Raw genomic sequence first — 72,089 nt, 5'->3', positions numbered from 1 at the left:
AGTCCAAAGTGCCTTTCTTTGCTCAGCAATAGTCTAAAATTAGGTGGCTACCATATCATGCAGCTAACCCTCGACTAGAATACCATTTTCGTTTAAACTCACTTCGTCCTTTTGCTTTCTTGGCCAATGCTGCAACACCCTCCCAACTTGCTGTGTGCTTCCCAGTGTAGAACATAGGAATTAAGCGATGCTTCTCCTACTCTACCTTGGTCATTTGCTTTATAACTTTTCCCATGACTGCTGGGGGTAAGTTCAATAAGTTTGTGATTGCTCTGATGATGTCAAAGACTTTTCTAAGAGTTCTTGATGCTCAGCAGTCTGAATTCTAAGGTCGGCGTGAACATATGCACGAGAAAATGAAGTCAAGAGGATTCCGTCCAGTTCTTGAGAGCTTGTAGCTTCTGATTGATCTTTGTGTTGGCCCCTCTTCTTTCACATCCCCATGATCGATCGTTTAGCTGGTTTCAAGTGTATTGGAGCTTTTGATTGAGAAGAACACGACTTGTGGATCAATGGATTCGTAGTGCTCTTTGCACTAGATTCTATATCCTTGTGTGAGGCTAAAGTACTAGAGGCTTGTTCTTTAGTAGAGCTGAAGTGGCAGTCTTGGTCAGAGCCCCAGTCAAGGGCTATGGCTGTATGGGTTCCATCTCAGAATTCAAAGTAGCAACTTCTAATTCGGTGGAGTGGTCAATCACGATAGTCAAAGATGATTGTGCACTTGGGTCCTCGGACTAAGTGGAAGTATTCATGGACTTGGTGGTTCCAAATTTGTTTCTGATAACACTTGTAGAGGGAGGTCATTGCTCTTTTGATGCTTTTGTACCTGTCCCTTGTGGATCCTTTTCCTTAGATTGAGCAGCTACACTAGGCTTCTATACTACCAGATTTTCTGTTTTGGTTTGGGTGACAAAGGTTCTTGGTTTCGAGGAGACGTTGGTTGTTTTGAAGAACCGGCAACAATGTGGGATTGTTGCTTATCAACACTTGAGGGCTTTATCTCACAAGCCTCCCATAATTGAATGGGATAAAGCCCCAAGATCAACAATCGAGTAAGAACAAATTTTAGCACCCATAATTAATATGTTTGATGAAGAGGAGATGGCTAAAAGGCTCAACTCTTCAAAGCAAGAGGCTGTTGAGTCACCGCAGCAACCTTGTAATATCACTTAGTATGACCTAGAGAAGCCTCATGATGAGGAGATGAAAGGAAAAGTGATCCCTCATTAGTAGTCCAGTAATACAGCTGCCAAACCAAGTGAAGGCACCAAATCTCCTAAGTTCATGCCTTCCTTATCCAACAGAAAGAAACAAAACTAAAGAAACAACAACGGTAGCAAGCAACTATTGAAACCATAGAAAAGGAATCCACAAGGCTGGGCAAGAAGTCAATAGCCCCACCACATAACCAATCCATAGATGTGTCCACTCTCGCTTTTCCCTAAGGTGCTAAGCTAGTAAATGCTTCTAAGGGTTCTAAGGATTTCAAGCAACAAATCCTTCCAATTGTTACAAATAAAACTTGATGTATGATCGAGTGTGGAAACCGAGTAGTCACAACCATCAATTGTGACCATACCTATCAGCTTCAACAAGGATCAAGGTAAAGTAGTGAGATGATGTTAGGATAAATATAAAAGCTTTGAAAGCACAAGCAATCTCATGCTCCCACAATCTTGTCCAACTTGTCCATAATCTTTGGAAACGCTAAAGCCTAAAGCCATAGTCGGAATCCTAGAAGAAATGGCAATAGAGTAAGCACATTTAGAAAATAAGAACGCGACTGTTGAGCTTAACGCGCCAACAATCAGGGCTTTGGACGGACTTCTATTGTTTCAGAAGAGCTACAACTCACTTTGGCAATAATATCTCACCTTGTCTCTCAACACTCCGCTTTAACTAACCAAGCATCCTCCTCTCCAACCCAAGAAAGCAAAAACACAAGACTAGCTCAAGTTGCAGTGAGCCCACCTAGCTTACTTTCTTGCGTTTGATGACTCAAAGGATCAAAGATGGTTCCACAACCACGATCAACACGATCCAATGCCGTCGCATCCACAACCAAGCGCAACAATGAGTGGAAGAGCCAGTAGAGAAGGCAAGCAAAGCAAGAGGATGGTGAAGAGCTTCACCTTCTCTCAGTCCCTTGCTCAGCACACCTCTCCCTTTCAGTCACTCTCAACACAATGGAAGCAAGAAGATAGACCGGAAAGCTTGAGTAGCGGCACTGATAAAGCTTCTGCAGCATGGATGTGCCAGAAGGGTCCATACAACTGAGACCTCCCATCCTTATGTAGACTAAGAATTAGGGTTAGGTTTAGGGTTTCGCCCCTTTTTTGTTCAGGGTTTTCACCTCTTTTGTGTTTAGGGTTTGTGCCCCTTTTGCATTTGGGGTTTGCATCCTACCCACTTTGTGGGCTCCAGGCTAGTCAATCATCATTGCATACTTCAACCTTAGCATAATTAGACCAAGCCTAAGATATTCTAATTAAAAATACATGTGTGTATTCGACGCAATAGTTGCAGGTGCGACAAACACAATTGTGAGTGGCAGATACAATCTGCACGAGAATGAGCCTGCTGGCTCTCACAAACTAATACATCTGCATGATAGTTTGATAGATGTCCATGACGTACAAATATAATCCAAGCGTCCAAAAATAAGGCGCGAAAGCTCCATAAAAATAATATCCACCAAAAAATAGTAGTCGACACTTCTACTTTTGCAGTCTTCTCAAAATACTATTAACATTATTTTCCCTAGACAAGTGCCAATCCCATGGCACTCACATCACAGGCAGCAAACTATAGCTTGCACCGAAGATGTGGAATGCTAGGAACAATCAATTGAATAAATAATCTTGATAAGGAGAAATGAATGCTGTTGATGAAGAATTTGTTGCTGCTTGAAGAGGATGATGTTGCTACTGGTGAGAAATCCTGTAGGATTTGATTGTGCTAAAGATACACTTGACTAATGGTTCTTCTAATGGAGACAGCTAGAATGGAAGATGGGAGATTCAATGGTGATGTAGAAGTGATGGCTTATGATCCTCCATGAACCGTTGTACCTTCAAAGTAAACCTCACGTGCAAACACTTCCTAGGGGAAAGTGCTAGTCTGTTGCTCGCGTACATGATATATGATGTTCTCGATTTGGGAAGTGGGTCGAACTCCAAGCAAGCTTGAAGTATTGTCCCACACTCGAGGACCCAAAACTATGAATAGATTATTGTGCAAATACTATAGTGAGTGCGCATGCATACATAGTCTAATACATAGTTAGAAGACTACTTCACGGATGTTGCAGTGAGTGATGACTTGTACTTGATGAATCAAGGGATCTTGACCTAATGAGGATGGGAAGAATCGTGCGTGTCGAGGGAAAAGGTAGTTATTGAATGATGAAGATGCTAGCGAGACATTGATGTGGGATGGACAGGAGTAGGTGTTCAATCCAATAAGCTCTTGAAGAACATGGGTCTCTGTGGGATCAACCACACATGGTAACTAATGCAATTGTTGGCTTTATGTTGAAGAACCTTTTCACCTTTTTGATACGTAAGGATTGATGAAGCTGGGTGAATCAAAGGAAGGGATGAAATGTGCAAGTGAGTCAGGGAGACAAGTCCACCAAGGCGAGCCGAGACTCCTTAGGTATGTCTTGACGTTGATGTGCCCTAAGTAAGGGTGTGGGAAAATGGGAAAAGGGCTAGGGGATTAGAGATGGAGCTAGCCAACTAGGGTCATTGGACGCATCCAACTTGAGGACCCCTAGGTGTGGTGGAGTGTATGTGTGTGCATATTTCTTATTCTTTTTTGTTTTTTTTTCTTTCTTTTCTCTTTTTTTTTTTGGCAAGTCGATAACAACAATGATATACAATAAGCATGCTACCTTACAAGGAGAAATGGAAGTACGAGATCAGAAGGCTAGCTGCAAATAATAAAACTTGGCGCATAAGATGATTGGTGCATTGAGGTGTGTACAATGAAAATTTGAACATTGAGCATGGGCGTTGAAGCACATTCCCTGATGAAGCTATTGTTGAAGAAAAACTTGAACTTGCCGATGAAGATTGGTATGCTCATCGATGAAGCGATTCGCAAGTGCTCCTAAGGAAGTAGATGACCATTAGATGTTGTTGTAAATGTATGGTGTCATTGAAGAAAGTGGAACCTCATTGTTGCTGGTTCTTTAAGTCTCGTGTTCCTTTAGTGAGGCTCCAAGATAAACTTGTTAACAGTCTTGATTGGCCTTCGATGCCTTGATGTGATGCCTCTCAAGCTTGAGATCTTCAAGAAGGTTCTGATGCTAGTGTCAGCTTCAATTCTTTAATCTTGTTGCATGCAAGCATAGGATGTTCATGGAAAGCTTCTATCGTCGATGATATTGTCTTCGAGCCTTGAGGTTCGTTGCGTTGCTTTGTCACTTATTGTTTTCCTGCATTCACTTGTGAAACTTTGAGAGTACCATGCAATTGATTCAAGGGAAAAAGATAGAAAGAATTATGAACAGCTTTCTTCTTCCTTAAATTTCGCCATCACACGAGGAGCGAAAGGGTTTGAGCTTGTACCTGTTGTGTTAATGTTTTGCCCTCACATAAGATGCAGTGTTATTTTCTTAAGTCAGAGGGACTTTTGCTCTTATTAGTGCAGCAAATCGAGCTAAAGAAAAATATGTATAAAGAAACTAAGACTAAAAAGGAAAAAGGGTTAGTATTTTACCGTTTTTGGGATCCACTAGTCATAGAAATTCGAAGTGTACTCCAATTTGGCAAAAGCATCCAAGTTTGGTGGTTTGGTATCTAGTCCACAAATATAAGTTATTGAACTGCCGATCAAAGAGGGTCCTACAAAGCGACTGGCAATGCGTAGTTCCTCTTTGATCATAATCTTGTCGAGCAATGGGTGATATATCAACTTTCATGGCAAGGCGAGATTTCGAGCTGGGATGATAGAGTGCAGTGAAGCGGTCTCATAGTAAGTTGGGTTAGCTTGAAGTGTATTGACTGTATGGCATTGCTTATCCGTGGTCATAAGACAACTATCATCGCAAGAAATCTCAAGTCAATGAGAAAACCACTTTTGCAACAACAGACTCGAGGAATGACAATTTCGCTCAGGCTCGTCAAGTACTGATTGGCCTTGGATTTTGGTCACATAAGCATAAGAAGGAACAAATCAGCATGATAGCAAGTGATCCTAAGGGAGAGTCTAACATATTCCTTCTGAATCAAGAGGTTTTTATCGAAAAGATGTTCATTGTCCACCCAAGTGGGATGCCATTTAGAAGCAACCTAAACTGCCTCATCATTAGCGAGGCCTACATCAATCATTGCAAACAACTCGGCATAACTAGTGTATATGGCCTCAAATTGGAGTAGGCATTCTGTTTCAAAGGAATTGAATCTCTTTGCCGAATGAGTAGCCATGGTACTCGATGGTCGCTATACTAGCAAAGGCTTGATGGCGGCAGAAGGAGGGTCAAGTTTAGTAGGGTTGATTTGGAGATGTATCTTAGTAACATCCTTTGGAGCATCCCGGGGTCAATCGGCTCAATTGAGATTAACTGGTGGGGTGAGTTAGGAGGGACATCGGTGGCATTGTGCCTAGCTAGGATCTAGAGTTGCAAGCATACCTCTTCTAGCCACAGTGTTCGGGTTAGTAGAAGGCTTATGTACGTTAGTCTACTTCACATCCTTTGAGGAAGATTCGGTCATTGTAGTACTGGAAGCAGAGGTAAGATTTAGTGTTGTATCACTTAGCCTTGGAATAAGCTATTCGTAGAAACTAGGATTGTACTCTAATGAAGCATGGTCATAAAGAAGTTGTGGGTCATGGGTGAGACAGAAGATATATCTAGTGGCATCAATCATCATGTCTCGTTGTCCTAATTGACCTGCAATGTGTAGTTCTTCCTATGAAAGAAGCTTATCACACAAGGGATCAAGTTTAGCCCATTTAGAAATGTTGACACCACGGACAAGTGCAAGCACTTGGAGAGATATATGAGCCACATATGTTGGATCATGCATTAAAGTCCAAAGTGCCTTTCTTTGCTCAGCAATAGTCTAAAATTAGGTGGCTACCATATCATGCAGCTAACCCTCGACTAGAATACCATTTTCGTTTAAACTCACTTCGTCCTTTTGCTTTCTTGGCCAATGCTGCAACACCCTCCCAACTTGCTGTGTGCTTCCCAGTGTAGAACATAGGAATTAAGCGATGCTTCTCCTACTCTACCTTGGTCATTTGCTTTATAACTTTTCCCATGACTGCTGGGGGTAAGTTCAATAAGTTTGTGATTGCTCTGATGATGTCAAAGACTTTTCTAAGAGTTCTTGATGCTCAGCAGTCTGAATTCTAAGGTCGGCGTGAACATATGCACGAGAAAATGAAGTCAAGAGGATTCCGTCCAGTTCTTGAGAGCTTGTAGCTTCTGATTGATCTTTGTGTTGGCCCCTCTTCTTTCACATCCCCATGATCGATCGTTTAGCTGGTTTCAAGTGTATTGGAGCTTTTGATTGAGAAGAACACGACTTGTGGATCAATGGATTCGTAGTGCTCTTTGCACTAGATTCTATATCCTTGTGTGAGGCTAAAGTACTAGAGGCTTGTTCTTTAGTAGAGCTGAAGTGGCAGTCTTGGTCAGAGCCCCAGTCAAGGGCTATGGCTGTATGGGTTCCATCTCAGAATTCAAAGTAGCAACTTCTAATTCGGTGGAGTGGTCAATCACGATAGTCAAAGATGATTGTGCACTTGGGTCCTCGGACTAAGTGGAAGTATTCATGGACTTGGTGGTTCCAAATTTGTTTCTGATAACACTTGTAGAGGGAGGTCATTGCTCTTTTGATGCTTTTGTACCTGTCCCTTGTGGATCCTTTTCCTTAGATTGAGCAGCTACACTAGGCTTCTATACTACCAGATTTTCTGTTTTGGTTTGGGTGACAAAGGTTCTTGGTTTCGAGGAGACGTTGGTTGTTTTGAAGAACCGGCAACAATGTGGGATTGTTGCTTATCAACACTTGAGGGCTTTATCTCACAAGCCTCCCATAATTGAATGGGATAAAGCCCCAAGATCAACAATCGAGTAAGAACAAATTTTAGCACCCATAATTAATATGTTTGATGAAGAGGAGATGGCTAAAAGGCTCAACTCTTCAAAGCAAGAGGCTGTTGAGTCACCGCAGCAACCTTGTAATATCACTTAGTATGACCTAGAGAAGCCTCATGATGAGGAGATGAAAGGAAAAGTGATCCCTCATTAGTAGTCCAGTAATACAGCTGCCAAACCAAGTGAAGGCACCAAATCTCCTAAGTTCATGCCTTCCTTATCCAACAGAAAGAAACAAAACTAAAGAAACAACAACGGTAGCAAGCAACTATTGAAACCATAGAAAAGGAATCCACAAGGCTGGGCAAGAAGTCAATAGCCCCACCACATAACCAATCCATAGATGTGTCCACTCTCGCTTTTCCCTAAGGTGCTAAGCTAGTAAATGCTTCTAAGGGTTCTAAGGATTTCAAGCAACAAATCCTTCCAATTGTTACAAATAAAACTTGATGTATGATCGAGTGTGGAAACCGAGTAGTCACAACCATCAATTGTGACCATACCTATCAGCTTCAACAAGGATCAAGGTAAAGTAGTGAGATGATGTTAGGATAAATATAAAAGCTTTGAAAGCACAAGCAATCTCATGCTCCCACAATCTTGTCCAACTTGTCCATAATCTTTGGAAACGCTAAAGCCTAAAGCCATAGTCGGAATCCTAGAAGAAATGGCAATAGAGTAAGCACATTTAGAAAATAAGAACGCGACTGTTGAGCTTAACGCGCCAACAATCAGGGCTTTGGACGGACTTCTATTGTTTCAGAAGAGCTACAACTCACTTTGGCAATAATATCTCACCTTGTCTCTCAACACTCCGCTTTAACTAACCAAGCATCCTCCTCTCCAACCCAAGAAAGCAAAAACACAAGACTAGCTCAAGTTGCAGTGAGCCCACCTAGCTTACTTTCTTGCGTTTGATGACTCAAAGGATCAAAGATGGTTCCACAACCACGATCAACACGATCCAATGCCGTCGCATCCACAACCAAGCGCAACAATGAGTGGAAGAGCCAGTAGAGAAGGCAAGCAAAGCAAGAGGATGGTGAAGAGCTTCACCTTCTCTCAGTCCCTTGCTCAGCACACCTCTCCCTTTCAGTCACTCTCAACACAATGGAAGCAAGAAGATAGACCGGAAAGCTTGAGTAGCGGCACTGATAAAGCTTCTGCAGCATGGATGTGCCAGAAGGGTCCATACAACTGAGACCTCCCATCCTTATGTAGACTAAGAATTAGGGTTAGGTTTAGGGTTTCGCCCCTTTTTTGTTCAGGGTTTTCACCTCTTTTGTGTTTAGGGTTTGTGCCCCTTTTGCATTTGGGGTTTGCATCCTACCCACTTTGTGGGCTCCAGGCTAGTCAATCATCATTGCATACTTCAACCTTAGCATAATTAGACCAAGCCTAAGATATTCTAATTAAAAATACATGTGTGTATTCGACGCAATAGTTGCAGGTGCGACAAACACAATTGTGAGTGGCAGATACAATCTGCACGAGAATGAGCCTGCTGGCTCTCACAAACTAATACATCTGCATGATAGTTTGATAGATGTCCATGACGTACAAATATAATCCAAGCGTCCAAAAATAAGGCGCGAAAGCTCCATAAAAATAATATCCACCAAAAAATAGTAGTCGACACTTCTACTTTTGCAGTCTTCTCAAAATACTATTAACATTATTTTCCCTAGACAAGTGCCAATCCCATGGCACTCACATCACAGGCAGCAAACTATAGCTTGCACCGAAGATGTGGAATGCTAGGAACAATCAATTGAATAAATAATCTTGATAAGGAGAAATGAATGCTGTTGATGAAGAATTTGTTGCTGCTTGAAGAGGATGATGTTGCTACTGGTGAGAAATCCTGTAGGATTTGATTGTGCTAAAGATACACTTGACTAATGGTTCTTCTAATGGAGACAGCTAGAATGGAAGATGGGAGATTCAATGGTGATGTAGAAGTGATGGCTTATGATCCTCCATGAACCGTTGTACCTTCAAAGTAAACCTCACGTGCAAACACTTCCTAGGGGAAAGTGCTAGTCTGTTGCTCGCGTACATGATATATGATGTTCTCGATTTGGGAAGTGGGTCGAACTCCAAGCAAGCTTGAAGTATTGTCCCACACTCGAGGACCCAAAACTATGAATAGATTATTGTGCAAATACTATAGTGAGTGCGCATGCATACATAGTCTAATACATAGTTAGAAGACTACTTCACGGATGTTGCAGTGAGTGATGACTTGTACTTGATGAATCAAGGGATCTTGACCTAATGAGGATGGGAAGAATCGTGCGTGTCGAGGGAAAAGGTAGTTATTGAATGATGAAGATGCTAGCGAGACATTGATGTGGGATGGACAGGAGTAGGTGTTCAATCCAATAAGCTCTTGAAGAACATGGGTCTCTGTGGGATCAACCACACATGGTAACTAATGCAATTGTTGGCTTTATGTTGAAGAACCTTTTCACCTTTTTGATACGTAAGGATTGATGAAGCTGGGTGAATCAAAGGAAGGGATGAAATGTGCAAGTGAGTCAGGGAGACAAGTCCACCAAGGCGAGCCGAGACTCCTTAGGTATGTCTTGACGTTGATGTGCCCTAAGTAAGGGTGTGGGAAAATGGGAAAAGGGCTAGGGGATTAGAGATGGAGCTAGCCAACTAGGGTCATTGGACGCATCCAACTTGAGGACCCCTAGGTGTGGTGGAGTGTATGTGTGTGCATATTTCTTATTCTTTTTTGTTTTTTTTTCTTTCTTTTCTCTTTTTTTTTTTGGCAAGTCGATAACAACAATGATATACAATAAGCATGCTACCTTACAAGGAGAAATGGAAGTACGAGATCAGAAGGCTAGCTGCAAATAATAAAACTTGGCGCATAAGATGATTGGTGCATTGAGGTGTGTACAATGAAAATTTGAACATTGAGCATGGGCGTTGAAGCACATTCCCTGATGAAGCTATTGTTGAAGAAAAACTTGAACTTGCCGATGAAGATTGGTATGCTCATCGATGAAGCGATTCGCAAGTGCTCCTAAGGAAGTAGATGACCATTAGATGTTGTTGTAAATGTATGGTGTCATTGAAGAAAGTGGAACCTCATTGTTGCTGGTTCTTTAAGTCTCGTGTTCCTTTAGTGAGGCTCCAAGATAAACTTGTTAACAGTCTTGATTGGCCTTCGATGCCTTGATGTGATGCCTCTCAAGCTTGAGATCTTCAAGAAGGTTCTGATGCTAGTGTCAGCTTCAATTCTTTAATCTTGTTGCATGCAAGCATAGGATGTTCATGGAAAGCTTCTATCGTCGATGATATTGTCTTCGAGCCTTGAGGTTCGTTGCGTTGCTTTGTCACTTATTGTTTTCCTGCATTCACTTGTGAAACTTTGAGAGTACCATGCAATTGATTCAAGGGAAAAAGATAGAAAGAATTATGAACAGCTTTCTTCTTCCTTAAATTTCGCCATCACACGAGGAGCGAAAGGGTTTGAGCTTGTACCTGTTGTGTTAATGTTTTGCCCTCACATAAGATGCAGTGTTATTTTCTTAAGTCAGAGGGACTTTTGCTCTTATTAGTGCAGCAAATCGAGCTAAAGAAAAATATGTATAAAGAAACTAAGACTAAAAAGGAAAAAGGGTTAGTATTTTACCGTTTTTGGGATCCACTAGTCATAGAAATTCGAAGTGTACTCCAATTTGGCAAAAGCATCCAAGTTTGGTGGTTTGGTATCTAGTCCACAAATATAAGTTATTGAACTGCCGATCAAAGAGGGTCCTACAAAGCGACTGGCAATGCGTAGTTCCTCTTTGATCATAATCTTGTCGAGCAATGGGTGATATATCAACTTTCATGGCAAGGCGAGATTTCGAGCTGGGATGATAGAGTGCAGTGAAGCGGTCTCATAGTAAGTTGGGTTAGCTTGAAGTGTATTGACTGTATGGCATTGCTTATCCGTGGTCATAAGACAACTATCATCGCAAGAAATCTCAAGTCAATGAGAAAACCACTTTTGCAACAACAGACTCGAGGAATGACAATTTCGCTCAGGCTCGTCAAGTACTGATTGGCCTTGGATTTTGGTCACATAAGCATAAGAAGGAACAAATCAGCATGATAGCAAGTGATCCTAAGGGAGAGTCTAACATATTCCTTCTGAATCAAGAGGTTTTTATCGAAAAGATGTTCATTGTCCACCCAAGTGGGATGCCATTTAGAAGCAACCTAAACTGCCTCATCATTAGCGAGGCCTACATCAATCATTGCAAACAACTCGGCATAACTAGTGTATATGGCCTCAAATTGGAGTAGGCATTCTGTTTCAAAGGAATTGAATCTCTTTGCCGAATGAGTAGCCATGGTACTCGATGGTCGCTATACTAGCAAAGGCTTGATGGCGGCAGAAGGAGGGTCAAGTTTAGTAGGGTTGATTTGGAGATGTATCTTAGTAACATCCTTTGGAGCATCCCGGGGTCAATCGGCTCAATTGAGATTAACTGGTGGGGTGAGTTAGGAGGGACATCGGTGGCATTGTGCCTAGCTAGGATCTAGAGTTGCAAGCATACCTCTTCTAGCCACAGTGTTCGGGTTAGTAGAAGGCTTATGTACGTTAGTCTACTTCACATCCTTTGAGGAAGATTCGGTCATTGTAGTACTGGAAGCAGAGGTAAGATTTAGTGTTGTATCACTTAGCCTTGGAATAAGCTATTCGTAGAAACTAGGATTGTACTCTAATGAAGCATGGTCATAAAGAAGTTGTGGGTCATGGGTGAGACAGAAGATATATCTAGTGGCATCAATCATCATGTCTCGTTGTCCTAATTGACCTGCAATGTGTAGTTCTTCCTATGAAAGAAGCTTATCACACAAGGGATCAAGTTTAGCCCATTTAGAAATGTTGACACCACGGACAAGTGCAAGCACTTGGAGAGATATATGAGCCACATATGTTGGATCATGCATTAAAGTCCAAAGTGCCTTTCTTTGCTCAGCAATAGTCTAAAATTAGGTGGCTACCATATCATGCAGCTAACCCTCGACTAGAATACCATTTTCGTTTAAACTCACTTCGTCCTTTTGCTTTCTTGGCCAATGCTGCAACACCCTCCCAACTTGCTGTGTGCTTCCCAGTGTAGAACATAGGAATTAAGCGATGCTTCTCCTACTCTACCTTGGTCATTTGCTTTATAACTTTTCCCATGACTGCTGGGGGTAAGTTCAATAAGTTTGTGATTGCTCTGATGATGTCAAAGACTTTTCTAAGAGTTCTTGATGCTCAGCAGTCTGAATTCTAAGGTCGGCGTGAACATATGCACGAGAAAATGAAGTCAAGAGGATTCCGTCCAGTTCTTGAGAGCTTGTAGCTTCTGATTGATCTTTGTGTTGGCCCCTCTTCTTTCACATCCCCATGATCGATCGTTTAGCTGGTTTCAAGTGTATTGGAGCTTTTGATTGAGAAGAACACGACTTGTGGATCAATGGATTCGTAGTGCTCTTTGCACTAGATTCTATATCCTTGTGTGAGGCTAAAGTACTAGAGGCTTGTTCTTTAGTAGAGCTGAAGTGGCAGTCTTGGTCAGAGCCCCAGTCAAGGGCTATGGCTGTATGGGTTCCATCTCAGAATTCAAAGTAGCAACTTCTAATTCGGTGGAGTGGTCAATCACGATAGTCAAAGATGATTGTGCACTTGGGTCCTCGGACTAAGTGGAAGTATTCATGGACTTGGTGGTTCCAAATTTGTTTCTGATAACACTTGTAGAGGGAGGTCATTGCTCTTTTGATGCTTTTGTACCTGTCCCTTGTGGATCCTTTTCCTTAGATTGAGCAGCTACACTAGGCTTCTATACTACCAGATTTTCTGTTTTGGTTTGGGTGACAAAGGTTCTTGGTTTCGAGGAGACGTTGGTTGTTTTGAAGAACCGGCAACAATGTGGGATTGTTGCTTATCAACACTTGAGGGCTTTATCTCACAAGCCTCCCATAATTGAATGGGATAAAGCCCCAAGATCAACAATCGAGTAAGAACAAATTTTAGCACCCATAATTAATATGTTTGATGAAGAGGAGATGGCTAAAAGGCTCAACTCTTCAAAGCAAGAGGCTGTTGAGTCACCGCAGCAACCTTGTAATATCACTTAGTATGACCTAGAGAAGCCTCATGATGAGGAGATGAAAGGAAAAGTGATCCCTCATTAGTAGTCCAGTAATACAGCTGCCAAACCAAGTGAAGGCACCAAATCTCCTAAGTTCATGCCTTCCTTATCCAACAGAAAGAAACAAAACTAAAGAAACAACAACGGTAGCAAGCAACTATTGAAACCATAGAAAAGGAATCCACAAGGCTGGGCAAGAAGTCAATAGCCCCACCACATAACCAATCCATAGATGTGTCCACTCTCGCTTTTCCCTAAGGTGCTAAGCTAGTAAATGCTTCTAAGGGTTCTAAGGATTTCAAGCAACAAATCCTTCCAATTGTTACAAATAAAACTTGATGTATGATCGAGTGTGGAAACCGAGTAGTCACAACCATCAATTGTGACCATACCTATCAGCTTCAACAAGGATCAAGGTAAAGTAGTGAGATGATGTTAGGATAAATATAAAAGCTTTGAAAGCACAAGCAATCTCATGCTCCCACAATCTTGTCCAACTTGTCCATAATCTTTGGAAACGCTAAAGCCTAAAGCCATAGTCGGAATCCTAGAAGAAATGGCAATAGAGTAAGCACATTTAGAAAATAAGAACGCGACTGTTGAGCTTAACGCGCCAACAATCAGGGCTTTGGACGGACTTCTATTGTTTCAGAAGAGCTACAACTCACTTTGGCAATAATATCTCACCTTGTCTCTCAACACTCCGCTTTAACTAACCAAGCATCCTCCTCTCCAACCCAAGAAAGCAAAAACACAAGACTAGCTCAAGTTGCAGTGAGCCCACCTAGCTTACTTTCTTGCGTTTGATGACTCAAAGGATCAAAGATGGTTCCACAACCACGATCAACACGATCCAATGCCGTCGCATCCACAACCAAGCGCAACAATGAGTGGAAGAGCCAGTAGAGAAGGCAAGCAAAGCAAGAGGATGGTGAAGAGCTTCACCTTCTCTCAGTCCCTTGCTCAGCACACCTCTCCCTTTCAGTCACTCTCAACACAATGGAAGCAAGAAGATAGACCGGAAAGCTTGAGTAGCGGCACTGATAAAGCTTCTGCAGCATGGATGTGCCAGAAGGGTCCATACAACTGAGACCTCCCATCCTTATGTAGACTAAGAATTAGGGTTAGGTTTAGGGTTTCGCCCCTTTTTTGTTCAGGGTTTTCACCTCTTTTGTGTTTAGGGTTTGTGCCCCTTTTGCATTTGGGGTTTGCATCCTACCCACTTTGTGGGCTCCAGGCTAGTCAATCATCATTGCATACTTCAACCTTAGCATAATTAGACCAAGCCTAAGATATTCTAATTAAAAATACATGTGTGTATTCGACGCAATAGTTGCAGGTGCGACAAACACAATTGTGAGTGGCAGATACAATCTGCACGAGAATGAGCCTGCTGGCTCTCACAAACTAATACATCTGCATGATAGTTTGATAGATGTCCATGACGTACAAATATAATCCAAGCGTCCAAAAATAAGGCGCGAAAGCTCCATAAAAATAATATCCACCAAAAAATAGTAGTCGACACTTCTACTTTTGCAGTCTTCTCAAAATACTATTAACATTATTTTCCCTAGACAAGTGCCAATCCCATGGCACTCACATCACAGGCAGCAAACTATAGCTTGCACCGAAGATGTGGAATGCTAGGAACAATCAATTGAATAAATAATCTTGATAAGGAGAAATGAATGCTGTTGATGAAGAATTTGTTGCTGCTTGAAGAGGATGATGTTGCTACTGGTGAGAAATCCTGTAGGATTTGATTGTGCTAAAGATACACTTGACTAATGGTTCTTCTAATGGAGACAGCTAGAATGGAAGATGGGAGATTCAATGGTGATGTAGAAGTGATGGCTTATGATCCTCCATGAACCGTTGTACCTTCAAAGTAAACCTCACGTGCAAACACTTCCTAGGGGAAAGTGCTAGTCTGTTGCTCGCGTACATGATATATGATGTTCTCGATTTGGGAAGTGGGTCGAACTCCAAGCAAGCTTGAAGTATTGTCCCACACTCGAGGACCCAAAACTATGAATAGATTATTGTGCAAATACTATAGTGAGTGCGCATGCATACATAGTCTAATACATAGTTAGAAGACTACTTCACGGATGTTGCAGTGAGTGATGACTTGTACTTGATGAATCAAGGGATCTTGACCTAATGAGGATGGGAAGAATCGTGCGTGTCGAGGGAAAAGGTAGTTATTGAATGATGAAGATGCTAGCGAGACATTGATGTGGGATGGACAGGAGTAGGTGTTCAATCCAATAAGCTCTTGAAGAACATGGGTCTCTGTGGGATCAACCACACATGGTAACTAATGCAATTGTTGGCTTTATGTTGAAGAACCTTTTCACCTTTTTGATACGTAAGGATTGATGAAGCTGGGTGAATCAAAGGAAGGGATGAAATGTGCAAGTGAGTCAGGGAGACAAGTCCACCAAGGCGAGCCGAGACTCCTTAGGTATGTCTTGACGTTGATGTGCCCTAAGTAAGGGTGTGGGAAAATGGGAAAAGGGCTAGGGGATTAGAGATGGAGCTAGCCAACTAGGGTCATTGGACGCATCCAACTTGAGGACCCCTAGGTGTGGTGGAGTGTATGTGTGTGCATATTTCTTATTCTTTTTTGTTTTTTTTTCTTTCTTTTCTCTTTTTTTTTTTGGCAAGTCGATAACAACAATGATATACAATAAGCATGCTACCTTACAAGGAGAAATGGAAGTACGAGATCAGAAGGCTAGCTGCAAATAATAAAACTTGGCGCATAAGATGATTGGTGCATTGAGGTGTGTACAATGAAAATTTGAACATTGAGCATGGGCGTTGAAGCACATTCCCTGATGAAGCTATTGTTGAAGAAAAACTTGAACTTGCCGATGAAGATTGGTATGCTCATCGATGAAGCGATTCGCAAGTGCTCCTAAGGAAGTAGATGACCATTAGATGTTGTTGTAAATGTATGGTGTCATTGAAGAAAGTGGAACCTCATTGTTGCTGGTTCTTTAAGTCTCGTGTTCCTTTAGTGAGGCTCCAAGATAAACTTGTTAACAGTCTTGATTGGCCTTCGATGCCTTGATGTGATGCCTCTCAAGCTTGAGATCTTCAAGAAGGTTCTGATGCTAGTGTCAGCTTCAATTCTTTAATCTTGTTGCATGCAAGCATAGGATGTTCATGGAAAGCTTCTATCGTCGATGATATTGTCTTCGAGCCTTGAGGTTCGTTGCGTTGCTTTGTCACTTATTGTTTTCCTGCATTCACTTGTGAAACTTTGAGAGTACCATGCAATTGATTCAAGGGAAAAAGATAGAAAGAATTATGAACAGCTTTCTTCTTCCTTAAATTTCGCCATCACACGAGGAGCGAAAGGGTTTGAGCTTGTACCTGTTGTGTTAATGTTTTGCCCTCACATAAGATGCAGTGTTATTTTCTTAAGTCAGAGGGACTTTTGCTCTTATTAGTGCAGCAAATCGAGCTAAAGAAAAATATGTATAAAGAAACTAAGACTAAAAAGGAAAAAGGGTTAGTATTTTACCGTTTTTGGGATCCACTAGTCATAGAAATTCGAAGTGTACTCCAATTTGGCAAAAGCATCCAAGTTTGGTGGTTTGGTATCTAGTCCACAAATATAAGTTATTGAACTGCCGATCAAAGAGGGTCCTACAAAGCGACTGGCAATGCGTAGTTCCTCTTTGATCATAATCTTGTCGAGCAATGGGTGATATATCAACTTTCATGGCAAGGCGAGATTTCGAGCTGGGATGATAGAGTGCAGTGAAGCGGTCTCATAGTAAGTTGGGTTAGCTTGAAGTGTATTGACTGTATGGCATTGCTTATCCGTGGTCATAAGACAACTATCATCGCAAGAAATCTCAAGTCAATGAGAAAACCACTTTTGCAACAACAGACTCGAGGAATGACAATTTCGCTCAGGCTCGTCAAGTACTGATTGGCCTTGGATTTTGGTCACATAAGCATAAGAAGGAACAAATCAGCATGATAGCAAGTGATCCTAAGGGAGAGTCTAACATATTCCTTCTGAATCAAGAGGTTTTTATCGAAAAGATGTTCATTGTCCACCCAAGTGGGATGCCATTTAGAAGCAACCTAAACTGCCTCATCATTAGCGAGGCCTACATCAATCATTGCAAACAACTCGGCATAACTAGTGTATATGGCCTCAAATTGGAGTAGGCATTCTGTTTCAAAGGAATTGAATCTCTTTGCCGAATGAGTAGCCATGGTACTCGATGGTCGCTATACTAGCAAAGGCTTGATGGCGGCAGAAGGAGGGTCAAGTTTAGTAGGGTTGATTTGGAGATGTATCTTAGTAACATCCTTTGGAGCATCCCGGGGTCAATCGGCTCAATTGAGATTAACTGGTGGGGTGAGTTAGGAGGGACATCGGTGGCATTGTGCCTAGCTAGGATCTAGAGTTGCAAGCATACCTCTTCTAGCCACAGTGTTCGGGTTAGTAGAAGGCTTATGTACGTTAGTCTACTTCACATCCTTTGAGGAAGATTCGGTCATTGTAGTACTGGAAGCAGAGGTAAGATTTAGTGTTGTATCACTTAGCCTTGGAATAAGCTATTCGTAGAAACTAGGATTGTACTCTAATGAAGCATGGTCATAAAGAAGTTGTGGGTCATGGGTGAGACAGAAGATATATCTAGTGGCATCAATCATCATGTCTCGTTGTCCTAATTGACCTGCAATGTGTAGTTCTTCCTATGAAAGAAGCTTATCACACAAGGGATCAAGTTTAGCCCATTTAGAAATGTTGACACCACGGACAAGTGCAAGCACTTGGAGAGATATATGAGCCACATATGTTGGATCATGCATTAAAGTCCAAAGTGCCTTTCTTTGCTCAGCAATAGTCTAAAATTAGGTGGCTACCATATCATGCAGCTAACCCTCGACTAGAATACCATTTTCGTTTAAACTCACTTCGTCCTTTTGCTTTCTTGGCCAATGCTGCAACACCCTCCCAACTTGCTGTGTGCTTCCCAGTGTAGAACATAGGAATTAAGCGATGCTTCTCCTACTCTACCTTGGTCATTTGCTTTATAACTTTTCCCATGACTGCTGGGGGTAAGTTCAATAAGTTTGTGATTGCTCTGATGATGTCAAAGACTTTTCTAAGAGTTCTTGATGCTCAGCAGTCTGAATTCTAAGGTCGGCGTGAACATATGCACGAGAAAATGAAGTCAAGAGGATTCCGTCCAGTTCTTGAGAGCTTGTAGCTTCTGATTGATCTTTGTGTTGGCCCCTCTTCTTTCACATCCCCATGATCGATCGTTTAGCTGGTTTCAAGTGTATTGGAGCTTTTGATTGAGAAGAACACGACTTGTGGATCAATGGATTCGTAGTGCTCTTTGCACTAGATTCTATATCCTTGTGTGAGGCTAAAGTACTAGAGGCTTGTTCTTTAGTAGAGCTGAAGTGGCAGTCTTGGTCAGAGCCCCAGTCAAGGGCTATGGCTGTATGGGTTCCATCTCAGAATTCAAAGTAGCAACTTCTAATTCGGTGGAGTGGTCAATCACGATAGTCAAAGATGATTGTGCACTTGGGTCCTCGGACTAAGTGGAAGTATTCATGGACTTGGTGGTTCCAAATTTGTTTCTGATAACACTTGTAGAGGGAGGTCATTGCTCTTTTGATGCTTTTGTACCTGTCCCTTGTGGATCCTTTTCCTTAGATTGAGCAGCTACACTAGGCTTCTATACTACCAGATTTTCTGTTTTGGTTTGGGTGACAAAGGTTCTTGGTTTCGAGGAGACGTTGGTTGTTTTGAAGAACCGGCAACAATGTGGGATTGTTGCTTATCAACACTTGAGGGCTTTATCTCACAAGCCTCCCATAATTGAATGGGATAAAGCCCCAAGATCAACAATCGAGTAAGAACAAATTTTAGCACCCATAATTAATATGTTTGATGAAGAGGAGATGGCTAAAAGGCTCAACTCTTCAAAGCAAGAGGCTGTTGAGTCACCGCAGCAACCTTGTAATATCACTTAGTATGACCTAGAGAAGCCTCATGATGAGGAGATGAAAGGAAAAGTGATCCCTCATTAGTAGTCCAGTAATACAGCTGCCAAACCAAGTGAAGGCACCAAATCTCCTAAGTTCATGCCTTCCTTATCCAACAGAAAGAAACAAAACTAAAGAAACAACAACGGTAGCAAGCAACTATTGAAACCATAGAAAAGGAATCCACAAGGCTGGGCAAGAAGTCAATAGCCCCACCACATAACCAATCCATAGATGTGTCCACTCTCGCTTTTCCCTAAGGTGCTAAGCTAGTAAATGCTTCTAAGGGTTCTAAGGATTTCAAGCAACAAATCCTTCCAATTGTTACAAATAAAACTTGATGTATGATCGAGTGTGGAAACCGAGTAGTCACAACCATCAATTGTGACCATACCTATCAGCTTCAACAAGGATCAAGGTAAAGTAGTGAGATGATGTTAGGATAAATATAAAAGCTTTGAAAGCACAAGCAATCTCATGCTCCCACAATCTTGTCCAACTTGTCCATAATCTTTGGAAACGCTAAAGCCTAAAGCCATAGTCGGAATCCTAGAAGAAATGGCAATAGAGTAAGCACATTTAGAAAATAAGAACGCGACTGTTGAGCTTAACGCGCCAACAATCAGGGCTTTGGACGGACTTCTATTGTTTCAGAAGAGCTACAACTCACTTTGGCAATAATATCTCACCTTGTCTCTCAACACTCCGCTTTAACTAACCAAGCATCCTCCTCTCCAACCCAAGAAAGCAAAAACACAAGACTAGCTCAAGTTGCAGTGAGCCCACCTAGCTTACTTTCTTGCGTTTGATGACTCAAAGGATCAAAGATGGTTCCACAACCACGATCAACACGATCCAATGCCGTCGCATCCACAACCAAGCGCAACAATGAGTGGAAGAGCCAGTAGAGAAGGCAAGCAAAGCAAGAGGATGGTGAAGAGCTTCACCTTCTCTCAGTCCCTTGCTCAGCACACCTCTCCCTTTCAGTCACTCTCAACACAATGGAAGCAAGAAGATAGACCGGAAAGCTTGAGTAGCGGCACTGATAAAGCTTCTGCAGCATGGATGTGCCAGAAGGGTCCATACAACTGAGACCTCCCATCCTTATGTAGACTAAGAATTAGGGTTAGGTTTAGGGTTTCGCCCCTTTTTTGTTCAGGGTTTTCACCTCTTTTGTATTTAGGGTTTGTGCCCCTTTTGCATTTGGGGTTTGCATCCTACCCACTTTGTGGGCTCCAGGCTAGTCAATCATCATTGCATACTTCAACCTTAGCATAATTAGACCAAGCCTAAGATATTCTAATTAAAAATACATGTGTGTATTCGACGCAATAGTTGCAGGTGCGACAAACACAATTGTGAGTGGCAGATACAATCTGCACGAGAATGAGCCTGCTGGCTCTCACAAACTAATACATCTGCATGATAGTTTGATAGATGTCCATGACGTACAAATATAATCCAAGCGTCCAAAAATAAGGCGCGAAAGCTCCATAAAAATAATATCCACCAAAAAATAGTAGTCGACACTTCTACTTTTGCAGTCTTCTCAAAATACTATTAACATTATTTTCCCTAGACAAGTGCCAATCCCATGGCACTCACATCACAGGCAGCAAACTATAGCTTGCACCGAAGATGTGGAATGCTAGGAACAATCAATTGAATAAATAATCTTGATAAGGAGAAATGAATGCTGTTGATGAAGAATTTGTTGCTGCTTGAAGAGGATGATGTTGCTACTGGTGAGAAATCCTGTAGGATTTGATTGTGCTAAAGATACACTTGACTAATGGTTCTTCTAATGGAGACAGCTAGAATGGAAGATGGGAGATTCAATGGTGATGTAGAAGTGATGGCTTATGATCCTCCATGAACCGTTGTACCTTCAAAGTAAACCTCACGTGCAAACACTTCCTAGGGGAAAGTGCTAGTCTGTTGCTCGCGTACATGATATATGATGTTCTCGATTTGGGAAGTGGGTCGAACTCCAAGCAAGCTTGAAGTATTGTCCCACACTCGAGGACCCAAAACTATGAATAGATTATTGTGCAAATACTATAGTGAGTGCGCATGCATACATAGTCTAATACATAGTTAGAAGACTACTTCACGGATGTTGCAGTGAGTGATGACTTGTACTTGATGAATCAAGGGATCTTGACCTAATGAGGATGGGAAGAATCGTGCGTGTCGAGGGAAAAGGTAGTTATTGAATGATGAAGATGCTAGCGAGACATTGATGTGGGATGGACAGGAGTAGGTGTTCAATCCAATAAGCTCTTGAAGAACATGGGTCTCTGTGGGATCAACCACACATGGTAACTAATGCAATTGTTGGCTTTATGTTGAAGAACCTTTTCACCTTTTTGATACGTAAGGATTGATGAAGCTGGGTGAATCAAAGGAAGGGATGAAATGTGCAAGTGAGTCAGGGAGACAAGTCCACCAAGGCGAGCCGAGACTCCTTAGGTATGTCTTGACGTTGATGTGCCCTAAGTAAGGGTGTGGGAAAATGGGAAAAGGGCTAGGGGATTAGAGATGGAGCTAGCCAACTAGGGTCATTGGACGCATCCAACTTGAGGACCCCTAGGTGTGGTGGAGTGTATGTGTGTGCATATTTCTTATTCTTTTTTGTTTTTTTTTCTTTCTTTTCTCTTTTTTTTTTTGGCAAGTCGATAACAACAATGATATACAATAAGCATGCTACCTTACAAGGAGAAATGGAAGTACGAGATCAGAAGGCTAGCTGCAAATAATAAAACTTGGCGCATAAGATGATTGGTGCATTGAGGTGTGTACAATGAAAATTTGAACATTGAGCATGGGCGTTGAAGCACATTCCCTGATGAAGCTATTGTTGAAGAAAAACTTGAACTTGCCGATGAAGATTGGTATGCTCATCGATGAAGCGATTCGCAAGTGCTCCTAAGGAAGTAGATGACCATTAGATGTTGTTGTAAATGTATGGTGTCATTGAAGAAAGTGGAACCTCATTGTTGCTGGTTCTTTAAGTCTCGTGTTCCTTTAGTGAGGCTCCAAGATAAACTTGTTAACAGTCTTGATTGGCCTTCGATGCCTTGATGTGATGCCTCTCAAGCTTGAGATCTTCAAGAAGGTTCTGATGCTAGTGTCAGCTTCAATTCTTTAATCTTGTTGCATGCAAGCATAGGATGTTCATGGAAAGCTTCTATCGTCGATGATATTGTCTTCGAGCCTTGAGGTTCGTTGCGTTGCTTTGTCACTTATTGTTTTCCTGCATTCACTTGTGAAACTTTGAGAGTACCATGCAATTGATTCAAGGGAAAAAGATAGAAAGAATTATGAACAGCTTTCTTCTTCCTTAAATTTCGCCATCACACGAGGAGCGAAAGGGTTTGAGCTTGTACCTGTTGTGTTAATGTTTTGCCCTCACATAAGATGCAGTGTTATTTTCTTAAGTCAGAGGGACTTTTGCTCTTATTAGTGCAGCAAATCGAGCTAAAGAAAAATATGTATAAAGAAACTAAGACTAAAAAGGAAAAAGGGTTAGTATTTTACCGTTTTTGGGATCCACTAGTCATAGAAATTCGAAGTGTACTCCAATTTGGCAAAAGCATCCAAGTTTGGTGGTTTGGTATCTAGTCCACAAATATAAGTTATTGAACTGCCGATCAAAGAGGGTCCTACAAAGCGACTGGCAATGCGTAGTTCCTCTTTGATCATAATCTTGTCGAGCAATGGGTGATATATCAACTTTCATGGCAAGGCGAGATTTCGAGCTGGGATGATAGAGTGCAGTGAAGCGGTCTCATAGTAAGTTGGGTTAGCTTGAAGTGTATTGACTGTATGGCATTGCTTATCCGTGGTCATAAGACAACTATCATCGCAAGAAATCTCAAGTCAATGAGAAAACCACTTTTGCAACAACAGACTCGAGGAATGACAATTTCGCTCAGGCTCGTCAAGTACTGATTGGCCTTGGATTTTGGTCACATAAGCATAAGAAGGAACAAATCAGCATGATAGCAAGTGATCCTAAGGGAGAGTCTAACATATTCCTTCTGAATCAAGAGGTTTTTATCGAAAAGATGTTCATTGTCCACCCAAGTGGGATGCCATTTAGAAGCAACCTAAACTGCCTCATCATTAGCGAGGCCTACATCAATCATTGCAAACAACTCGGCATAACTAGTGTATATGGCCTCAAATTGGAGTAGGCATTCTGTTTCAAAGGAATTGAATCTCTTTGCCGAATGAGTAGCCATGGTACTCGATGGTCGCTATACTAGCAAAGGCTTGATGGCGGCAGAAGGAGGGTCAAGTTTAGTAGGGTTGATTTGGAGATGTATCTTAGTAACATCCTTTGGAGCATCCCGGGGTCAATCGGCTCAATTGAGATTAACTGGTGGGGTGAGTTAGGAGGGACATCGGTGGCATTGTGCCTAGCTAGGATCTAGAGTTGCAAGCATACCTCTTCTAGCCACAGTGTTCGGGTTAGTAGAAGGCTTATGTACGTTAGTCTACTTCACATCCTTTGAGGAAGATTCGGTCATTGTAGTACTGGAAGCAGAGGTAAGATTTAGTGTTGTATCACTTAGCCTTGGAATAAGCTATTCGTAGAAACTAGGATTGTACTCTAATGAAGCATGGTCATAAAGAAGTTGTGGGTCATGGGTGAGACAGAAGATATATCTAGTGGCATCAATCATCATGTCTCGTTGTCCTAATTGACCTGCAATGTGTAGTTCTTCCTATGAAAGAAGCTTATCACACAAGGGATCAAGTTTAGCCCATTTAGAAATGTTGACACCACGGACAAGTGCAAGCACTTGGAGAGATATATGAGCCACATATGTTGGATCATGCATTAAAGTCCAAAGTGCCTTTCTTTGCTCAGCAATAGTCTAAAATTAGGTGGCTACCATATCATGCAGCTAACCCTCGACTAGAATACCATTTTCGTTTAAACTCACTTCGTCCTTTTGCTTTCTTGGCCAATGCTGCAACACCCTCCCAACTTGCTGTGTGCTTCCCAGTGTAGAACATAGGAATTAAGCGATGCTTCTCCTACTCTACCTTGGTCATTTGCTTTATAACTTTTCCCATGACTGCTGGGGGTAAGTTCAATAAGTTTGTGATTGCTCTGATGATGTCAAAGACTTTTCTAAGAGTTCTTGATGCTCAGCAGTCTGAATTCTAAGGTCGGCGTGAACATATGCACGAGAAAATGAAGTCAAGAGGATTCCGTCCAGTTCTTGAGAGCTTGTAGCTTCTGATTGATCTTTGTGTTGGCCCCTCTTCTTTCACATCCCCATGATCGATCGTTTAGCTGGTTTCAAGTGTATTGGAGCTTTTGATTGAGAAGAACACGACTTGTGGATCAATGGATTCGTAGTGCTCTTTGCACTAGATTCTATATCCTTGTGTGAGGCTAAAGTACTAGAGGCTTGTTCTTTAGTAGAGCTGAAGTGGCAGTCTTGGTCAGAGCCCCAGTCAAGGGCTATGGCTGTATGGGTTCCATCTCAGAATTCAAAGTAGCAACTTCTAATTCGGTGGAGTGGTCAATCACGATAGTCAAAGATGATTGTGCACTTGGGTCCTCGGACTAAGTGGAAGTATTCATGGACTTGGTGGTTCCAAATTTGTTTCTGATAACACTTGTAGAGGGAGGTCATTGCTCTTTTGATGCTTTTGTACCTGTCCCTTGTGGATCCTTTTCCTTAGATTGAGCAGCTACACTAGGCTTCTATACTACCAGATTTTCTGTTTTGGTTTGGGTGACAAAGGTTCTTGGTTTCGAGGAGACGTTGGTTGTTTTGAAGAACCGGCAACAATGTGGGATTGTTGCTTATCAACACTTGAGGGCTTTATCTCACAAGCCTCCCATAATTGAATGGGATAAAGCCCCAAGATCAACAATCGAGTAAGAACAAATTTTAGCACCCATAATTAATATGTTTGATGAAGAGGAGATGGCTAAAAGGCTCAACTCTTCAAAGCAAGAGGCTGTTGAGTCACCGCAGCAACCTTGTAATATCACTTAGTATGACCTAGAGAAGCCTCATGATGAGGAGATGAAAGGAAAAGTGATCCCTCATTAGTAGTCCAGTAATACAGCTGCCAAACCAAGTGAAGGCACCAAATCTCCTAAGTTCATGCCTTCCTTATCCAACAGAAAGAAACAAAACTAAAGAAACAACAACGGTAGCAAGCAACTATTGAAACCATAGAAAAGGAATCCACAAGGCTGGGCAAGAAGTCAATAGCCCCACCACATAACCAATCCATAGATGTGTCCACTCTCGCTTTTCCCTAAGGTGCTAAGCTAGTAAATGCTTCTAAGGGTTCTAAGGATTTCAAGCAACAAATCCTTCCAATTGTTACAAATAAAACTTGATGTATGATCGAGTGTGGAAACCGAGTAGTCACAACCATCAATTGTGACCATACCTATCAGCTTCAACAAGGATCAAGGTAAAGTAGTGAGATGATGTTAGGATAAATATAAAAGCTTTGAAAGCACAAGCAATCTCATGCTCCCACAATCTTGTCCAACTTGTCCATAATCTTTGGAAACGCTAAAGCCTAAAGCCATAGTCGGAATCCTAGAAGAAATGGCAATAGAGTAAGCACATTTAGAAAATAAGAACGCGACTGTTGAGCTTAACGCGCCAACAATCAGGGCTTTGGACGGACTTCTATTGTTTCAGAAGAGCTACAACTCACTTTGGCAATAATATCTCACCTTGTCTCTCAACACTCCGCTTTAACTAACCAAGCATCCTCCTCTCCAACCCAAGAAAGCAAAAACACAAGACTAGCTCAAGTTGCAGTGAGCCCACCTAGCTTACTTTCTTGCGTTTGATGACTCAAAGGATCAAAGATGGTTCCACAACCACGATCAACACGATCCAATGCCGTCGCATCCACAACCAAGCGCAACAATGAGTGGAAGAGCCAGTAGAGAAGGCAAGCAAAGCAAGAGGATGGTGAAGAGCTTCACCTTCTCTCAGTCCCTTGCTCAGCACACCTCTCCCTTTCAGTCACTCTCAACACAATGGAAGCAAGAAGATAGACCGGAAAGCTTGAGTAGCGGCACTGATAAAGCTTCTGCAGCATGGATGTGCCAGAAGGGTCCATACAACTGAGACCTCCCATCCTTATGTAGACTAAGAATTAGGGTTAGGTTTAGGGTTTCGCCCCTTTTTTGTTCAGGGTTTTCACCTCTTTTGTGTTTAGGGTTTGTGCCCCTTTTGCATTTGGGGTTTGCATCCTACCCACTTTGTGGGCTCCAGGCTAGTCAATCATCATTGCATACTTCAACCTTAGCATAATTAGACCAAGCCTAAGATATTCTAATTAAAAATACATGTGTGTATTCGACGCAATAGTTGCAGGTGCGACAAACACAATTGTGAGTGGCAGATACAATCTGCACGAGAATGAGCCTGCTGGCTCTCACAAACTAATACATCTGCATGATAGTTTGATAGATGTCCATGACGTACAAATATAATCCAAGCGTCCAAAAATAAGGCGCGAAAGCTCCATAAAAATAATATCCACCAAAAAATAGTAGTCGACACTTCTACTTTTGCAGTCTTCTCAAAATACTATTAACATTATTTTCCCTAGACAAGTGCCAATCCCATGGCACTCACATCACAGGCAGCAAACTATAGCTTGCACCGAAGATGTGGAATGCTAGGAACAATCAATTGAATAAATAATCTTGATAAGGAGAAATGAATGCTGTTGATGAAGAATTTGTTGCTGCTTGAAGAGGATGATGTTGCTACTGGTGAGAAATCCTGTAGGATTTGATTGTGCTAAAGATACACTTGACTAATGGTTCTTCTAATGGAGACAGCTAGAATGGAAGATGGGAGATTCAATGGTGATGTAGAAGTGATGGCTTATGATCCTCCATGAACCGTTGTACCTTCAAAGTAAACCTCACGTGCAAACACTTCCTAGGGGAAAGTGCTAGTCTGTTGCTCGCGTACATGATATATGATGTTCTCGATTTGGGAAGTGGGTCGAACTCCAAGCAAGCTTGAAGTATTGTCCCACACTCGAGGACCCAAAACTATGAATAGATTATTGTGCAAATACTATAGTGAGTGCGCATGCATACATAGTCTAATACATAGTTAGAAGACTACTTCACGGATGTTGCAGTGAGTGATGACTTGTACTTGATGAATCAAGGGATCTTGACCTAATGAGGATGGGAAGAATCGTGCGTGTCGAGGGAAAAGGTAGTTATTGAATGATGAAGATGCTAGCGAGACATTGATGTGGGATGGACAGGAGTAGGTGTTCAATCCAATAAGCTCTTGAAGAACATGGGTCTCTGTGGGATCAACCACACATGGTAACTAATGCAATTGTTGGCTTTATGTTGAAGAACCTTTTCACCTTTTTGATACGTAAGGATTGATGAAGCTGGGTGAATCAAAGGAAGGGATGAAATGTGCAAGTGAGTCAGGGAGACAAGTCCACCAAGGCGAGCCGAGACTCCTTAGGTATGTCTTGACGTTGATGTGCCCTAAGTAAGGGTGTGGGAAAATGGGAAAAGGGCTAGGGGATTAGAGATGGAGCTAGCCAACTAGGGTCATTGGACGCATCCAACTTGAGGACCCCTAGGTGTGGTGGAGTGTATGTGTGTGCATATTTCTTATTCTTTTTTGTTTTTTTTTCTTTCTTTTCTCTTTTTTTTTTTGGCAAGTCGATAACAACAATGATATACAATAAGCATGCTACCTTACAAGGAGAAATGGAAGTACGAGATCAGAAGGCTAGCTGCAAATAATAAAACTTGGCGCATAAGATGATTGGTGCATTGAGGTGTGTACAATGAAAATTTGAACATTGAGCATGGGCGTTGAAGCACATTCCCTGATGAAGCTATTGTTGAAGAAAAACTTGAACTTGCCGATGAAGATTGGTATGCTCATCGATGAAGCGATTCGCAAGTGCTCCTAAGGAAGTAGATGACCATTAGATGTTGTTGTAAATGTATGGTGTCATTGAAGAAAGTGGAACCTCATTGTTGCTGGTTCTTTAAGTCTCGTGTTCCTTTAGTGAGGCTCCAAGATAAACTTGTTAACAGTCTTGATTGGCCTTCGATGCCTTGATGTGATGCCTCTCAAGCTTGAGATCTTCAAGAAGGTTCTGATGCTAGTGTCAGCTTCAATTCTTTAATCTTGTTGCATGCAAGCATAGGATGTTCATGGAAAGCTTCTATCGTCGATGATATTGTCTTCGAGCCTTGAGGTTCGTTGCGTTGCTTTGTCACTTATTGTTTTCCTGCATTCACTTGTGAAACTTTGAGAGTACCATGCAATTGATTCAAGGGAAAAAGATAGAAAGAATTATGAACAGCTTTCTTCTTCCTTAAATTTCGCCATCACACGAGGAGCGAAAGGGTTTGAGCTTGTACCTGTTGTGTTAATGTTTTGCCCTCACATAAGATGCAGTGTTATTTTCTTAAGTCAGAGGGACTTTTGCTCTTATTAGTGCAGCAAATCGAGCTAAAGAAAAATATGTATAAAGAAACTAAGACTAAAAAGGAAAAAGGGTTAGTATTTTACCGTTTTTGGGATCCACTAGTCATAGAAATTCGAAGTGTACTCCAATTTGGCAAAAGCATCCAAGTTTGGTGGTTTGGTATCTAGTCCACAAATATAAGTTATTGAACTGCCGATCAAAGAGGGTCCTACAAAGCGACTGGCAATGCGTAGTTCCTCTTTGATCATAATCTTGTCGAGCAATGGGTGATATATCAACTTTCATGGCAAGGCGAGATTTCGAGCTGGGATGATAGAGTGCAGTGAAGCGGTCTCATAGTAAGTTGGGTTAGCTTGAAGTGTATTGACTGTATGGCATTGCTTATCCGTGGTCATAAGACAACTATCATCGCAAGAAATCTCAAGTCAATGAGAAAACCACTTTTGCAACAACAGACTCGAGGAATGACAATTTCGCTCAGGCTCGTCAAGTACTGATTGGCCTTGGATTTTGGTCACATAAGCATAAGAAGGAACAAATCAGCATGATAGCAAGTGATCCTAAGGGAGAGTCTAACATATTCCTTCTGAATCAAGAGGTTTTTATCGAAAAGATGTTCATTGTCCACCCAAGTGGGATGCCATTTAGAAGCAACCTAAACTGCCTCATCATTAGCGAGGCCTACATCAATCATTGCAAACAACTCGGCATAACTAGTGTATATGGCCTCAAATTGGAGTAGGCATTCTGTTTCAAAGGAATTGAATCTCTTTGCCGAATGAGTAGCCATGGTACTCGATGGTCGCTATACTAGCAAAGGCTTGATGGCGGCAGAAGGAGGGTCAAGTTTAGTAGGGTTGATTTGGAGATGTATCTTAGTAACATCCTTTGGAGCATCCCGGGGTCAATCGGCTCAATTGAGATTAACTGGTGGGGTGAGTTAGGAGGGACATCGGTGGCATTGTGCCTAGCTAGGATCTAGAGTTGCAAGCATACCTCTTCTAGCCACAGTGTTCGGGTTAGTAGAAGGCTTATGTACGTTAGTCTACTTCACATCCTTTGAGGAAGATTCGGTCATTGTAGTACTGGAAGCAGAGGTAAGATTTAGTGTTGTATCACTTAGCCTTGGAATAAGCTATTCGTAGAAACTAGGATTGTACTCTAATGAAGCATGGTCATAAAGAAGTTGTGGGTCATGGGTGAGACAGAAGATATATCTAGTGGCATCAATCATCATGTCTCGTTGTCCTAATTGACCTGCAATGTGTAGTTCTTCCTATGAAAGAAGCTTATCACACAAGGGATCAAGTTTAGCCCATTTAGAAATGTTGACACCACGGACAAGTGCAAGCACTTGGAGAGATATATGAGCCACATATGTTGGATCATGCATTAAAGTCCAAAGTGCCTTTCTTTGCTCAGCAATAGTCTAAAATTAGGTGGCTACCATATCATGCAGCTAACCCTCGACTAGAATACCATTTTCGTTTAAACTCACTTCGTCCTTTTGCTTTCTTGGCCAATGCTGCAACACCCTCCCAACTTGCTGTGTGCTTCCCAGTGTAGAACATAGGAATTAAGCGATGCTTCTCCTACTCTACCTTGGTCATTTGCTTTATAACTTTTCCCATGACTGCTGGGGGTAAGTTCAATAAGTTTGTGATTGCTCTGATGATGTCAAAGACTTTTCTAAGAGTTCTTGATGCTCAGCAGTCTGAATTCTAAGGTCGGCGTGAACATATGCACGAGAAAATGAAGTCAAGAGGATTCCGTCCAGTTCTTGAGAGCTTGTAGCTTCTGATTGATCTTTGTGTTGGCCCCTCTTCTTTCACATCCCCATGATCGATCGTTTAGCTGGTTTCAAGTGTATTGGAGCTTTTGATTGAGAAGAACACGACTTGTGGATCAATGGATTCGTAGTGCTCTTTGCACTAGATTCTATATCCTTGTGTGAGGCTAAAGTACTAGAGGCTTGTTCTTTAGTAGAGCTGAAGTGGCAGTCTTGGTCAGAGCCCCAGTCAAGGGCTATGGCTGTATGGGTTCCATCTCAGAATTCAAAGTAGCAACTTCTAATTCGGTGGAGTGGTCAATCACGATAGTCAAAGATGATTGTGCACTTGGGTCCTCGGACTAAGTGGAAGTATTCATGGACTTGGTGGTTCCAAATTTGTTTCTGATAACACTTGTAGAGGGAGGTCATTGCTCTTTTGATGCTTTTGTACCTGTCCCTTGTGGATCCTTTTCCTTAGATTGAGCAGCTACACTAGGCTTCTATACTACCAGATTTTCTGTTTTGGTTTGGGTGACAAAGGTTCTTGGTTTCGAGGAGACGTTGGTTGTTTTGAAGAACCGGCAACAATGTGGGATTGTTGCTTATCAACACTTGAGGGCTTTATCTCACAAGCCTCCCATAATTGAATGGGATAAAGCCCCAAGATCAACAATCGAGTAAGAACAAATTTTAGCACCCATAATTAATATGTTTGATGAAGAGGAGATGGCTAAAAGGCTCAACTCTTCAAAGCAAGAGGCTGTTGAGTCACCGCAGCAACCTTGTAATATCACTTAGTATGACCTAGAGAAGCCTCATGATGAGGAGATGAAAGGAAAAGTGATCCCTCATTAGTAGTCCAGTAATACAGCTGCCAAACCAAGTGAAGGCACCAAATCTCCTAAGTTCATGCCTTCCTTATCCAACAGAAAGAAACAAAACTAAAGAAACAACAACGGTAGCAAGCAACTATTGAAACCATAGAAAAGGAATCCACAAGGCTGGGCAAGAAGTCAATAGCCCCACCACATAACCAATCCATAGATGTGTCCACTCTCGCTTTTCCCTAAGGTGCTAAGCTAGTAAATGCTTCTAAGGGTTCTAAGGATTTCAAGCAACAAATCCTTCCAATTGTTACAAATAAAACTTGATGTATGATCGAGTGTGGAAACCGAGTAGTCACAACCATCAATTGTGACCATACCTATCAGCTTCAACAAGGATCAAGGTAAAGTAGTGAGATGATGTTAGGATAAATATAAAAGCTTTGAAAGCACAAGCAATCTCATGCTCCCACAATCTTGTCCAACTTGTCCATAATCTTTGGAAACGCTAAAGCCTAAAGCCATAGTCGGAATCCTAGAAGAAATGGCAATAGAGTAAGCACATTTAGAAAATAAGAACGCGACTGTTGAGCTTAACGCGCCAACAATCAGGGCTTTGGACGGACTTCTATTGTTTCAGAAGAGCTACAACTCACTTTGGCAATAATATCTCACCTTGTCTCTCAACACTCCGCTTTAACTAACCAAGCATCCTCCTCTCCAACCCAAGAAAGCAAAAACACAAGACTAGCTCAAGTTGCAGTGAGCCCACCTAGCTTACTTTCTTGCGTTTGATGACTCAAAGGATCAAAGATGGTTCCACAACCACGATCAACACGATCCAATGCCGTCGCATCCACAACCAAGCGCAACAATGAGTGGAAGAGCCAGTAGAGAAGGCAAGCAAAGCAAGAGGATGGTGAAGAGCTTCACCTTCTCTCAGTCCCTTGCTCAGCACACCTCTCCCTTTCAGTCACTCTCAACACAATGGAAGCAAGAAGATAGACCGGAAAGCTTGAGTAGCGGCACTGATAAAGCTTCTGCAGCATGGATGTGCCAGAAGGGTCCATACAACTGAGACCTCCCATCCTTATGTAGACTAAGAATTAGGGTTAGGTTTAGGGTTTCGCCCCTTTTTTGTTCAGGGTTTTCACCTCTTTTGTGTTTAGGGTTTGTGCCCCTTTTGCATTTGGGGTTTGCATCCTACCCACTTTGTGGGCTCCAGGCTAGTCAATCATCATTGCATACTTCAACCTTAGCATAATTAGACCAAGCCTAAGATATTCTAATTAAAAATACATGTGTGTATTCGACGCAATAGTTGCAGGTGCGACAAACACAATTGTGAGTGGCAGATACAATCTGCACGAGAATGAGCCTGCTGGCTCTCACAAACTAATACATCTGCATGATAGTTTGATAGATGTCCATGACGTACAAATATAATCCAAGCGTCCAAAAATAAGGCGCGAAAGCTCCATAAAAATAATATCCACCAAAAAATAGTAGTCGACACTTCTACTTTTGCAGTCTTCTCAAAATACTATTAACATTATTTTCCCTAGACAAGTGCCAATCCCATGGCACTCACATCACAGGCAGCAAACTATAGCTTGCACCGAAGATGTGGAATGCTAGGAACAATCAATTGAATAAATAATCTTGATAAGGAGAAATGAATGCTGTTGATGAAGAATTTGTTGCTGCTTGAAGAGGATGATGTTGCTACTGGTGAGAAATCCTGTAGGATTTGATTGTGCTAAAGATACACTTGACTAATGGTTCTTCTAATGGAGACAGCTAGAATGGAAGATGGGAGATTCAATGGTGATGTAGAAGTGATGGCTTATGATCCTCCATGAACCGTTGTACCTTCAAAGTAAACCTCACGTGCAAACACTTCCTAGGGGAAAGTGCTAGTCTGTTGCTCGCGTACATGATATATGATGTTCTCGATTTGGGAAGTGGGTCGAACTCCAAGCAAGCTTGAAGTATTGTCCCACACTCGAGGACCCAAAACTATGAATAGATTATTGTGCAAATACTATAGTGAGTGCGCATGCATACATAGTCTAATACATAGTTAGAAGACTACTTCACGGATGTTGCAGTGAGTGATGACTTGTACTTGATGAATCAAGGGATCTTGACCTAATGAGGATGGGAAGAATCGTGCGTGTCGAGGGAAAAGGTAGTTATTGAATGATGAAGATGCTAGCGAGACATTGATGTGGGATGGACAGGAGTAGGTGTTCAATCCAATAAGCTCTTGAAGAACATGGGTCTCTGTGGGATCAACCACACATGGTAACTAATGCAATTGTTGGCTTTATGTTGAAGAACCTTTTCACCTTTTTGATACGTAAGGATTGATGAAGCTGGGTGAATCAAAGGAAGGGATGAAATGTGCAAGTGAGTCAGGGAGACAAGTCCACCAAGGCGAGCCGAGACTCCTTAGGTATGTCTTGACGTTGATGTGCCCTAAGTAAGGGTGTGGGAAAATGGGAAAAGGGCTAGGGGATTAGAGATGGAGCTAGCCAACTAGGGTCATTGGACGCATCCAACTTGAGGACCCCTAGGTGTGGTGGAGTGTATGTGTGTGCATATTTCTTATTCTTTTTTGTTTTTTTTTCTTTCTTTTCTCTTTTTTTTTTTGGCAAGTCGATAACAACAATGATATACAATAAGCATGCTACCTTACAAGGAGAAATGGAAGTACGAGATCAGAAGGCTAGCTGCAAATAATAAAACTTGGCGCATAAGATGATTGGTGCATTGAGGTGTGTACAATGAAAATTTGAACATTGAGCATGGGCGTTGAAGCACATTCCCTGATGAAGCTATTGTTGAAGAAAAACTTGAACTTGCCGATGAAGATTGGTATGCTCATCGATGAAGCGATTCGCAAGTGCTCCTAAGGAAGTAGATGACCATTAGATGTTGTTGTAAATGTATGGTGTCATTGAAGAAAGTGGAACCTCATTGTTGCTGGTTCTTTAAGTCTCGTGTTCCTTTAGTGAGGCTCCAAGATAAACTTGTTAACAGTCTTGATTGGCCTTCGATGCCTTGATGTGATGCCTCTCAAGCTTGAGATCTTCAAGAAGGTTCTGATGCTAGTGTCAGCTTCAATTCTTTAATCTTGTTGCATGCAAGCATAGGATGTTCATGGAAAGCTTCTATCGTCGATGATATTGTCTTCGAGCCTTGAGGTTCGTTGCGTTGCTTTGTCACTTATTGTTTTCCTGCATTCACTTGTGAAACTTTGAGAGTACCATGCAATTGATTCAAGGGAAAAAGATAGAAAGAATTATGAACAGCTTTCTTCTTCCTTAAATTTCGCCATCACACGAGGAGCGAAAGGGTTTGAGCTTGTACCTGTTGTGTTAATGTTTTGCCCTCACATAAGATGCAGTGTTATTTTCTTAAGTCAGAGGGACTTTTGCTCTTATTAGTGCAGCAAATCGAGCTAAAGAAAAATATGTATAAAGAAACTAAGACTAAAAAGGAAAAAGGGTTAGTATTTTACCGTTTTTGGGATCCACTAGTCATAGAAATTCGAAGTGTACTCCAATTTGGCAAAAGCATCCAAGTTTGGTGGTTTGGTATCTAGTCCACAAATATAAGTTATTGAACTGCCGATCAAAGAGGGTCCTACAAAGCGACTGGCAATGCGTAGTTCCTCTTTGATCATAATCTTGTCGAGCAATGGGTGATATATCAACTTTCATGGCAAGGCGAGATTTCGAGCTGGGATGATAGAGTGCAGTGAAGCGGTCTCATAGTAAGTTGGGTTAGCTTGAAGTGTATTGACTGTATGGCATTGCTTATCCGTGGTCATAAGACAACTATCATCGCAAGAAATCTCAAGTCAATGAGAAAACCACTTTTGCAACAACAGACTCGAGGAATGACAATTTCGCTCAGGCTCGTCAAGTACTGATTGGCCTTGGATTTTGGTCACATAAGCATAAGAAGGAACAAATCAGCATGATAGCAAGTGATCCTAAGGGAGAGTCTAACATATTCCTTCTGAATCAAGAGGTTTTTATCGAAAAGATGTTCATTGTCCACCCAAGTGGGATGCCATTTAGAAGCAACCTAAACTGCCTCATCATTAGCGAGGCCTACATCAATCATTGCAAACAACTCGGCATAACTAGTGTATATGGCCTCAAATTGGAGTAGGCATTCTGTTTCAAAGGAATTGAATCTCTTTGCCGAATGAGTAGCCATGGTACTCGATGGTCGCTATACTAGCAAAGGCTTGATGGCGGCAGAAGGAGGGTCAAGTTTAGTAGGGTTGATTTGGAGATGTATCTTAGTAACATCCTTTGGAGCATCCCGGGGTCAATCGGCTCAATTGAGATTAACTGGTGGGGTGAGTTAGGAGGGACATCGGTGGCATTGTGCCTAGCTAGGATCTAGAGTTGCAAGCATACCTCTTCTAGCCACAGTGTTCGGGTTAGTAGAAGGCTTATGTACGTTAGTCTACTTCACATCCTTTGAGGAAGATTCGGTCATTGTAGTACTGGAAGCAGAGGTAAGATTTAGTGTTGTATCACTTAGCCTTGGAATAAGCTATTCGTAGAAACTAGGATTGTACTCTAATGAAGCATGGTCATAAAGAAGTTGTGGGTCATGGGTGAGACAGAAGATATATCTAGTGGCATCAATCATCATGTCTCGTTGTCCTAATTGACCTGCAATGTGTAGTTCTTCCTATGAAAGAAGCTTATCACACAAGGGATCAAGTTTAGCCCATTTAGAAATGTTGACACCACGGACAAGTGCAAGCACTTGGAGAGATATATGAGCCACATATGTTGGATCATGCATTAAAGTCCAAAGTGCCTTTCTTTGCTCAGCAATAGTCTAAAATTAGGTGGCTACCATATCATGCAGCTAACCCTCGACTAGAATACCATTTTCGTTTAAACTCACTTCGTCCTTTTGCTTTCTTGGCCAATGCTGCAACACCCTCCCAACTTGCTGTGTGCTTCCCAGTGTAGAACATAGGAATTAAGCGATGCTTCTCCTACTCTACCTTGGTCATTTGCTTTATAACTTTTCCCATGACTGCTGGGGGTAAGTTCAATAAGTTTGTGATTGCTCTGATGATGTCAAAGACTTTTCTAAGAGTTCTTGATGCTCAGCAGTCTGAATTCTAAGGTCGGCGTGAACATATGCACGAGAAAATGAAGTCAAGAGGATTCCGTCCAGTTCTTGAGAGCTTGTAGCTTCTGATTGATCTTTGTGTTGGCCCCTCTTCTTTCACATCCCCATGATCGATCGTTTAGCTGGTTTCAAGTGTATTGGAGCTTTTGATTGAGAAGAACACGACTTGTGGATCAATGGATTCGTAGTGCTCTTTGCACTAGATTCTATATCCTTGTGTGAGGCTAAAGTACTAGAGGCTTGTTCTTTAGTAGAGCTGAAGTGGCAGTCTTGGTCAGAGCCCCAGTCAAGGGCTATGGCTGTATGGGTTCCATCTCAGAATTCAAAGTAGCAACTTCTAATTCGGTGGAGTGGTCAATCACGATAGTCAAAGATGATTGTGCACTTGGGTCCTCGGACTAAGTGGAAGTATTCATGGACTTGGTGGTTCCAAATTTGTTTCTGATAACACTTGTAGAGGGAGGTCATTGCTCTTTTGATGCTTTTGTACCTGTCCCTTGTGGATCCTTTTCCTTAGATTGAGCAGCTACACTAGGCTTCTATACTACCAGATTTTCTGTTTTGGTTTGGGTGACAAAGGTTCTTGGTTTCGAGGAGACGTTGGTTGTTTTGAAGAACCGGCAACAATGTGGGATTGTTGCTTATCAACACTTGAGGGCTTTATCTCACAAGCCTCCCATAATTGAATGGGATAAAGCCCCAAGATCAACAATCGAGTAAGAACAAATTTTAGCACCCATAATTAATATGTTTGATGAAGAGGAGATGGCTAAAAGGCTCAACTCTTCAAAGCAAGAGGCTGTTGAGTCACCGCAGCAACCTTGTAATATCACTTAGTATGACCTAGAGAAGCCTCATGATGAGGAGATGAAAGGAAAAGTGATCCCTCATTAGTAGTCCAGTAATACAGCTGCCAAACCAAGTGAAGGCACCAAATCTCCTAAGTTCATGCCTTCCTTATCCAACAGAAAGAAACAAAACTAAAGAAACAACAACGGTAGCAAGCAACTATTGAAACCATAGAAAAGGAATCCACAAGGCTGGGCAAGAAGTCAATAGCCCCACCACATAACCAATCCATAGATGTGTCCACTCTCGCTTTTCCCTAAGGTGCTAAGCTAGTAAATGCTTCTAAGGGTTCTAAGGATTTCAAGCAACAAATCCTTCCAATTGTTACAAATAAAACTTGATGTATGATCGAGTGTGGAAACCGAGTAGTCACAACCATCAATTGTGACCATACCTATCAGCTTCAACAAGGATCAAGGTAAAGTAGTGAGATGATGTTAGGATAAATATAAAAGCTTTGAAAGCACAAGCAATCTCATGCTCCCACAATCTTGTCCAACTTGTCCATAATCTTTGGAAACGCTAAAGCCTAAAGCCATAGTCGGAATCCTAGAAGAAATGGCAATAGAGTAAGCACATTTAGAAAATAAGAACGCGACTGTTGAGCTTAACGCGCCAACAATCAGGGCTTTGGACGGACTTCTATTGTTTCAGAAGAGCTACAACTCACTTTGGCAATAATATCTCACCTTGTCTCTCAACACTCCGCTTTAACTAACCAAGCATCCTCCTCTCCAACCCAAGAAAGCAAAAACACAAGACTAGCTCAAGTTGCAGTGAGCCCACCTAGCTTACTTTCTTGCGTTTGATGACTCAAAGGATCAAAGATGGTTCCACAACCACGATCAACACGATCCAATGCCGTCGCATCCACAACCAAGCGCAACAATGAGTGGAAGAGCCAGTAGAGAAGGCAAGCAAAGCAAGAGGATGGTGAAGAGCTTCACCTTCTCTCAGTCCCTTGCTCAGCACACCTCTCCCTTTCAGTCACTCTCAACACAATGGAAGCAAGAAGATAGACCGGAAAGCTTGAGTAGCGGCACTGATAAAGCTTCTGCAGCATGGATGTGCCAGAAGGGTCCATACAACTGAGACCTCCCATCCTTATGTAGACTAAGAATTAGGGTTAGGTTTAGGGTTTCGCCCCTTTTTTGTTCAGGGTTTTCACCTCTTTTGTGTTTAGGGTTTGTGCCCCTTTTGCATTTGGGGTTTGCATCCTACCCACTTTGTGGGCTCCAGGCTAGTCAATCATCATTGCATACTTCAACCTTAGCATAATTAGACCAAGCCTAAGATATTCTAATTAAAAATACATGTGTGTATTCGACGCAATAGTTGCAGGTGCGACAAACACAATTGTGAGTGGCAGATACAATCTGCACGAGAATGAGCCTGCTGGCTCTCACAAACTAATACATCTGCATGATAGTTTGATAGATGTCCATGACGTACAAATATAATCCAAGCGTCCAAAAATAAGGCGCGAAAGCTCCATAAAAATAATATCCACCAAAAAATAGTAGTCGACACTTCTACTTTTGCAGTCTTCTCAAAATACTATTAACATTATTTTCCCTAGACAAGTGCCAATCCCATGGCACTCACATCACAGGCAGCAAACTATAGCTTGCACCGAAGATGTGGAATGCTAGGAACAATCAATTGAATAAATAATCTTGATAAGGAGAAATGAATGCTGTTGATGAAGAATTTGTTGCTGCTTGAAGAGGATGATGTTGCTACTGGTGAGAAATCCTGTAGGATTTGATTGTGCTAAAGATACACTTGACTAATGGTTCTTCTAATGGAGACAGCTAGAATGGAAGATGGGAGATTCAATGGTGATGTAGAAGTGATGGCTTATGATCCTCCATGAACCGTTGTACCTTCAAAGTAAACCTCACGTGCAAACACTTCCTAGGGGAAAGTGCTAGTCTGTTGCTCGCGTACATGATATATGATGTTCTCGATTTGGGAAGTGGGTCGAACTCCAAGCAAGCTTGAAGTATTGTCCCACACTCGAGGACCCAAAACTATGAATAGATTATTGTGCAAATACTATAGTGAGTGCGCATGCATACATAGTCTAATACATAGTTAGAAGACTACTTCACGGATGTTGCAGTGAGTGATGACTTGTACTTGATGAATCAAGGGATCTTGACCTAATGAGGATGGGAAGAATCGTGCGTGTCGAGGGAAAAGGTAGTTATTGAATGATGAAGATGCTAGCGAGACATTGATGTGGGATGGACAGGAGTAGGTGTTCAATCCAATAAGCTCTTGAAGAACATGGGTCTCTGTGGGATCAACCACACATGGTAACTAATGCAATTGTTGGCTTTATGTTGAAGAACCTTTTCACCTTTTTGATACGTAAGGATTGATGAAGCTGGGTGAATCAAAGGAAGGGATGAAATGTGCAAGTGAGTCAGGGAGACAAGTCCACCAAGGCGAGCCGAGACTCCTTAGGTATGTCTTGACGTTGATGTGCCCTAAGTAAGGGTGTGGGAAAATGGGAAAAGGGCTAGGGGATTAGAGATGGAGCTAGCCAACTAGGGTCATTGGACGCATCCAACTTGAGGACCCCTAGGTGTGGTGGAGTGTATGTGTGTGCATATTTCTTATTCTTTTTTGTTTTTTTTTCTTTCTTTTCTCTTTTTTTTTTTGGCAAGTCGATAACAACAATGATATACAATAAGCATGCTACCTTACAAGGAGAAATGGAAGTACGAGATCAGAAGGCTAGCTGCAAATAATAAAACTTGGCGCATAAGATGATTGGTGCATTGAGGTGTGTACAATGAAAATTTGAACATTGAGCATGGGCGTTGAAGCACATTCCCTGATGAAGCTATTGTTGAAGAAAAACTTGAACTTGCCGATGAAGATTGGTATGCTCATCGATGAAGCGATTCGCAAGTGCTCCTAAGGAAGTAGATGACCATTAGATGTTGTTGTAAATGTATGGTGTCATTGAAGAAAGTGGAACCTCATTGTTGCTGGTTCTTTAAGTCTCGTGTTCCTTTAGTGAGGCTCCAAGATAAACTTGTTAACAGTCTTGATTGGCCTTCGATGATCGATCGTTTAGCTGGTTTCAAGTGTATTGGAGCTTTTGATTGAGAAGAACACGACTTGTGGATCAATGGATTCGTAGTGCTCTTTGCACTAGATTCTATATCCTTGTGTGAGGCTAAAGTACTAGAGGCTTGTTCTTTAGTAGAGCTGAAGTGGCAGTCTTGGTCAGAGCCCCAGTCAAGGGCTATGGCTGTATGGGTTCCATCTCAGAATTCAAAGTAGCAACTTCTAATTCGGTGGAGTGGTCAATCACGATAGTCAAAGATGATTGTGCACTTGGGTCCTCGGACTAAGTGGAAGTATTCATGGACTTGGTGGTTCCAAATTTGTTTCTGATAACACTTGTAGAGGGAGGTCATTGCTCTTTTGATGCTTTTGTACCTGTCCCTTGTGGATCCTTTTCCTTAGATTGAGCAGCTACACTAGGCTTCTATACTACCAGATTTTCTGTTTTGGTTTGGGTGACAAAGGTTCTTGGTTTCGAGGAGACGTTGGTTGTTTCGAAGAACCGGCAACAATGTGGGATTGTTGCTTATCAACACTTGAGGGCTTTATCTCAGAAGCCTCCCATAATTGAATGGGATAAAGCCCCAAGATCAACAATCGAGTAAGAACAAATTTTAGCACCCATAATTAATATGTTTGATGAAGAGGAGATGGCTAAAAGGCTCAACTCTTCAAAGCAAGAGGCTGTTGAGTCACCGCAGCAACCTTGTAATATCACTTAGTATGACCTAGAGAAGCCTCATGATGAGGAGATGAAAGGAAAAGTGATCCCTCATTAGTAGTCCAGTAATACAGCTGCCAAACCAAGTGAAGGCACCAACCAAATCTCCTAAGTTCATGCCTTCCTTATCCAACAGAAAGAAACAAAACTAAAGAAACAACAACGGTAGCAAGCAACTATTGAAACCATAGAAAAGGAATCCACAAGGCTGGGCAAGAAGTCAATAGCCCCACCACATAACCAATCCATAGATGTGTCCACTCTCGCTTTTCCCTAAGGTGCTAAGCTAGTAAACGCTTCTAAGGGTTCTAAGGATTTCAAGCAACAAATCCTTCCAATTGTTACAAATAAAACTTGATGTATGATCGAGTGTGGAAACCGAGTAGTCACAACCATCAATTGTGACCATACCTATCAGCTTCAACAAGGATCAAGGTAAAGTAGTGAGATGATGTTAGGATAAATATAAAAGCTTTGAAAGCACAAGCAATCTCATGCTCCCACAATCTTGTCCAACTTGTCCATAATCTTTGGAAACGCTAAAGCCTAAAGCCATAGTCGGAATCCTAGAAGAAATGGCAATAGAGTAAGCACATTTAGAAAATAAGAACGCGGTTGTTGAGCTTAACGCGCCAACAATCAGGGCTTTGGACGGACTTCTATTGTTTCAGAGGAGCTACAACTCACTTTGGCAATAATATCTCACCTTGTCTCTCAACACTCCGCTTTAACTAACCAAGCATCCTCCTCTCCAACCCAAGAAAGCAAAAACACAAGACTAGCTCAAGTTGCAGTGAGCTCACCTAGCTTACTTTCTTGCGTTTGATGACTCAAAGGATCAAAGATGGTTCCACAACCACGATCAACACGATCCAATGCCGTCGCATCCACAACCAAGCGCAACAATGAGTGGAAGAGCTAGTAGAGAAGACAAGCAAAGCAAGAGGATGGTGAAGAGCTTCACCTTCTCTCAGTCCCTTGCTCAGCACACCTCTCCCTTTCAGTCACTCTCAACACAATGGAAGCAAGAAGATAGACCGGAAAGCTTGAGTAGCGGCACTGATAAAGCTTCTGCAGCATGGATGTGCCAGAAGGGTCCATACAACTGAGACCTCCCATCCTTATGTAGACTAAGAATTAGGGTTAGGTTTAGGGTTTCGCCCCTTTTTTGTTCAGGGTTTTCACCTCTTTTGTATTTAGGGTTTGTGCCCCTTTTGCATTTGGGGTTTGCATCCTACCCACTTTGTGGGCTCCAGGCTAGTCAATCATCATTGCATACTTCAACCTTAGCATAATTAGACCAAGCCTAAGATATTCTAATTAAAAATACATTTGGGTATTCGACGCAATAGTTGCAGGTGCGACAAACACAATTGTGAGTGGCAGATACAATCTGCACGAGAATGAGCCTGCTGGCTCTCACAAACTAATACATCTGCATGATAGTTTGATAGATGTCCATGACGTACAAATATAATCCAAGCGTCCAAAAATAAGGCGCGAAAGCTCCATAAAAATAATATCCACCAAAAAATAGTAGTCGACACTTCTACTTTTGCAGTCTTCTCAAAATACTATTAACATTATTTTCCCTAGACAAGTGCCTATCCCACGGCACTCACATCACAGGCAGCAAACTATAGCTTGCACCGAAGATGTGGAATGCTAGGAACAATCAATTGAATAAATAATCTTGATAAGGAGAAATGAATGCTGTTGATGAAGAATTTGTTGCTGCTTGAAGAGGATGATGTTGCTACTGGTGAGAAATTCTGTAGGATTTGATTGTGCTAAAGATACACTTGACTAATGGTTCTTCTAATGGAGACAGCTAGAATGGAAGATGGGAGATTCAATGGTGATGTAGAAGTGATGGCTTATGATCCTCCATGAACCGTTGTACCTTCAAAGTAAACCTCACGTGCAAACACTTCCTAGGGGAAAGTGCTAGTCTGTTGCTCGCGTACATGACATATGATGTTCTCGATTTGGGAAGTGGGTCGAACTCCAAGCAAGCTTGAAGTATTGTCCCACACTCGAGGACCCAAAACTATGAATAGATTATTGTGCAAATACTATAGTGAGTGCGCATGCATACATAGTCTAATACATAGTTAGAAGACTACTTCACGGATGTTGCAATGAGTGATGACTTGTACTTGATGAATCAAGGGATCTTGACCTAATGAGGATGGGAAGAATCGTGCGTGTCGAGGGAAAAGGTAGTTATTGAATGATGAAGATGCTAGCGAGACATTGATGTGGGATGGACAGGAGTAGGTGTTCAATCCAATAAGCTCTTGAAGAACATGGGTCTCTGTGGGATCAACCACACATGGTAACTAATGCAATTGTTGGCTTTATGTTGAAGAACCTTTTCACCTTTTTGATACGTAAGGATTGATGAAGCTGGGTGAATCAAAGGAAGGGATGAAATGTGCAAGTGAGTCAGGGAGACAAGTCCACCAAGGCGAGCCGAGACTCCTTAGGTATGTCTTGACGTTGATGTGCCCTAAGTAAGGGTGTGGGAAAATGGGAAAAGGGCTAGGGGATTAGAGATGGAGCTAGCCAACTAGGGTCATTGGACGCATCCAACTTGAGGACCCCTAGGTGTGGTGGAGTGTATGTGTGTGCATATTTCTTATTCTTTTTTGTTTTTTTTCTTTCTTTTCTCTTTTTTTTTTTGGCAAGTCGATAACAACAATGATATACAATAAGCATGCTACCTTACAAGGAGAAATGGAAGTACGAGATCAGAAGGCTAGCTGCAAATAATAAAACTTGGTGCATAAGATGATTGGTGCATTGAGGTGTGTACAATGAAAATTTGAACATTGAGCATGGGCGTTGAAGCACATTCCCTGATGAAGCTATTGCTGAAGAAAAACTTGAACTTGCCGATGAAGATTGGTATGCTCATCGATGAAGCGATTCGCAAGTGCTCCTAAGGAAGTAGATGACCATTAGATGTTGTTGTAAATGTATGGTGTCATTGAAGAAAGTGGAACCTCATTGTTGCTGGTTCTTTAAGTCTCGTGTTCCTTTAGTGAGGCTCCAAGATAAACTTGTTAACAGTCTTGATTGGCCTTCGATGCCTTGATGTGATGCCTCTCAAGCTTGAGATCTTCAAGAAGGTTCTGATGCTAGTGTCAGCTTCAATTCTTTAATCTTGTTGCACGCAAGCATAGGATGTTCATGGAAAGCTTCTATCGTCGATGATATTGTCTTCGAGCCTTGAGGTTCGTTGCATTGCTTTGTCACTTATTGTTTTCCTGCATTCACTTGTGAAACTTTGAGAGTACCATGCAATTGATTCAAGGGAAAAAGATAGAAAGAATTATGAACAGCTTTCTTCTTCCTTAAATTTCGCCATCACACGAGGAGCGAAAGGGTTTGAGCTTGTACCTCTTGTGTTAATTTTTTTCCCTCACATAAGATGCAGTGTTATTTTCCTAAGTCAGCTAATTGAATGTACTAAGATCTAGCTCAATCACATCCATGTCTCTAATTTTGTCTTGACTTTTGCTCTTATTAGTGCAGCAAATCGAGCTAAAGAAAAATATGTATAAAGAAACTAAGACTAAAAAGGAAAAAGGGTTAGTATTTTACCGTTTTTGGGATCCACTAGTCATAGAAATTCGAAGTGTACTCCAATTTGGCAAAAGCATCCAAGTTTGGTGGTTTGGTATCTAGTCCACAAATATAAGTTATTGAACTGCCGATCAAAGAGGGTCCTACAAAGCGACTGGCAATGCGTAGTTCCTCTTTGATCATAATCTTGTCGAGCAATGGGTGATATATCAACTTTCATGGCAAGGCGAGATTTCGAGCTGGGATGATTAGAGTGCAGTGAAGCGGTCTCATAGTAAGTTGGGTTAGCTTGAAGTGTATTGACTGTATGGCATTGCTTATCTGTGGTCATAAGACAACTATCATCGCAAGAAATCTCAAGTCAATGAGAAAACCACTTTTGCAACAACAGACTCGAGGAATGACAATTTCGCTCAGGCTCGTCAAGTACTGATTGGTCTTGGATTTTGGTCACATAAGCATAAGAAGGAACAAATCAGCATGATAGCAAGTGATCCTAAGGGAGAGTCTAACATATTCCTTCTGAATCAAGAGGTTTTTATCGAAAAGATGTTCATTGTCCTCCCAAGTGGGATGCCATTTAGAAGCAACCTAAACTGCCTCATCATTAGCGAGGCCTACATCAATCATTGCAAACAACTCGGCATAACTAGTGTATATGGCCTCAAATTGGAGTAGGCATTCTGTTTCAAAGGAATTGAATCTCTTTGCCGAATGAGTAGCCATGGTACTCGATGGTCGCTATACTAGCAAAGGCTTGATGGCGGCAGAAGGAGGGTCAAGTTTAGTAGGGTTGATTTGGAGATGTATCTTAGTAACATCCTTTGGAGCATCCCGGGGTCAATCGGCTCAATTGAGATTAACTGGTGGGGTGAGTTAGGAGGGACATCGGTGGCATTGTGCCTAGCTAGGATCTAGAGTTGCAAGCATACCTCTTCTAGCCACAGTGTTCGGGTTAGTAGAAGGCTTATGTACGTTAGTCTACTTCACATCCTTTGAGGAAGATTCGGTCATTGTAGTACTGGAAGCAGAGGTAAGATTTAGTGTTGTATCACTTAGCCTTGGAATAAGCTATTCGTAGAAACTAGGATTGTACTCTAATGAAGCATGGTCATAAAGAAGTTGTGGGTCATGGGTGAGACAGAAGATATATCTAGTGGCATCAATCATCATGTCTCGTTGTCCTAATTGACCTGCAATGTGTAGTTCTTCCTATGAAAGAAGCTTATCACACAAGGGATCAAGTTTAGCCCATTTAGAAATGTTGACACCACGGACAAGTGCAAGCACTTGGAGAGATATATGAGCCACATATGTTGGATCATGCATTAAAGTCCAAAGTGCCTTTCTTTGCTCAGCAATAGTCTAAAATTAGGTGGCTACCATATCATGCAGCTAACCCTCGACTAGAATACCATTTTCGTTTAAACTCACTTTGTCCTTTTGCTTTCTTGGCCAATGCTGCAACACCCTCCCAACTTGCTGTGTGCTTCCCAGTGTAGAACATAGGAAGTAAGCGATGCTTCTCCTACTCTACCTTGGTCATTTGCTTTATAACTTTTCCCATGACTGCTGGGGGTAAGTTCAATAAGTTTGTGATTGCTCTGATGATGTCAAAGACTTTTCTAAGAGTTCTTGATGCTCAGCAGTCTGAATTCTAAGGTCGGCGTGAACATATGCACGAGAAAATGAAGTCAAGAGGATTCCGTCCAGTTCTTGAGAGCTTGTAGCTTCTGATTGATCTTTGTGTTGGCCCCTCTTCTTTCACATCCCCATGATCGATCGTTTAGCTGGTTTCAAGTGTATTGGAGCTTTTGATTGAGAAGAACACGACTTGTGGATCAATGGATTCGTAGTGCTCTTTGCACTAGATTCTATATCCTTGTGTGAGGCTAAAGTACTAGAGGCTTGTTCTTTAGTAGAGCTGAAGTGGCAGTCTTGGTCAGAGCCCCAGTCAAGGGCTATGGCTGTATGGGTTCCATCTCAGAATTCAAAGTAGCAACTTCTAATTCGGTGGAGTGGTCAATCACGATAGTCAAAGATGATTGTGCACTTGGGTCCTCGGACTAAGTGGAAGTATTCATGGACTTGGTGGTTCCAAATTTGTTTCTGATAACACTTGTAGAGGGAGGTCATTGCTCTTTTGATGCTTTTGTACCTGTCCCTTGTGGATCCTTTTCCTTAGATTGAACAGCTACACTAGGCTTCTATACTACCAGATTTTCTGTTTTGGTTTGGGTGACAAAGGTTCTTGGTTTCGAGGAGACGTTGGTTGTTTCGAAGAACCGGCAACAATGTGGGATTGTTGCTTATCAACACTTGAGGGCTTTATCTCAGAAGCCTCCCATAATTGAATGGGATAAAGCCCCAAGATCAACAATCGAGTAAGAACAAATTTTAGCACCCATAATTAATATGTTTGATGAAGAGGAGATGGCTAAAAGGCTCAACTCTTCAAAGCAAGAGGCTGTTGAGTCACCGCAGCAACCTTGTAATATCACTTAGTATGACCTAGAGAAGCCTCATGATGAGGAGATGAAAGGAAAAGTGATCCCTCATTAGTAGTCCAGTAATACAGCTGCCAAACCAAGTGAAGGCACCAACCAAATCTCCTAAGTTCATGCCTTCCTTATCCAACAGAAAGAAACAAAACTAAAGAAACAACAACGGTAGCAAGCAACTATTGAAACCATAGAAAAGGAATCCACAAAGCTGGGCAAGAAGTCAATAGCCCCACCACATAACCAATCCATAGATGTGTCCACTCTCGCTTTTCCCTAAGGTGCTAAGCTAGTAAACGCTTCTAAGGGTTCTAAGGATTTCAAGCAACAAATCCTTCCAATTGTTACAAATAAAACTTGATGTATGATCGAGTGTGGAAACCGAGTAGTCACAACCATCAATTGTGACCATACCTATCAGCTTCAACAAGGATCAAGGTAAAGTAGTGAGATGATGTTAGGATAAATATAAAAGCTTTGAAAGCACAAGCAATCTCATGCTCCCACAATCTTGTCCAACTTGTCCATAATCTTTGGAAACGCTAAAGCCTAAAGCCATAGTCGGAATCCTAGAAGAAATGGCAATAGAGTAAGCACATTTAGAAAATAAGAACGCGGCTGTTGAGCTTAACGCGCCAACAATCAGGGCTTTGGACGGACTTCTATTGTTTCAGAGGAGCTACAACTCACTTTGGCAATAATATCTCACCTTGTCTCTCAACACTCCGCTTTAACTAACCAAGCATCCTCCTCTCCAACCCAAGAAAGCAAAAACACAAGACTAGCTCAAGTTGCAGTGAGCTCACCTAGCTTACTTTCTTGCGTTTGATGACTCAAAGGATCAAAGATGGTTCCACAACCACGATCAACACGATCCAATGCCGTCGCATCCACAACCAAGCGCAACAATGAGTGGAAGAGCTAGTAGAGAAGACAAGCAAAGCAAGAGGATGGTGAAGAGCTTCACCTTCTCTCAGTCCCTTGCTCAGCACACCTCTCCCTTTCAGTCACTCTCAACACAATGGAAGCAAGAAGATAGACCGGAAAGCTTGAGTAGCGGCACTGATAAAGCTTCTGCAGCATGGATGTGCCAGAAGGGTCCATACAACTGAGACCTCCCATCCTTATGTAGACTAAGAATTAGGGTTAGGTTTAGGGTTTCGCCCCTTTTTTGTTCAGGGTTTTCACCTCTTTTGTATTTAGGGTTTGTGCCCCTTTTGCATTTGGGGTTTGCATCCTACCCACTTTGTGGGCTCCAGGCTAGTCAATCATCATTGCATACTTCAACCTTAGCATAATTAGACCAAGCCTAAGATATTCTAATTAAAAATACATTTGGGTATTCGACGCAATAGTTGCAGGTGCGACAAACACAATTGTGAGTGGCAGATACAATCTGCACGAGAATGAGCCTGCTGGCTCTCACAAACTAATACATCTGCATGATAGTTTGATAGATGTCCATGACGTACAAATATAATCCAAGCGTCCAAAAATAAGGCGCGAAAGCTCCATAAAAATAATATCCACCAAAAAATAGTAGTCGACACTTCTACTTTTGCAGTCTTCTCAAAATACTATTAACATTATTTTCCCTAGACAAGTGCCTATCCCACGGCACTCACATCACAGGCAGCAAACTATAGCTTGCACCGAAGATGTGGAATGCTAGGAACAATCAATTGAATAAATAATCTTGATAAGGAGAAATGAATGCTGTTGATGAAGAATTTGTTGCTGCTTGAAGAGGATGATGTTGCTACTGGTGAGAAATTCTGTAGGATTTGATTGTGCTAAAGATACACTTGACTAATGGTTCTTCTAATGGAGACAGCTAGAATGGAAGATGGGAGATTCAATGGTGATGTAGAAGTGATGGCTTATGATCCTCCATGAACCGTTGTACCTTCAAAGTAAACCTCACGTGCAAACACTTCCTAGGGGAAAGTGCTAGTCTGTTGCTCGCGTACATGACATATGATGTTCTCGATTTGGGAAGTGGGTCGAACTCCAAGCAAGCTTGAAGTATTGTCCCACACTCGAGGACCCAAAACTATGAATAGATTATTGTGCAAATACTATAGTGAGTGCGCATGCATACATAGTCTAATACATAGTTAGAAGACTACTTCACGGATGTTGCAATGAGTGATGACTTGTACTTGATGAATCAAGGGATCTTGACCTAATGAGGATGGGAAGAATCGTGCGTGTCGAGGGAAAAGGTAGTTATTGAATGATGAAGATGCTAGCGAGACATTGATGTGGGATGGACAGGAGTAGGTGTTCAATCCAATAAGCTCTTGAAGAACATGGGTCTCTGTGGGATCAACCACACATGGTAACTAATGCAATTGTTGGCTTTATGTTGAAGAACCTTTTCACCTTTTTGATACGTAAGGATTGATGAAGCTGGGTGAATCAAAGGAAGGGATGAAATGTGCAAGTGAGTCAGGGAGACAAGTCCACCAAGGCGAGCCGAGACTCCTTAGGTATGTCTTGACGTTGATGTGCCCTAAGTAAGGGTGTGGGAAAATGGGAAAAGGGCTAGGGGATTAGAGATGGAGCTAGCCAACTAGGGTCATTGGACGCATCCAACTTGAGGACCCCTAGGTGTGGTGGAGTGTATGTGTGTGCATATTTCTTATTCTTTTTTGTTTTTTTTCTTTCTTTTCTCTTTTTTTTTTGGCAAGTCGATAACAACAATGATATACAATAAGCATGCTACCTTACAAGGAGAAATGGAAGTACGAGATCAGAAGGCTAGCTGCAAATAATAAAACTTGGTGCATAAGATGATTGGTGCATTGAGGTGTGTACAATGAAAATTTGAACATTGAGCATGGGCGTTGAAGCACATTCCCTGATGAAGCTATTGCTGAAGAAAAACTTGAACTTGCCGATGAAGATTGGTATGCTCATCGATGAAGCGATTCGCAAGTGCTCCTAAGGAAGTAGATGACCATTAGATGTTGTTGTAAATGTATGGTGTCATTGAAGAAAGTGGAACCTCATTGTTGCTGGTTCTTTAAGTCTCGTGTTCCTTTAGTGAGGCTCCAAGATAAACTTGTTAACAGTCTTGATTGGCCTTCGATGCCTTGATGTGATGCCTCTCAAGCTTGAGATCTTCAAGAAGGTTCTGATGCTAGTGTCAGCTTCAATTCTTTAATCTTGTTGCACGCAAGCATAGGATGTTCATGGAAAGCTTCTATCGTCGATGATATTGTCTTCGAGCCTTGAGGTTCGTTGCATTGCTTTGTCACTTATTGTTTTCCTGCATTCACTTGTGAAACTTTGAGAGTACCATGCAATTGATTCAAGGGAAAAAGATAGAAAGAATTATGAACAGCTTTCTTCTTCCTTAAATTTCGCCATCACACGAGGAGCGAAAGGGTTTGAGCTTGTACCTCTTGTGTTAATTTTTTTCCCTCACATAAGATGCAGTGTTATTTTCCTAAGTCAGCTAATTGAATGTACTAAGATCTAGCTCAATCACATCCATGTCTCTAATTTTGTCTTGACTTTTGCTCTTATTAGTGCAGCAAATCGAGCTAAAGAAAAATATGTATAAAGAAACTAAGACTAAAAAGGAAAAAGGGTTAGTATTTTACCGTTTTTGGGATCCACTAGTCATAGAAATTCGAAGTGTACTCCAATTTGGCAAAAGCATCCAAGTTTGGTGGTTTGGTATCTAGTCCACAAATATAAGTTATTGAACTGCCGATCAAAGAGGGTCCTACAAAGCGACTGGCAATGCGTAGTTCCTCTTTGATCATAATCTTGTCGAGCAATGGGTGATATATCAACTTTCATGGCAAGGCGAGATTTCGAGCTGGGATGATTAGAGTGCAGTGAAGCGGTCTCATAGTAAGTTGGGTTAGCTTGAAGTGTATTGACTGTATGGCATTGCTTATCTGTGGTCATAAGACAACTATCATCGCAAGAAATCTCAAGTCAATGAGAAAACCACTTTTGCAACAACAGACTCGAGGAATGACAATTTCGCTCAGGCTCGTCAAGTACTGATTGGTCTTGGATTTTGGTCACATAAGCATAAGAAGGAACAAATCAGCATGATAGCAAGTGATCCTAAGGGAGAGTCTAACATATTCCTTCTGAATCAAGAGGTTTTTATCGAAAAGATGTTCATTGTCCTCCCAAGTGGGATGCCATTTAGAAGCAACCTAAACTGCCTCATCATTAGCGAGGCCTACATCAATCATTGCAAACAACTCGGCATAACTAGTGTATATGGCCTCAAATTGGAGTAGGCATTCTGTTTCAAAGGAATTGAATCTCTTTGCCGAATGAGTAGCCATGGTACTCGATGGTCGCTATACTAGCAAAGGCTTGATGGCGGCAGAAGGAGGGTCAAGTTTAGTAGGGTTGATTTGGAGATGTATCTTAGTAACATCCTTTGGAGCATCCCGGGGTCAATCGGCTCAATTGAGATTAACTGGTGGGGTGAGTTAGGAGGGACATCGGTGGCATTGTGCCTAGCTAGGATCTAGAGTTGCAAGCATACCTCTTCTAGCCACAGTGTTCGGGTTAGTAGAAGGCTTATGTACGTTAGTCTACTTCACATCCTTTGAGGAAGATTCGGTCATTGTAGTACTGGAAGCAGAGGTAAGATTTAGTGTTGTATCACTTAGCCTTGGAATAAGCTATTCGTAGAAACTAGGATTGTACTCTAATGAAGCATGGTCATAAAGAAGTTGTGGGTCATGGGTGAGACAGAAGATATATCTAGTGGCATCAATCATCATGTCTCGTTGTCCTAATTGACCTGCAATGTGTAGTTCTTCCTATGAAAGAAGCTTATCACACAAGGGATCAAGTTTAGCCCATTTAGAAATGTTGACACCACGGACAAGTGCAAGCACTTGGAGAGATATATGAGCCACATATGTTGGATCATGCATTAAAGTCCAAAGTGCCTTTCTTTGCTCAGCAATAGTCTAAAATTAGGTGGCTACCATATCATGCAGCTAACCCTCGACTAGAATACCATTTTCGTTTAAACTCACTTTGTCCTTTTGCTTTCTTGGCCAATGCTGCAACACCCTCCCAACTTGCTGTGTGCTTCCCAGTGTAGAACATAGGAAGTAAGCGATGCTTCTCCTACTCTACCTTGGTCATTTGCTTTATAACTTTTCCCATGACTGCTGGGGGTAAGTTCAATAAGTTTGTGATTGCTCTGATGATGTCAAAGACTTTTCTAAGAGTTCTTGATGCTCAGCAGTCTGAATTCTAAGGTCGGCGTGAACATATGCACGAGAAAATGAAGTCAAGAGGATTCCGTCCAGTTCTTGAGAGCTTGTAGCTTCTGATTGATCTTTGTGTTGGCCCCTCTTCTTTCACATCCCCATGATCGATCGTTTAGCTGGTTTCAAGTGTATTGGAGCTTTTGATTGAGAAGAACACGACTTGTGGATCAATGGATTCGTAGTGCTCTTTGCACTAGATTCTATATCCTTGTGTGAGGCTAAAGTACTAGAGGCTTGTTCTTTAGTAGAGCTGAAGTGGCAGTCTTGGTCAGAGCCCCAGTCAAGGGCTATGGCTGTATGGGTTCCATCTCAGAATTCAAAGTAGCAACTTCTAATTCGGTGGAGTGGTCAATCACGATAGTCAAAGATGATTGTGCACTTGGGTCCTCGGACTAAGTGGAAGTATTCATGGACTTGGTGGTTCCAAATTTGTTTCTGATAACACTTGTAGAGGGAGGTCATTGCTCTTTTGATGCTTTTGTACCTGTCCCTTGTGGATCCTTTTCCTTAGATTGAGCAGCTACACTAGGCTTCTATACTACCAGATTTTCTGTTTTGGTTTGGGTGACAAAGGTTCTTGGTTTCGAGGAGACGTTGGTTGTTTCGAAGAACCGGCAACAATGTGGGATTGTTGCTTATCAACACTTGAGGGCTTTATCTCACAAGCCTCCCATAATTGAATGGGATAAAGCCCCAAGATCAACAATCGAGTAAGAACAAATTTTAGCACCCATAATTAATATGTTTGATGAAGAGGAGATGGCTAAAAGGCTCAACTCTTCAAAGCAAGAGGCTGTTGAGTCACCGCAGCAACCTTGTAATATCACTTAGTATGACCTAGAGAAGCCTCATGATGAGGAGATGAAAGGAAAAGTGATCCCTCATTAGTAGTCCAGTAATACAGCTGCCAAACCAAGTGAAGGCACCAACCAAATCTCCTAAGTTCATGCCTTCCTTATCCAACAGAAAGAAACAAAACTAAAGAAACAACAACGGTAGCAAGCAACTATTGAAACCATAGAAAAGGAATCCACAAAGCTGGGCAAGAAGTCAATAGCCCCACCACATAACCAATCCATAGATGTGTCCACTCTCGCTTTTCCCTAAGGTGCTAAGCTAGTAAACGCTTCTAAGGGTTCTAAGGATTTCAAGCAACAAATCCTTCCAATTGTTACAAATAAAACTTGATGTATGATCGAGTGTGGAAACCGAGTAGTCACAACCATCAATTGTGACCATACCTATCAGCTTCAACAAGGATCAAGGTAAAGTAGTGAGATGATGTTAGGATAAATATAAAAGCTTTGAAAGCACAAGCAATCTCATGCTCCCACAATCTTGTCCAACTTGTCCATAATCTTTGGAAACGCTAAAGCCTAAAGCCATAGTCGGAATCCTAGAAGAAATGGCAATAGAGTAAGCACATTTAGAAAATAAGAACGCGGCTGTTGAGCTTAACGCGCCAACAATCAGGGCTTTGGACGGACTTCTATTGTTTCAGAGGAGCTACAACTCACTTTGGCAATAATATCTCACCTTGTCTCTCAACACTCCGCTTTAACTAACCAAGCATCCTCCTCTCCAACCCAAGAAAGCAAAAACACAAGACTAGCTCAAGTTGCAGTGAGCTCACCTAGCTTACTTTCTTGCGTTTGATGACTCAAAGGATCAAAGATGGTTCCACAACCACGATCAACACGATCCAATGCCGTCGCATCCACAACCAAGCGCAACAATGAGTGGAAGAGCTAGTAGAGAAGACAAGCAAAGCAAGAGGATGGTGAAGAGCTTCACCTTCTCTCAGTCCCTTGCTCAGCACACCTCTCCCTTTCAGTCACTCTCAACACAATGGAAGCAAGAAGATAGACCGGAAAGCTTGAGTAGCGGCACTGATAAAGCTTCTGCAGCATGGATGTGCCAGAAGGGTCCATACAACTGAGACCTCCCATCCTTATGTAGACTAAGAATTAGGGTTAGGTTTAGGGTTTCGCCCCTTTTTTGTTCAGGGTTTTCACCTCTTTTGTATTTAGGGTTTGTGCCCCTTTTGCATTTGGGGTTTGCATCCTACCCACTTTGTGGGCTCCAGGCTAGTCAATCATCATTGCATACTTCAACCTTAGCATAATTAGACCAAGCCTAAGATATTCTAATTAAAAATACATTTGGGTATTCGACGCAATAGTTGCAGGTGCGACAAACACAATTGTGAGTGGCAGATACAATCTGCACGAGAATGAGCCTGCTGGCTCTCACAAACTAATACATCTGCATGATAGTTTGATAGATGTCCATGACGTACAAATATAATCCAAGCGTCCAAAAATAAGGCGCGAAAGCTCCATAAAAATAATATCCACCAAAAAATAGTAGTCGACACTTCTACTTTTGCAGTCTTCTCAAAATACTATTAACATTATTTTCCCTAGACAAGTGCCTATCCCACGGCACTCACATCACAGGCAGCAAACTATAGCTTGCACCGAAGATGTGGAATGCTAGGAACAATCAATTGAATAAATAATCTTGATAAGGAGAAATGAATGCTGTTGATGAAGAATTTGTTGCTGCTTGAAGAGGATGATGTTGCTACTGGTGAGAAATTCTGTAGGATTTGATTGTGCTAAAGATACACTTGACTAATGGTTCTTCTAATGGAGACAGCTAGAATGGAAGATGGGAGATTCAATGGTGATGTAGAAGTGATGGCTTATGATCCTCCATGAACCGTTGTACCTTCAAAGTAAACCTCACGTGCAAACACTTCCTAGGGGAAAGTGCTAGTCTGTTGCTCGCGTACATGACATATGATGTTCTCGATTTGGGAAGTGGGTCGAACTCCAAGCAAGCTTGAAGTATTGTCCCACACTCGAGGACCCAAAACTATGAATAGATTATTGTGCAAATACTATAGTGAGTGCGCATGCATACATAGTCTAATACATAGTTAGAAGACTACTTCACGGATGTTGCAATGAGTGATGACTTGTACTTGATGAATCAAGGGATCTTGACCTAATGAGGATGGGAAGAATCGTGCGTGTCGAGGGAAAAGGTAGTTATTGAATGATGAAGATGCTAGCGAGACATTGATGTGGGATGGACAGGAGTAGGTGTTCAATCCAATAAGCTCTTGAAGAACATGGGTCTCTGTGGGATCAACCACACATGGTAACTAATGCAATTGTTGGCTTTATGTTGAAGAACCTTTTCACCTTTTTGATACGTAAGGATTGATGAAGCTGGGTGAATCAAAGGAAGGGATGAAATGTGCAAGTGAGTCAGGGAGACAAGTCCACCAAGGCGAGCCGAGACTCCTTAGGTATGTCTTGACGTTGATGTGCCCTAAGTAAGGGTGTGGGAAAATGGGAAAAGGGCTAGGGGATTAGAGATGGAGCTAGCCAACTAGGGTCATTGGACGCATCCAACTTGAGGACCCCTAGGTGTGGTGGAGTGTATGTGTGTGCATATTTCTTATTCTTTTTTGTTTTTTTTCTTTCTTTTCTCTTTTTTTTTTGGCAAGTCGATAACAACAATGATATACAATAAGCATGCTACCTTACAAGGAGAAATGGAAGTACGAGATCAGAAGGCTAGCTGCAAATAATAAAACTTGGTGCATAAGATGATTGGTGCATTGAGGTGTGTACAATGAAAATTTGAACATTGAGCATGGGCGTTGAAGCACATTCCCTGATGAAGCTATTGCTGAAGAAAAACTTGAACTTGCCGATGAAGATTGGTATGCTCATCGATGAAGCGATTCGCAAGTGCTCCTAAGGAAGTAGATGACCATTAGATGTTGTTGTAAATGTATGGTGTCATTGAAGAAAGTGGAACCTCATTGTTGCTGGTTCTTTAAGTCTCGTGTTCCTTTAGTGAGGCTCCAAGATAAACTTGTTAACAGTCTTGATTGGCCTTCGATGCCTTGATGTGATGCCTCTCAAGCTTGAGATCTTCAAGAAGGTTCTGATGCTAGTGTCAGCTTCAATTCTTTAATCTTGTTGCACGCAAGCATAGGATGTTCATGGAAAGCTTCTATCGTCGATGATATTGTCTTCGAGCCTTGAGGTTCGTTGCATTGCTTTGTCACTTATTGTTTTCCTGCATTCACTTGTGAAACTTTGAGAGTACCATGCAATTGATTCAAGGGAAAAAGATAGAAAGAATTATGAACAGCTTTCTTCTTCCTTAAATTTCGCCATCACACGAGGAGCGAAAGGGTTTGAGCTTGTACCTCTTGTGTTAATTTTTTTCCCTCACATAAGATGCAGTGTTATTTTCCTAAGTCAGCTAATTGAATGTACTAAGATCTAGCTCAATCACATCCATGTCTCTAATTTTGTCTTGACTTTTGCTCTTATTAGTGCAGCAAATCGAGCTAAAGAAAAATATGTATAAAGAAACTAAGACTAAAAAGGAAAAAGGGTTAGTATTTTACTGTTTTTGGGATCCACTAGTCATAGAAATTCGAAGTGTACTCCAATTTGGCAAAAGCATCCAAGTTTGGTGGTTTGGTATCTAGTCCACAAATATAAGTTATTGAACTGCCGATCAAAGAGGGTCCTACAAAGCGACTGGCAATGCGTAGTTCCTCTTTGATCATAATCTTGTCGAGCAATGGGTGATATATCAACTTTCATGGCAAGGCGAGATTTCGAGCTGGGATGATTAGAGTGCAGTGAAGCGGTCTCATAGTAAGTTGGGTTAGCTTGAAGTGTATTGACTGTATGGCATTGCTTATCTGTGGTCATAAGACAACTATCATCGCAAGAAATCTCAAGTCAATGAGAAAACCACTTTTGCAACAACAGACTCGAGGAATGACAATTTCGCTCAGGCTCGTCAAGTACTGATTGGTCTTGGATTTTGGTCACATAAGCATAAGAAGGAACAAATCAGCATGATAGCAAGTGATCCTAAGGGAGAGTCTAACATATTCCTTCTGAATCAAGAGGTTTTTATCGAAAAGATGTTCATTGTCCTCCCAAGTGGGATGCCATTTAGAAGCAACCTAAACTGCCTCATCATTAGCGAGGCCTACATCAATCATTGCAAACAACTCGGCATAACTAGTGTATATGGCCTCAAATTGGAGTAGGCATTCTGTTTCAAAGGAATTGAATCTCTTTGCCGAATGAGTAGCCATGGTACTCGATGGTCGCTATACTAGCAAAGGCTTGATGGCGGCAGAAGGAGGGTCAAGTTTAGTAGGGTTGATTTGGAGATGTATCTTAGTAACATCCTTTGGAGCATCCCGGGGTCAATCGGCTCAATTGAGATTAACTGGTGGGGTGAGTTAGGAGGGACATCGGTGGCATTGTGCCTAGCTAGGATCTAGAGTTGCAAGCATACCTCTTCTAGCCACAGTGTTCGGGTTAGTAGAAGGCTTATGTACGTTAGTCTACTTCACATCCTTTGAGGAAGATTCGGTCATTGTAGTACTGGAAGCAGAGGTAAGATTTAGTGTTGTATCACTTAGCCTTGGAATAAGCTATTCGTAGAAACTAGGATTGTACTCTAATGAAGCATGGTCATAAAGAAGTTGTGGGTCATGGGTGAGACAGAAGATATATCTAGTGGCATCAATCATCATGTCTCGTTGTCCTAATTGACCTGCAATGTGTAGTTCTTCCTATGAAAGAAGCTTATCACACAAGGGATCAAGTTTAGCCCATTTAGAAATGTTGACACCACGGACAAGTGCAAGCACTTGGAGAGATATATGAGCCACATATGTTGGATCATGCATTAAAGTCCAAAGTGCCTTTCTTTGCTCAGCAATAGTCTAAAATTAGGTGGCTACCATATCATGCAGCTAACCCTCGACTAGAATACCATTTTCGTTTAAACTCACTTGGTCCTTTTGCTTTCTTGGCCAATGCTGCAACACCCTCCCAACTTGCTGTGTGCTTCCCAGTGTAGAACATAGGAATTAAGCGATGCTTCTCCTACTCTACCTTGGTCATTTGCTTTATAACTTTTCCCATGACTGCTGGGGGTAAGTTCAATAAGTTTGTGATTGCTCTGATGATGTCAAAGACTTTTCTAAGAGTTCTTGATGCTCAGCAGTCTGAATTCTAAGGTCGGCGTGAACATATGCACGAGAAAATGAAGTCAAGAGGATTCCGTCCAGTTCTTGAGAGCTTGTAGCTTCTGATTGATCTTTGTGTTGGCCCCTCTTCTTTCACATCCCCATGATCGATCGTTTAGCTGGTTTCAAGTGTATTGGAGCTTTTGATTGAGAAGAACACGACTTGTGGATCAATGGATTCGTAGTGCTCTTTGCACTAGATTCTATATCCTTGTGTGAGGCTAAAGTACTAGAGGCTTGTTCTTTAGTAGAGCTGAAGTGGCAGTCTTGGTCAGAGCCCCAGTCAAGGGCTATGGCTGTATGGGTTCCATCTCAGAATTCAAAGTAGCAACTTCTAATTCGGTGGAGTGGTCAATCACGATAGTCAAAGATGATTGTGCACTTGGGTCCTCGGACTAAGTGGAAGTATTCATGGACTTGGTGGTTCCAAATTTGTTTCTGATAACACTTGTAGAGGGAGGTCATTGCTCTTTTGATGCTTTTGTACCTGTCCCTTGTGGATCCTTTTCCTTAGATTGAGCAGCTACACTAGGCTTCTATACTACCAGATTTTCTGTTTTGGTTTGGGTGACAAAGGTTCTTGGTTTCGAGGAGACGTTGGTTGTTTTGAAGAACCGGCAACAATGTGGGATTGTTGCTTATCAACACTTGAGGGCTTTATCTCAGAAGCCTCCCATAATTGAATGGGATAAAGCCCCAAGATCAACAATCGAGTAAGAACAAATTTTAGCACCCATAATTAATATGTTTGATGAAGAGGAGATGGCTAAAAGGCTCAACTCTTCAAAGCAAGAGGCTGTTGAGTCACCGCAGCAACCTTGTAATATCACTTAGTATGACCTAGAGAAGCCTCATGATGAGGAGATGAAAGGAAAAGTGATCCCTCATTAGTAGTCCAGTAATACAGCTGCCAAACCAAGTGAAGGCACCAACCAAATCTCCTAAGTTCATGCCTTCCTTATCCAACAGAAAGAAACAAAACTAAAGAAACAACAACGGTAGCAAGCAACTATTGAAACCATAGAAAAGGAATCCACAAAGCTGGGCAAGAAGTCAATAGCCCCACCACATAACCAATCCATAGATGTGTCCACTCTCGCTTTTCCCTAAGGTGCTAAGCTAGTAAACGCTTCTAAGGGTTCTAAGGATTTCAAGCAACAAATCCTTCCAATTGTTACAAATAAAACTTGATGTATGATCGAGTGTGGAAACCGAGTAGTCACAACCATCAATTGTGACCATACCTATCAGCTTCAACAAGGATCAAGGTAAAGTAGTGAGATGATGTTAGGATAAATATAAAAGCTTTGAAAGCACAAGCAATCTCATGCTCCCACAATCTTGTCCAACTTGTCCATAATCTTTGGAAACGCTAAAGCCTAAAGCCATAGTCGGAATCCTAGAAGAAATGGCAATAGAGTAAGCACATTTAGAAAATAAGAACGCGGCTGTTGAGCTTAACGCGCCAACAATCAGGGCTTTGGACGGACTTCTATTGTTTCAGAGGAGCTACAACTCACTTTGGCAATAATATCTCACCTTGTCTCTCAACACTCCGCTTTAACTAACCAAGCATCCTCCTCTCCAACCCAAGAAAGCAAAAACACAAGACTAGCTCAAGTTGCAGTGAGCTCACCTAGCTTACTTTCTTGCGTTTGATGACTCAAAGGATCAAAGATGGTTCCACAACCACGATCAACACGATCCAATGCCGTCGCATCCACAACCAAGCGCAACAATGAGTGGAAGAGCTAGTAGAGAAGACAAGCAAAGCAAGAGGATGGTGAAGAGCTTCACCTTCTCTCAGTCCCTTGCTCAGCACACCTCTCCCTTTCAGTCACTCTCAACACAATGGAAGCAAGAAGATAGACCGGAAAGCTTGAGTAGCGGCACTGATAAAGCTTCTGCAGCATGGATGTGCCAGAAGGGTCCATACAACTGAGACCTCCCATCCTTATGTAGACTAAGAATTAGGGTTAGGTTTAGGGTTTCGCCCCTTTTTTGTTCAGGGTTTTCACCTCTTTTGTATTTAGGGTTTGTGCCCCTTTTGCATTTGGGGTTTGCATCCTACCCACTTTGTGGGCTCCAGGCTAGTCAATCATCATTGCATACTTCAACCTTAGCATAATTAGACCAAGCCTAAGATATTCTAATTAAAAATACATTTGGGTATTCGACGCAATAGTTGCAGGTGCGACAAACACAATTGTGAGTGGCAGATACAATCTGCACGAGAATGAGCCTGCTGGCTCTCACAAACTAATACATCTGCATGATAGTTTGATAGATGTCCATGACGTACAAATATAATCCAAGCGTCCAAAAATAAGGCGCGAAAGCTCCATAAAAATAATATCCACCAAAAAATAGTAGTCGACACTTCTACTTTTGCAGTCTTCTCAAAATACTATTAACATTATTTTCCCTAGACAAGTGCCTATCCCACGGCACTCACATCACAGGCAGCAAACTATAGCTTGCACCGAAGATGTGGAATGCTAGGAACAATCAATTGAATAAATAATCTTGATAAGGAGAAATGAATCTGTTGATGAAGAATTTGTTGCTGCTTGAAGAGGATGATGTTGCTACTGGTGAGAAATTCTGTAGGATTTGATTGTGCTAAAGATACACTTGACTAATGGTTCTTCTAATGGAGACAGCTAGAATGGAAGATGGGAGATTCAATGGTGATGTAGAAGTGATGGCTTATGATCCTCCATGAACCGTTGTACCTTCAAAGTAAACCTCACGTGCAAACACTTCCTAGGGGAAAGTGCTAGTCTGTTGCTCGCGTACATGACATATGATGTTCTCGATTTGGGAAGTGGGTCGAACTCCAAGCAAGCTTGAAGTATTGTCCCACACTCGAGGACCCAAAACTATGAATAGATTATTGTGCAAATACTATAGTGAGTGCGCATGCATACATAGTCTAATACATAGTTAGAAGACTACTTCACGGATGTTGCAATGAGTGATGACTTGTACTTGATGAATCAAGGGATCTTGACCTAATGAGGATGGGAAGAATCGTGCGTGTCGAGGGAAAAGGTAGTTATTGAATGATGAAGATGCTAGCGAGACATTGATGTGGGATGGACAGGAGTAGGTGTTCAATCCAATAAGCTCTTGAAGAACATGGGTCTCTGTGGGATCAACCACACATGGTAACTAATGCAATTGTTGGCTTTATGTTGAAGAACCTTTTCACCTTTTTGATACGTAAGGATTGATGAAGCTGGGTGAATCAAAGGAAGGGATGAAATGTGCAAGTGAGTCAGGGAGACAAGTCCACCAAGGCGAGCCGAGACTCCTTAGGTATGTCTTGACGTTGATGTGCCCTAAGTAAGGGTGTGGGAAAATGGGAAAAGGGCTAGGGGATTAGAGATGGAGCTAGCCAACTAGGGTCATTGGACGCATCCAACTTGAGGACCCCTAGGTGTGGTGGAGTGTATGTGTGTGCATATTTCTTATTCTTTTTTGTTTTTTTTCTTTCTTTTCTCTTTTTTTTTTTGGCAAGTCGATAACAACAATGATATACAATAAGCATGCTACCTTACAAGGAGAAATGGAAGTACGAGATCAGAAGGCTAGCTGCAAATAATAAAACTTGGTGCATAAGATGATTGGTGCATTGAGGTGTGTACAATGAAAATTTGAACATTGAGCATGGGCGTTGAAGCACATTCCCTGATGAAGCTATTGCTGAAGAAAAACTTGAACTTGCCGATGAAGATTGGTATGCTCATCGATGAAGCGATTCGCAAGTGCTCCTAAGGAAGTAGATGACCATTAGATGTTGTTGTAAATGTATGGTGTCATTGAAGAAAGTGGAACCTCATTGTTGCTGGTTCTTTAAGTCTCGTGTTCCTTTAGTGAGGCTCCAAGATAAACTTGTTAACAGTCTTGATTGGCCTTCGATGCCTTGATGTGATGCCTCTCAAGCTTGAGATCTTCAAGAAGGTTCTGATGCTAGTGTCAGCTTCAATTCTTTAATCTTGTTGCACGCAAGCATAGGATGTTCATGGAAAGCTTCTATCGTCGATGATATTGTCTTCGAGCCTTGAGGTTCGTTGCATTGCTTTGTCACTTATTGTTTTCCTGCATTCACTTGTGAAACTTTGAGAGTACCATGCAATTGATTCAAGGGAAAAAGATAGAAAGAATTATGAACAGCTTTCTTCTTCCTTAAATTTCGCCATCACACGAGGAGCGAAAGGGTTTGAGCTTGTACCTCTTGTGTTAATTTTTTTCCCTCACATAAGATGCAGTGTTATTTTCCTAAGTCAGCTAATTGAATGTACTAAGATCTAGCTCAATCACATCCATGTCTCTAATTTTGTCTTGACTTTTGCTCTTATTAGTGCAGCAAATCGAGCTAAAGAAAAATATGTATAAAGAAACTAAGACTAAAAAGGAAAAAGGGTTAGTATTTTACCGTTTTTGGGATCCACTAGTCATAGAAATTCGAAGTGTACTCCAATTTGGCAAAAGCATCCAAGTTTGGTGGTTTGGTATCTAGTCCACAAATATAAGTTATTGAACTGCCGATCAAAGAGGGTCCTACAAAGCGACTGGCAATGCGTAGTTCCTCTTTGATCATAATCTTGTCGAGCAATGGGTGATATATCAACTTTCATGGCAAGGCGAGATTTCGAGCTGGGATGATTAGAGTGCAGTGAAGCGGTCTCATAGTAAGTTGGGTTAGCTTGAAGTGTATTGACTGTATGGCATTGCTTATCTGTGGTCATAAGACAACTATCATCGCAAGAAATCTCAAGTCAATGAGAAAACCACTTTTGCAACAACAGACTCGAGGAATGACAATTTCGCTCAGGCTCGTCAAGTACTGATTGGTCTTGGATTTTGGTCACATAAGCATAAGAAGGAACAAATCAGCATGATAGCAAGTGATCCTAAGGGAGAGTCTAACATATTCCTTCTGAATCAAGAGGTTTTTATCGAAAAGATGTTCATTGTCCTCCCAAGTGGGATGCCATTTAGAAGCAACCTAAACTGCCTCATCATTAGCGAGGCCTACATCAATCATTGCAAACAACTCGGCATAACTAGTGTATATGGCCTCAAATTGGAGTAGGCATTCTGTTTCAAAGGAATTGAATCTCTTTGCCGAATGAGTAGCCATGGTACTCGATGGTCGCTATACTAGCAAAGGCTTGATGGCGGCAGAAGGAGGGTCAAGTTTAGTAGGGTTGATTTGGAGATGTATCTTAGTAACATCCTTTGGAGCATCCCGGGGTCAATCGGCTCAATTGAGATTAACTGGTGGGGTGAGTTAGGAGGGACATCGGTGGCATTGTGCCTAGCTAGGATCTAGAGTTGCAAGCATACCTCTTCTAGCCACAGTGTTCGGGTTAGTAGAAGGCTTATGTACGTTAGTCTACTTCACATCCTTTGAGGAAGATTCGGTCATTGTAGTACTGGAAGCAGAGGTAAGATTTAGTGTTGTATCACTTAGCCTTGGAATAAGCTATTCGTAGAAACTAGGATTGTACTCTAATGAAGCATGGTCATAAAGAAGTTGTGGGTCATGGGTGAGACAGAAGATATATCTAGTGGCATCAATCATCATGTCTCGTTGTCCTAATTGACCTGCAATGTGTAGTTCTTCCTATGAAAGAAGCTTATCACACAAGGGATCAAGTTTAGCCCATTTAGAAATGTTGACACCACGGACAAGTGCAAGCACTTGGAGAGATATATGAGCCACATATGTTGGATCATGCATTAAAGTCCAAAGTGCCTTTCTTTGCTCAGCAATAGTCTAAAATTAGGTGGCTACCATATCATGCAGCTAACCCTCGACTAGAATACCATTTTCGTTTAAACTCACTTTGTCCTTTTGCTTTCTTGGCCAATGCTGCAACACCCTCCCAACTTGCTGTGTGCTTCCCAGTGTAGAACATAGGAATTAAGCGATGCTTCTCCTACTCTACCTTGGTCATTTGCTTTATAACTTTTCCCATGACTGCTGGGGGTAAGTTCAATAAGTTTGTGATTGCTCTGATGATGTCAAAGACTTTTCTAAGAGTTCTTGATGCTCAGCAGTCTGAATTCTAAGGTCGGCGTGAACATATGCACGAGAAAATGAAGTCAAGAGGATTCCGTCCAGTTCTTGAGAGCTTGTAGCTTCTGATTGATCTTTGTGTTGGCCCCTCTTCTTTCACATCCCCATGATCGATCGTTTAGCTGGTTTCAAGTGTATTGGAGCTTTTGATTGAGAAGAACACGACTTGTGGATCAATGGATTCGTAGTGCTCTTTGCACTAGATTCTATATCCTTGTGTGAGGCTAAAGTACTAGAGGCTTGTTCTTTAGTAGAGCTGAAGTGGCAGTCTTGGTCAGAGCCCCAGTCAAGGGCTATGGCTGTATGGGTTCCATCTCAGAATTCAAAGTAGCAACTTCTAATTCGGTGGAGTGGTCAATCACGATAGTCAAAGATGATTGTGCACTTGGGTCCTCGGACTAAGTGGAAGTATTCATGGACTTGGTGGTTCCAAATTTGTTTCTGATAACACTTGTAGAGGGAGGTCATTGCTCTTTTGATGCTTTTGTACCTGTCCCTTGTGGATCCTTTTCCTTAGATTGAGCAGCTACACTAGGCTTCTATACTACCAGATTTTCTGTTTTGGTTTGGGTGACAAAGGTTCTTGGTTTCGAGGAGACGTTGGTTGTTTCGAAGAACCGGCAACAATGTGGGATTGTTGCTTATCAACACTTGAGGGCTTTATCTCACAAGCCTCCCATAATTGAATGGGATAAAGCCCCAAGATCAACAATCGAGTAAGAACAAATTTTAGCACCCATAATTAATATGTTTGATGAAGAGGAGATGGCTAAAAGGCTCAACTCTTCAAAGCAAGAGGCTGTTGAGTCACCGCAGCAACCTTGTAATATCACTTAGTATGACCTAGAGAAGCCTCATGATGAGGAGATGAAAGGAAAAGTGATCCCTCATTAGTAGTCCAGTAATACAGCTGCCAAACCAAGTGAAGGCACCAACCAAATCTCCTAAGTTCATGCCTTCCTTATCCAACAGAAAGAAACAAAACTAAAGAAACAACAACGGTAGCAAGCAACTATTGAAACCATAGAAAAGGAATCCACAAAGCTGGGCAAGAAGTCAATAGCCCCACCACATAACCAATCCATAGATGTGTCCACTCTCGCTTTTCCCTAAGGTGCTAAGCTAGTAAACGCTTCTAAGGGTTCTAAGGATTTCAAGCAACAAATCCTTCCAATTGTTACAAATAAAACTTGATGTATGATCGAGTGTGGAAACCGAGTAGTCACAACCATCAATTGTGACCATACCTATCAGCTTCAACAAGGATCAAGGTAAAGTAGTGAGATGATGTTAGGATAAATATAAAAGCTTTGAAAGCACAAGCAATCTCATGCTCCCACAATCTTGTCCAACTTGTCCATAATCTTTGGAAACGCTAAAGCCTAAAGCCATAGTCGGAATCCTAGAAGAAATGGCAATAGAGTAAGCACATTTAGAAAATAAGAACGCGGCTGTTGAGCTTAACGCGCCAACAATCAGGGCTTTGGACGGACTTCTATTGTTTCAGAGGAGCTACAACTCACTTTGGCAATAATATCTCACCTTGTCTCTCAACACTCCGCTTTAACTAACCAAGCATCCTCCTCTCCAACCCAAGAAAGCAAAAACACAAGACTAGCTCAAGTTGCAGTGAGCTCACCTAGCTTACTTTCTTGCGTTTGATGACTCAAAGGATCAAAGATGGTTCCACAACCACGATCAACACGATCCAATGCCGTCGCATCCACAACCAAGCGCAACAATGAGTGGAAGAGCTAGTAGAGAAGACAAGCAAAGCAAGAGGATGGTGAAGAGCTTCACCTTCTCTCAGTCCCTTGCTCAGCACACCTCTCCCTTTCAGTCACTCTCAACACAATGGAAGCAAGAAGATAGACCGGAAAGCTTGAGTAGCGGCACTGATAAAGCTTCTGCAGCATGGATGTGCCAGAAGGGTCCATACAACTGAGACCTCCCATCCTTATGTAGACTAAGAATTAGGGTTAGGTTTAGGGTTTCGCCCCTTTTTTGTTCAGGGTTTTCACCTCTTTTGTATTTAGGGTTTGTGCCCCTTTTGCATTTGGGGTTTGCATCCTACCCACTTTGTGGGCTCCAGGCTAGTCAATCATCATTGCATACTTCAACCTTAGCATAATTAGACCAAGCCTAAGATATTCTAATTAAAAATACATTTGGGTATTCGACGCAATAGTTGCAGGTGCGACAAACACAATTGTGAGTGGCAGATACAATCTGCACGAGAATGAGCCTGCTGGCTCTCACAAACTAATACATCTGCATGATAGTTTGATAGATGTCCATGACGTACAAATATAATCCAAGCGTCCAAAAATAAGGCGCGAAAGCTCCATAAAAATAATATCCACCAAAAAATAGTAGTCGACACTTCTACTTTTGCAGTCTTCTCAAAATACTATTAACATTATTTTCCCTAGACAAGTGCCTATCCCACGGCACTCACATCACAGGCAGCAAACTATAGCTTGCACCGAAGATGTGGAATGCTAGGAACAATCAATTGAATAAATAATCTTGATAAGGAGAAATGAATGCTGTTGATGAAGAATTTGTTGCTGCTTGAAGAGGATGATGTTGCTACTGGTGAGAAATTCTGTAGGATTTGATTGTGCTAAAGATACACTTGACTAATGGTTCTTCTAATGGAGACAGCTAGAATGGAAGATGGGAGATTCAATGGTGATGTAGAAGTGATGGCTTATGATCCTCCATGAACCGTTGTACCTTCAAAGTAAACCTCACGTGCAAACACTTCCTAGGGGAAAGTGCTAGTCTGTTGCTCGCGTACATGACATATGATGTTCTCGATTTGGGAAGTGGGTCGAACTCCAAGCAAGCTTGAAGTATTGTCCCACACTCGAGGACCCAAAACTATGAATAGATTATTGTGCAAATACTATAGTGAGTGCGCATGCATACATAGTCTAATACATAGTTAGAAGACTACTTCACGGATGTTGCAATGAGTGATGACTTGTACTTGATGAATCAAGGGATCTTGACCTAATGAGGATGGGAAGAATCGTGCGTGTCGAGGGAAAAGGTAGTTATTGAATGATGAAGATGCTAGCGAGACATTGATGTGGGATGGACAGGAGTAGGTGTTCAATCCAATAAGCTCTTGAAGAACATGGGTCTCTGTGGGATCAACCACACATGGTAACTAATGCAATTGTTGGCTTTATGTTGAAGAACCTTTTCACCTTTTTGATACGTAAGGATTGATGAAGCTGGGTGAATCAAAGGAAGGGATGAAATGTGCAAGTGAGTCAGGGAGACAAGTCCACCAAGGCGAGCCGAGACTCCTTAGGTATGTCTTGACGTTGATGTGCCCTAAGTAAGGGTGTGGGAAAATGGGAAAAGGGCTAGGGGATTAGAGATGGAGCTAGCCAACTAGGGTCATTGGACGCATCCAACTTGAGGACCCCTAGGTGTGGTGGAGTGTATGTGTGTGCATATTTCTTATTCTTTTTTGTTTTTTTTCTTTCTTTTCTCTTTTTTTTTTGGCAAGTCGATAACAACAATGATATACAATAAGCATGCTACCTTACAAGGAGAAATGGAAGTACGAGATCAGAAGGCTAGCTGCAAATAATAAAACTTGGTGCATAAGATGATTGGTGCATTGAGGTGTGTACAATGAAAATTTGAACATTGAGCATGGGCGTTGAAGCACATTCCCTGATGAAGCTATTGTTGAAGAAAAACTTGAACTTGCCGATGAAGATTGGTATGCTCATCGATGAGGCGATTCGCAAGTGCTCCTAAGGAAGTAGATGACCATTAGATGTTGTTGTAAATGTATGGTGTCATTGAAGAAAGTGGAACCTCATTGTTGCTGGTTCTTTAAGTCTCGTGTTCCTTTAGTGAGGCTCCAAGATAAACTTGTTAACAGTCTTGATTGGCCTTCGATGCCTTGATGTGATGCCTCTCAAGCTTGAGATCTTCAAGAAGGTTCTGATGCTAGTGTCAGCTTCAATTCTTTAATCTTGTTGCACGCAAGCATAGGATGTTCATGGAAAGCTTCTATCGTCGATGATATTGTCTTCGAGCCTTGAGGTTCGTTGCATTGCTTTGTCACTTATTGTTTTCCTGCATTCACTTGTGAAACTTTGAGAGTACCATGCAATTGATTCAAGGGAAAAAGATAGAAAGAATTATGAACAGCTTTCTTCTTCCTTAAATTTCGCCATCACACGAGGAGCGAAAGGGTTTGAGCTTGTACCTCTTGTGTTAATTTTTTTCCCTCACATAAGATGCAGTGTTATTTTCCTAAGTCAGCTAATTGAATGTACTAAGATCTAGCTCAATCACATCCATGTCTCTAATTTTGTCTTGACTTTTGCTCTTATTAGTGCAGCAAATCGAGCTAAAGAAAAATATGTATAAAGAAACTAAGACTAAAAAGGAAAAAGGGTTAGTATTTTACCGTTTTTGGGATCCACTAGTCATAGAAATTCGAAGTGTACTCCAATTTGGCAAAAGCATCCAAGTTTGGTGGTTTGGTATCTAGTCCACAAATATAAGTTATTGAACTGCCGATCAAAGAGGGTCCTACAAAGCGACTGGCAATGCGTAGTTCCTCTTTGATCATAATCTTGTCGAGCAATGGGTGATATATCAACTTTCATGGCAAGGCGAGATTTCGAGCTGGGATGATAGAGTGCAGTGAAGCGGTCTCATAGTAAGTTGGGTTAGCTTGAAGTGTATTGACTGTATGGCATTGCTTATCTGTGGTCATAAGACAACTATCATCGCAAGAAATCTCAAGTCAATGAGAAAACCACTTTTGCAACAACAGACTCGAGGAATGACAATTTCGCTCAGGCTCGTCAAGTACTGATTGGTCTTGGATTTTGGTCACATAAGCATAAGAAGGAACAAATCAGCATGATAGCAAGTGATCCTAAGGGAGAGTCTAACATATTCCTTCTGAATCAAGAGGTTTTTATCGAAAAGATGTTCATTGTCCTCCCAAGTGGGATGCCATTTAGAAGCAACCTAAACTGCCTCATCATTAGCGAGGCCTACATCAATCATTGCAAACAACTCGGCATAACTAGTGTATATGGCCTCAAATTGGAGTAGGCATTCTGTTTCAAAGGAATTGAATCTCTTTTCCGAATGAGTAGCCATGGTACTCGATGGTCGCTATACTAGCAAAGGCTTGATGGCGGCAGAAGGAGGGTCAAGTTTAGTAGGGTTGATTTGGAGATGTATCTTAGTAACATCCTTTGGAGCATCCCGGGGTCAATCGGCTCAATTGAGATTAACTGGTGGGGTGAGTTAGGAGGGACATCGGTGGCATTGTGCCTAGCTAGGATCTAGAGTTGCAAGCATACCTCTTCTAGCCACAGTGTTCGGGTTAGTAGAAGGCTTATGTACGTTAGTCTACTTCACATCCTTTGAGGAAGATTCGGTCATTGTAGTACTGGAAGCAGAGGTAAGATTTAGTGTTGTATCACTTAGCCTTGGAATAAGCTATTCGTAGAAACTAGGATTGTACTCTAATGAAGCATGGTCATAAAGAAGTTGTGGGTCATGGGTGAGACAGAAGATATATCTAGTGGCATCAATCATCATGTCTCGTTGTCCTAATTGACCTGCAATGTGTAGTTCTTCCTATGAAAGAAGCTTATCACACAAGGGATCAAGTTTAGCCCATTTAGAAATGTTGACACCACGGACAAGTGCAAGCACTTGGAGAGAGATATGAGCCACATATGTTGGATCATGCATTAAAGTCCAAAGTGCCTTTCTTTGCTCAGCAATAGTCTAAAATTAGGTGGCTACCATATCATGCAGCTAACCCTCGACTAGAATACCATTTTCGTTTAAAGTCACTTTGTCCTTTTGCTTTCTTGGCCAATGCTGCAACACCCTCCCAACTTGCTGTGTGCTTCCCAGTGTAGAACATAGGAATTAAGCGATGCTTCTCCTACTCTACCTTGGTCATTTGCTTTATAACTTTTCCCATGACTGCTGGGGGTAAGTTCAATAAGTTTGTGATTGCTCTGATGATGTCAAAGACTTTTCTAAGAGTTCTTGATGCTCAGCAGTCTGAATTCTAAGGTCGGCGTGAACATATGCACGAGAAAATGAAGTCAAGAGGATTCCGTCCAGTTCTTGAGAGCTTGTAGCTTCTGATTGATCTTTGTGTTGGCCCCTCTTCTTTCACATCCCCATGATCGATCGTTTAGCTGGTTTCAAGTGTATTGGAGCTTTTGATTGAGAAGAACACGACTTGTGGATCAATGGATTCGTAGTGCTCTTTGCACTAGATTCTATATCCTTGTGTGAGGCTAAAGTACTAGAGGCTTGTTCTTTAGTAGAGCTGAAGTGGCAGTCTTGGTCAGAGCCCCAGTCAAGGGCTATGGCTGTATGGGTTCCATCTCAGAATTCAAAGTAGCAACTTCTAATTCGGTGGAGTGGTCAATCACGATAGTCAAAGATGATTGTGCACTTGGGTCCTCGGACTAAGTGGAAGTATTCATGGACTTGGTGGTTCCAAATTTGTTTCTGATAACACTTGTAGAGGGAGGTCATTGCTCTTTTGATGCTTTTGTACCTGTCCCTTGTGGATCCTTTTCCTTAGATTGAGCAGCTACACTAGGCTTCTATACTACCAGATTTTCTGTTTTGGTTTGGGTGACAAAGGTTCTTGGTTTCGAGGAGACGTTGGTTGTTTTGAAGAACCGGCAACAATGTGGGATTGTTGCTTATCAACACTTGAGGGCTTTATCTCACAAGCCTCCCATAATTGAATGGGATAAAGCCCCAAGATCAACAATCGAGTAAGAACAAATTTTAGCACCCATAATTAATATGTTTGATGAAGAGGAGATGGCTAAAAGGCTCAACTCTTCAAAGCAAGAGGCTGTTGAGTCACCGCAGCAACCTTGTAATATCACTTAGTATGACCTAGAGAAGCCTCATGATGAGGAGATGAAAGGAAAAGTGATCCCTCATTAGTAGTCCAGTAATACAGCTGCCAAACCAAGTGAAGGCACCAACCAAATCTCCTAAGTTCATGCCTTCCTTATCCAACAGAAAGAAACAAAACTAAAGAAACAACAACGGTAGCAAGCAACTATTGAAACCATAGAAAAGGAATCCACAAAGCTGGGCAAGAAGTCAATAGCCCCACCACATAACCAATCCATAGATGTGTCCACTCTCGCTTTTCCCTAAGGTGCTAAGCTAGTAAACGCTTCTAAGGGTTCTAAGGATTTCAAGCAACAAATCCTTCCAATTGTTACAAATAAAACTTGATGTATGATCGAGTGTGGAAACCGAGTAGTCACAACCATCAATT

This window comes from Lygodium microphyllum, chromosome 16 (genome assembly GCF_053477565.2).
Source record: "Lygodium microphyllum isolate KBCC chromosome 16, Lygodium_microphyllum_v1.1.10, whole genome shotgun sequence".
NCBI classification, from domain to species: Eukaryota; Viridiplantae; Streptophyta; class Polypodiopsida; order Schizaeales; family Lygodiaceae; genus Lygodium; species Lygodium microphyllum.
The sequence above is the reverse complement of the archived record's forward strand: the minus strand, read 5'-3'. Positions refer to the sequence as shown.